The sequence below is a fragment of the Uloborus diversus genome, chromosome 10, assembly GCF_026930045.1.
Source record: "Uloborus diversus isolate 005 chromosome 10, Udiv.v.3.1, whole genome shotgun sequence".
Taxonomy (NCBI): domain Eukaryota; kingdom Metazoa; phylum Arthropoda; class Arachnida; order Araneae; family Uloboridae; genus Uloborus; species Uloborus diversus.
In genome coordinates this window covers 51,961,813-52,033,901 of record NC_072740.1, presented here as the reverse complement: position 1 = coordinate 52,033,901, position 72,089 = coordinate 51,961,813, and the positions used below count along the sequence as shown (strand labels likewise).

General features: G+C 31.7%; 1 non-coding gene across 1 annotated transcript; it reads right to left on the bottom strand.

The window, feature by feature from the left end:
* Positions 1-60,172: 60,172 nt before the first annotated feature.
* On the bottom strand, positions 60,173-60,245 carry Trnak-uuu (transfer RNA lysine (anticodon UUU)). The gene has a single exon. It is a non-coding gene; the product is annotated as a tRNA-Lys (tRNA).
* Between the last annotated feature and the right edge of the window lie 11,844 nt (positions 60,246-72,089).

Below are 72,089 nucleotides of genomic sequence, written 5' to 3'. Positions count from 1 at the left end.
GTTTGCTTAACACAATTTTAGACCTATCACAAGTACTATATTTGCTCCTTTTTAAGAATTTTCATTAAACTTCGAATTAATTTAATACTAGTTCATGATCAACATAAACAGATAGGAACAGACACATACAATCTTCGTGAAAAAAAAAAAAAAAAAAAAAAAAAACGGAATCAATAGTAAATTTATCATACGAAGAAAAAAATATTTTAAAGTCAAAAATCCAACCTTTGTAGGAAAAGACTCCTCCAATACTTATGCATTGATGCATTATTGAAGATAATGAATAATATTACAAAATATGCGTCGATTTTAAATTTAACAACGGCATAAAATGTAATATTATCCAAACTTCATTTCCATGCCTTCCTAGAATGTTCTGACTGCAACCAACACTCTCTTCACTAAGCGTCCATCCACATCGAAAGCACAATGGATAATGAAAGATGAAACATAGGCTTATCTCAGATTTTATCTTATCATAGTGAGTCATGGAATTCACGTGGTAAGATTTCAACTCAATACTAACGGCTGTAAACACATGTGACCTCTTTTATCGCCCAAAAACTTAATTAAAGAAGATACATCGATTTAAATCTTTATTTGAAACTAATTTCCTAATTAATTTCAAAACCACTGTCGACGATTTATTTATTTTTTATTTTTTCCCGAACTTGAACTGTCTACAAAGTTATTCTATTCTATTCGTTTCTCATGCACACACACACACACACACACACACACACACACACACACACACTTAAAGACTTAATTTTTTCTATTCGCAATCAGTCCACCATAACATTTCACATTTTGAAAAAGACCATAGTTATTACTTTTTTAAATTGAGTTGTTTTCCAATGATTATTTCACTGTGGAGATTATTTTCAATGCGTTCTTATTCTTTTAATAGTTTTCATCAATTAAGCATTACAATTATTTATTCTTCCAAAAACATAGCGATTTTCACATTTCCAAAACATATTTCTAGTGATTTTATTTTTACAACAGCGAATTCAATTTCCTTAGAAATTTTCGAATGTATTTTGTCATATTAAAACGAATGCAATATTCAAGTTATACATATGTACATGGTATAGCAATCAACCTTGAATGAATAATTGCAGGTCTTAACATATAAAAAAAATTTCAAGTTGTAAGAATATTTTTTTTTTTTTGTTTCAAAACAATATTTTTTCAAACTTGTAATATTTTTCTACTTAGAAAATGAAATCAAATATTTTTTTTTCTTCAATTATATAAAATGTTTTTAAGAATTAATTTCTCAAACTTGTAATGTATTTCCACTAATTAAAAAAAATCAATTTTTTTTTTCAATCATATAAAAATAAATTTTTAATCTTACAAAAATAATTTTTTCCGCAAAAATATTTTTTTTCAAAACAAAAAATAATATTTTTATAACATATTATTTTTTTTCTTTTCAATCTTTTTTCACAAAACTATTTTTTTTTTTTTTTCATTTTTTTTCAAACTTACAAAAATAAATTTAATCAACTGAATCTTCAAACAGAATGATTTAATTAATTTTAAAACTAGCAATCACTTTACTTTTTGTATTAATAACAACTATTGTTAATCCATTTACTCTTTGCACTCTCAGTATTAATTAGCACACATGCATTACAAATAATAGTAATGTTTAAGATACTTATAAATCATTTACTCAAGCTTTCAAATATCCAATTATCATGTTATTGTTCAATCATGTGAGGGAACTTGTAATGAAACTTTACTCATCAATCGAAATTATAAGCGAAAATATCACATTTTTAGCAATTAATATAATCATACAATTAACTTTGAATTTAAGAAAAATAAAAACTATTATACACTTAGTAACACATAGGTCGAAATGGTTTACGATCAGGTGAGTGTCTTTTATCAATTGAGAGAACAACATAGTTGAGAAAGAGCGCTCACATTTCATATTAGAATTTATAAGTCTTTAAGGTATTTCTCCAATATTGAATTCAGTATTAATACGTATGAATTTCAACATGTGAATGTGACTGTATATTATTTTTCAACCCATTAACTTGTTTAAGGTTCACTATCATAATTTTCAACTTTTTCTTAGCATATGTTGAAATATTTTATGTGTGTCAATCTATTGAAATATCACAAAAATCATATTCTCACTCAAACTTTATTACAATACCATACAGTGAAACAAACAAAATACAGCCATTCTAAAGCTTGCTTACAAGAAAACGCATGTAGAAATTTATGAAAGATTAATTTCAAAGCACAAATCATCAACTATATACAACGCAAAGCAACAAAACAAGTTTAACTGCCTTAAAGGATAACAGATACATTTTGAAGGATAGAGGTAATTCATTTATAAAACTTATTAATTTACTACTTAGCTAAAGGTGCGTATTTCGCAGTCTGAACTTCCACATTGACAATATGATCCAACGTCCACCCAGATCCAAGTTGTATAAACACCTCTAAGGCGTTTTCAACCTGACCAATAGCATCATTCAAATGTTCTAAGATAGTGTCCTTAACAAGTTCTATTCGCATTACACTTCTAAAATAAGAAGTAATCAAATTATCATCATCATCACCAACATGACGACTCAGCACTGCCTTCATTACTATGCACCATTTAATGCTTCGTTTTTCATCTATTTCATCCTCCAATATTTGAATAATTTGGAGTCTTAACTCATCAAAACACATTTTTATGTCTTGAGAATTTTTAGGAGCAGGTGTTACAAACTCCGTAGCAAAAACACCGAATGTAGTTTGTCGAGTAGGTTTTAATCTCTTTGGGACATAAGTTTTCACTGTAACTTGCTTCACTACACTATGCATAACACGAACGTGATGCAAAAGGGTAGATTTACTAGCAAGCACTTTTTCCGCACTGATCACATGTATAGCTTCGTCCATGTATCAGTATATGCCTTTTCAAACTATCCTCTCGTTTAAACTTTCTGTCACATTTCGAACATGCAAAGGTGGTAGTAGAATTATGAATCTTCAAATGACGATTCAAAGCAGATTTCCACTTGAATGACTTTCCACATTCTTGACATATGAATGAGGGACCATGCTCCTTAATATGTAGATTCAAATGCTTTCTTTCATCGAATAGCATGTCGCACTTTTCACATCTATAAGACTTCTTTCTAGAATGTATCTTTTGATGACTTCTCAAAGTAGACTCACGCCCAAAGGAAGCATTACATTTCATACAACAAAATGGTTTCATTCCTGAATGAGTCTTAAGATGTTGATTCAAATTTGAATTTGAACTAAATTGCTTCCCACATGAAGCACATACCTGTAAAAGATATAAAGGAAAAATAAATCAAAAATTATCAGAAACTTTTTTTTATTTAAGTCAATTCTATCATTGAAAATAGCATTTAAAACACTAGCACATATGAAGTTTCGTGCTATATACTTTCTCAACATCATTTCATCATCTAAATTTAAACTCAAATGAAATGTAAATAAATACATAAAACGTGAAAACAAAACTCCTGTTTACATCATATTCAATTCTTTTAATAAGACAAGAATCCGAAAGTTGAAATTTTATAAAAGTTCATTTAAAAATACAGCACACAATATCGTTTACTGTTCCGCTACCAAAATTCCGCATGTACAATTTTTCCACTAAACTAACAAGCTTCTTTAGAATATTAAAGTAAGATGCTTATCAAATAAGCGCAAACCTTCAAGTAAGCACATTCTATGAAAATATTAATCAATTTTCATGAAATGATTATTTCGTACTCACACTTTTGAAATAGAAAAATTGGTGAAATCTTTACCCAAAATCATTTATTATATTATTTTCATACTGCTTGAGCCCTCAAATATTTCAACAAAAGAATTATCACATAACACACTCAAAAATAAATACTTACATGTGATGATAAAACATCTTCACGACTCACACCACCATCAACAATATTCGAGTTTTCCCTATGATTTTCCATTAGAAAAGCTCTAAAGAAATTCGAAACACCAAGTTAAAATTTTCAACTGTTCGAAAAAGTTTTTCGATAGAAGTTAACTTCAGCACAGAAAACCTCCCGTCACGATCGGAATGGAATCCAAACCACCAAATGATCTTTCGAAGTAACCACATCAAATTTATACTTTCGAAGGATGCGTTAAACAAAAAGGTGAAATTATCAACCAATGAGAATGCTAAATGAAATGGATGAGAGAACCAATGAGCTTAATGCATCTGTTTGAATACAATCCTTTCACAACAGTAAAAAATAAAACAAAATTAATAAATAAATAAAGATAAATTCAATCCATATGTGACCATCAAGATCTTTCTCAAAATTTGTCGAAGACTACTCTGAGTGGAGTTGAGTTGTTTTTCTCAAAATTTAAGTTTCATAAATTTTGAGAAAAACAACTCAACTCCACTCAGAGTAGTCTTCGACAAATTTTGAGAAAGATCTTGATGGTCACATATGGATTGAATTTATCTTTATTTATTTATTAATTTTGTTTTATTTTTTACTGTTGTGAAAGGATTGTATTCAAACAGATGCATTAAGCTCATTGGTTCTCTCATCCATTTCATTTAGCATTCTCATTGGTTGATAATTTCACCTTTTTGTTTAACGCATCCTTCGAAAGTATAAATTTGATGTGGTTACTTCGAAAGATCATTTGGTGGTTTGGATTCCATTCCGATCGTGACGGGAGGTTTTCTGTGCTGAAGTTAACTTCTATCGAAAAACTTTTTCGAACAGTTGAAAATTTTAACTTGGTGTTTCGAATTTCTTTAGAGCTTTTCTAATGGAAAATCATAGGGAAAACTCGAATATTGTTGATGGTGGTGTGAGTCGTGAAGATGTTTTATCATCACATGTAAGTATTTATTTTTGAGTGTGTTATGTGATAATTCTTTTGTTGAAATATTTGAGGGCTCAAGCAGTATGAAAATAATATAATAAATGATTTTGGGTAAAGATTTCACCAATTTTTCTATTTCAAAAGTGTGAGTACGAAATAATCATTTCATGAAAATTGATTAATATTTTCATAGAATGTGCTTACTTGAAGGTTTGCGCTTATTTGATAAGCATCTTACTTTAATATTCTAAAGAAGCTTGTTAGTTTAGTGGAAAAATTGTACATGCGGAATTTTGGTAGCGGAACAGTAAACGATATTGTGTGCTGTATTTTTAAATGAACTTTTATAAAATTTCAACTTTCGGATTCTTGTCTTATTAAAAGAATTGAATATGATGTAAACAGGAGTTTTGTTTTCACGTTTTATGTATTTATTTACATTTCATTTGAGTTTAAATTTAGATGATGAAATGATGTTGAGAAAGTATATAGCACGAAACTTCATATGTGCTAGTGTTTTAAATGCTATTTTCAATGATAGAATTGACTTAAATAAAAAAAAGTTTCTGATAATTTTTGATTTATTTTTCCTTTATATCTTTTACAGGTATGTGCTTCATGTGGGAAGCAATTTAGTTCAAATTCAAATTTGAATCAACATCTTAAGACTCATTCAGGAATGAAACCATTTTGTTGTATGAAATGTAATGCTTCCTTTGGGCGTGAGTCTACTTTGAGAAGTCATCAAAAGATACATTCTAGAAAGAAGTCTTATAGATGTGAAAAGTGCGACATGCTATTCGATGAAAGAAAGCATTTGAATCTACATATTAAGGAGCATGGTCCCTCATTCATATGTCAAGAATGTGGAAAGTCATTCAAGTGGAAATCTGCTTTGAATCGTCATTTGAAGATTCATAATTCTACTACCACCTTTGCATGTTCGAAATGTGACAGAAAGTTTAAACGAGAGGATAGTTTGAAAAGGCATATACTGATACATGGACGAAGCTATACATGTGATCAGTGCGGAAAAAGTGCTTGCTAGTAAATCTACCCTTTTGCATCACGTTCGTGTTATGCATAGTGTAGTGAAGCAAGTTACAGTGAAAACTTATGTCCCAAAGAGATTAAAACCTACTCGACAAACTACATTCGGTGTTTTTGCTACGGAGTTTGTAACACCTGCTCCTAAAAATTCTCAAGACATAAAAATGTGTTTTGATGAGTTAAGACTCCAAATTATTCAAATATTGGAGGATGAAATAGATGAAAAACGAAGCATTAAATGGTGCATAGTAATGAAGGCAGTGCTGAGTCGTCATGTTGGTGATGATGATGATAATTTGATTACTTCTTATTTTAGAAGTGTAATGCGAATAGAACTTGTTAAGGACACTATCTTAGAACATTTGAATGATGCTATTGGTCAGGTTGAAAACGCCTTAGAGGTGTTTATACAACTTGGATCTGGGTGGACGTTGGATCATATTGTCAATGTGGAAGTTCAGACTGCGAAATACGCACCTTTAGCTAAGTAGTAAATTAATAAGTTTTATAAATGAATTACCTCTATCCTTCAAAATGTATCTGTTATCCTTTAAGGCAGTTAAACTTGTTTTGTTGCTTTGCGTTGTATATAGTTGATGATTTGTGCTTTGAAATTAATCTTTCATAAATTTCTACATGCGTTTTCTTGTAAGCAAGCTTTAGAATGGCTGTATTTTGTTTGTTTCACTGTATGGTATTGTAATAAAGTTTGAGTGAGAATATGATTTTTGTGATATTTCAATAGATTGACACACATAAAATATTTCAACATATGCTAAGAAAAAGTTGAAAATTATGATAGTGAACCTTAAACAAGTTAATGGGTTGAAAAATAATATACAGTCACATTCACATGTTGAAATTCATACGTATTAATACTGAATTCAATATTGGAGAAATACCTTAAAGACTTATAAATTCTAATATGAAATGTGAGCGCTCTTTCTCAACTATGTTGTTCTCTCAATTGATAAAAGACACTCACCTGATCGTAAACCATTTCGACCTATGTGTTACTAAGTGTATAATAGTTTTTATTTTTCTTAAATTCAAAGTTAATTGTATGATTATATTAATTGCTAAAAATGTGATATTTTCGCTTATAATTTCGATTGATGAGTAAAGTTTCATTACAAGTTCCCTCACATGATTGAACAATAACATGATAATTGGATATTTGAAAGCTTGAGTAAATGATTTATAAGTATCTTAAACATTACTATTATTTGTAATGCATGTGTGCTAATTAATACTGAGAGTGCAAAGAGTAAATGGATTAACAATAGTTGTTATTAATACAAAAAGTAAAGTGATTGCTAGTTTTAAAATTAATTAAATCATTCTGTTTGAAGATTCAGTTGATTAAATTTATTTTTGTAAGTTTGAAAAAAAATGAAAAAAAAAAAAAAATAGTTTTGTGAAAAAAGATTGAAAAGAAAAAAAATAATATGTTATAAAAATATTATTTTTTGTTTTGAAAAAAAATATTTTTGCGGAAAAAATTATTTTTGTAAGATTAAAAATTTATTTTTATATGATTGAAAAAAAAAATTGATTTTTTTTAATTAGTGGAAATACATTACAAGTTTGAGAAATTAATTCTTAAAAACATTTTATATAATTGAAGAAAAAAAAATATTTGATTTCATTTTCTAAGTAGAAAAATATTACAAGTTTGAAAAAATATTGTTTTGAAACAAAAAAAAAAATATTCTTACAACTTGAAATTTTTTTTATATGTTAAGACCTGCAATTATTCATTCAAGGTTGATTGCTATACCATGTACATATGTATAACTTGAATATTGCATTCGTTTTAATATGACAAAATACATTCGAAAATTTCTAAGGAAATTGAATTCGCTGTTGTAAAAATAAAATCACTAGAAATATGTTTTGGAAATGTGAAAATCGCTATGTTTTTGGAAGAATAAATAATTGTAATGCTTAATTGATGAAAACTATTAAAAGAATAAGAACGCATTGAAAATAATCTCCACAGTGAAATAATCATTGGAAAACAACTCAATTTAAAAAAGTAATAACTATGGTCTTTTTCAAAATGTGAAATGTTATGGTGGACTGATTGCGAATAGAAAAAATTAAGTCTTTAAGTGTGTGTGTGTGTGTGTGTGTGTGTGTGTGTGTGTGTGTGTGCATGAGAAACGAATAGAATAGAATAACTTTGTAGACAGTTCAAGTTCGGGAAAAAATAAAAAATAAATAAATCGTCGACAGTGGTTTTGAAATTAATTAGGAAATTAGTTTCAAATAAAGATTTAAATCGATGTATCTTCTTTAATTAAGTTTTTGGGCGATAAAAGAGGTCACATGTGTTTACAGCCGTTAGTATTGAGTTGAAATCTTACCACGTGAATTCCATGACTCACTATGATAAGATAAAATCTGAGATAAGCCTATGTTTCATCTTTCATTATCCATTGTGCTTTCGATGTGGATGGACGCTTAGTGAAGAGAGTGTTGGTTGCAGTCAGAACATTCTAGGAAGGCATGGAAATGAAGTTTGGATAATATTACATTTTATGCCGTTGTTAAATTTAAAATCGACGCATATTTTGTAATATTATTCATTATCTTCAATAATGCATCAATGCATAAGTATTGGAGGAGTCTTTTCCTACAAAGGTTGGATTTTTGACTTTAAAATATTTTTTTCTTCGTATGATAAATTTACTATTGATTCCGTTTTTTTTTTTTTTTTTTTTTTTTTTCACGAAGATTGTATGTGTCTGTTCCTATCTGTTTATGTTGATCATGAACTAGTATTAAATTAATTCGAAGTTTAATGAAAATTCTTAAAAAGGAGCAAATATAGTACTTGTGATAGGTCTAAAATTGTGTTAAGCAAACTTTTTATTTTATTCTGTTGGGGATTTTATATGAGTGTGTATATTCTTGAAATGATATGAAATTTTGTAAAAATATCTTTTGTAAGTCTTGGTTGTGATGTGGGAGTATTTTGTTGGAAGCTTCTTCAGTTATACAAAATTGAAGCCGACTTGAATGAAATATGCGACTTTGAATTTATTTGCATGCGAATGAAAAATTAATAAATAAAACTGAAATTCATAAATTGTATTGAAAACTCTGTTAATGAAATTAGTTGGCTGTAAAGTAATAATTTAGAAAAAACTTGTTAACTTTCGTCTTGGAAAATAACTATATTGAAAGAGTTGTATTTTGAATATAATAGCGGGAACATTTTTCATCACTTTGGTAAATGAATGATAAATAGTAAAACGCGTGAGAATATGTTAAAGTAAAATAAAATATTCAGAGGGGATTTAATTCATGAAAGTTGAAAATTTTGTTTTATTCCATCAAGAGTGTTTGCATGAAAAAAAAAAATAAAGAAAGGAAAATATGATTAACTTAAATATCGATGATAAAAAATAATTATTAGAGTTAATTAAATGAAATGCGATAAATTAAGTGAAACTCATGAAAAGTATATGTAGTGATAAAATATAACTTGAGTGGGAAATTTGGTTACAGTAAAAAATTATTTAAGAAGATAATTTTTTAAAATTCATGAAAATATTTGATAGTGATAAGTGTTAATTAATACGAAAAGTAAATTGATTGTAGATTTTCGAAAATTAAATGGATAAATGTATAAAAATAATAACGTATGTGATAATTTAAAATATTAACAATGAAAAAAGAATCAAAGACGATTAAATGAATCTAAATCGTAAATGAGTTGCTATTTTAGTAAACTCAAACTAGAGTGAAAAGCATTTTAGTAGGAACATGTTAAAATCTCTTGTGCTAAGAAAAATAAATAACTTTTAAGCATAATTTTGTAACTGGAATAAATGTATGATAAAATGATTAAGTTAAGTATTAATGAAAAAGTAATTATTAGAGTTAATTAAATGGAATGTGATAAATTCAATGAAACTCTTGAAACATATATGCAGTGTTGGAATGTAACTTGAGTGCGCAATTTGCTTACTGGAAAAAATTAATTAAGTTGATTTTTTTAAAATCTGAGAAAATTTGTTAATGATAAGTGTTAATTACTACTACGAGTAAATTGATTGCAAGTTTGACATGATTGCAAAAATTGAAGACATGATAACGTTTTGAAAAATTTGAAGGTTCGATTCCTGTCACTACTTGTGAAAAATTTCTAAGTTTAAAAATATCGGGGAAAAAAAAAAAACGATAAAGTAAAAACAAGCGAGAAAATGATCAAACTCTAAAATATACTAAAAAAAAATCGAAATCACGAAAAAATAATCTAAGTCTGAAATGCTTGAAATTAGTTAAAGACTAAAAAGTTAAGAAAATAGTTAAAGACTGAAAATAATTGAAAAACGCTAAAATAGTGAAAAAAAAAAAAAATCAAAGTGCTAAATGACAGGAAAAAACGTTAAAGTTCAAAATGTGTGAAAGAATATTTAAGTTAATTATTTCTTTGAAAATTTAACAAGTAAGAAAAAATATTTTGTTGTATGAAAGTCAAAAAAAATTAGTTAAGAAAATTATTTCTTCGAAATTTTTACAAGTTAGAAAAAATATTTGTAAATTTGACAAAGAAAAATGAAATTAGTTAAGAAAATTTAACAAGTTAGAAAAAATAAAAATGATAAAGTTTGAAATGCATGAAAAAGAAAATCAAAGTTTAAAATATATTTCAAGTCCACAAAGCATTGAACCAAATCTAAAATCTCGAATGGGTTGTATTTAAATAAATCTTTACTTAAGTGAAAACTTTGTTATTATGAAAAATAATAATAATGATGATAGTTTCAATTATGAGCTGAAATTCAGTTAATGATATGCCATGATTAGTACTAAAGAGTAAATTAACTGATGGTTTTAAAATTAATTTAATTGTAATATTCGTTGTCATGGTACAGATTCACATTAAGACTGAAAGAGTAATGAAAAATATAGCATAGTGGTTAGCATACGTTTTTGCTAACTCAAAGTTTGGGTGTTCGATTCCCAGCAGCGACACTCTGTAAAAATAAAAATAATTAAATTTGCAGAAATATTCAAAGTCCGGAAATAAAAAATCAACCTCTCAATAGATGGCGCCACCGACGTTAAACATAGCATAAGTTAAAACATAGCAACAAGTGTTGCCAACCGAAAACTAAAAACTCTGGTTGTCATGACAACAAGTGTTGCCATTCCAAAACCGAAACTCAAACAAGTGTTGCCATCCAAAAAGTAAAAACTTTGTGGATACCATGACAACAAGTTCAAAATATTCTAAGTCCGAAAACGCGGGAAAAATATCTAAAACGCGGGAAAAACCCTCGTCACCTTCTACGGGTTCTCGCGGCGGCCCCGGTCGTGGGGAGGGTCAACCCCAAGGTCGGGAGGGGGTGGGGAGGAAGTGGAGGAGGCGGTAGGAGGAAGAGTGGGAGGGGGAGGCGGATTGTAGATGCATACTAGCGCCACCGCCTCCTGTTGCAGAACTCTCATTATTCCCCTACTTGCAGATGCAGTAAATTTAAATCCAAATGACCTAGTGATTAATCGAACATTCCTTAAGAGAGCAAAATAAAATCTTCGAGAGGTAAAATTAAATTTAATTAATTCAAATTTAGATTTTGTAGTTATTCACTGGGATACAAAGCTACATCCAGATGTAACTGGAAAAAGAACGCCGTCAGGATTACCGTGATAGCTTCAGGTCCTAATATTGAACAGCTACTCAGAATTCCTTAGATATTTCTTCAGTTGTATATGATATCTTAGATGATAGCTCTTTATTGCTAACTGCTCTAGCTGTAGTGTTTCATACAACGACTTGCAATACCAAACGTATAAATTGTGCATGTAATTTTTTAGAGCAAAAACTGAACGGCGATATATTACATTTGGATTGCCATTATCATGCACTTGAAATCATACTGCAGAGCGTGTCCTTAAAGAAGTTCCTGCCTTTCTTAGTTCTAGATCAGATATTCAATTATTTAAGCACTTCAAAATTTTGTGGAAAGATCTCCATCATTCAGAACTTATAACATTTCAATCAAGTACACATACCACTTAAATTCTAAAAGACGAAGTTGATGACATATTATTGTTCGTAAAAAGCGGAATTGAAAAAGATTACGGAGAAATTTCATAACTTGTTATAATATTTCCTGGTGAATTTCCTCCTACAGGGATATGTTTTCGGCAACCTGGAGCTTATCCTTGAGCCACATGGGTGGCAAAAAGAATTTTTGTTTGAAAATTTTTATATTTAGGAAACAATTTAAATTGACCTTACATGAAAAGAAAGCCCTTCAATGCTATTTTACAAAGCTGTTTTACAATTAAATGCTGTATGAAGACATGGTTTTTCGCAGCAACTCAATCGAGGCTCTAATTTGAATAATATAATATGTCTGAAAAACTCTCAGTGTACAAAATGACGATTAACATGCAGCAGAAGCAGTGATTGGAACATTCATAAATCACTTATGGTATTTAGGGGATAAACTAGTAGCTTTGTCCGTATTGGATGAAGGAATTAACTTTGAAGATAGGAAAAGAATAGTCCAAAAAATGCTTGTGATAAGGAAAACGTGTCTGATGACTGTTTAACAACTTTCAGATAACAGTAGATGATTTGGAAAACTTTCTTAGTAAAAATCTTCCTCTTTATAGAATCAATTACGAGTCAATAAAACTGTTTGATAAGTTACAAATACTAAAATATTTTTTCCTATTTGATCCTGATTCACGGCAAAATGAATTAAGCTATTTAAAGGGAAGAGAGATAATTAAAATACTGAAAATTGTGAATGATACAAATGAAAGTGGAGCACAAATAATCGAAGAATTTCACAACCAATTTACTAAATATGAGTCACAAAGCAATTTCTTTTACAGACCGTCCAAGACTATCGGAAAAAAATACTCACTATCGAGATACATTGAGAAAAGTGTACGATTAAGGAAAGTTTCTAAAGCATTAGTTCATTCTTATTCAACGTAAAATCTTTAGATTATATAAAGTAATTAAAAAGATTAATTTTAGTGCTACCTCACTGTAAAAATATTTTGCAAACCTAGGAGAAACGATGTATTGGATCTAAAGTAAAAACTCGAAGATTTGTGGGAAAATTATCAAAAGTGTTAAAGTTCAACGGCCTAGGGGCACGTGTTATTATTGACCAATCGTGTTCAAATTTTGCACACGTTACTTTTTATTATAGTGTCACAAAACTAGGGGGCGTCACTTGTTGAATTCTGAATTTTTTTTTCCATATAAATAAGGACCACCCTAATATATATACATATATATATATATATATATATATATATATATATATATATATATATATATATATATATATATATATATATATATATATATATATATATATATATATATATATATATATATATATATATATATATAGAGAGAGAGAGAGAGAGAGAGAGAGAGAGAGAGAGAGAGAGATAACAACTAAATAACGCCTTTTTCAATGCAAAAGAAATAAGCTTATGGACGAAAAGACTTGATTGAAAAAGGGTTTCCTTGTCACCCTAAACATGTGTTTGCATTTTTGTTTTTCTTTTTTTTTTTTTTTTTTTCATTTTGCAAGTTTTTGCTTTTTAAGCGTTGTTTTAGGAATTAATAATTATTAAATAGAAATATCAAACCTTTTATGATTTGTTTAAACTGAGTCAATAAAATTGGTGACTGTTTATGAAAGTCCATCACAGCTTTGTCTTAGACTTTGAGCATACACCCAAAAATTCTACGAAATTGTGATTAATTTTAGCTATATCATAAAAAAAAGCGCAAGGTACTATTAGCCCTGTGCAAAAAAAGACAAACTACCTTAAGGACGGTTTAAAAGAAACCAACAGAAGAAATGAAGCTAAAAATGGGTTAGAGAACAAACTCCAGAATAGTATTAAAAAAAAGTAAAAAAACGCATATTGCAGACTGGACAACCATAACAAAGAGAGAAACAGGAAAGGGGAAGTCAAACCTACAGTACAGAATTTCCTAACAAAGAAAAGGTTAAAAAGATACGAACAAAGGGCAACAAAACAGAGGGAATCTCAAAAAAAAAAAAAGAAACAAGTAAAACTGATTATTTTGTTAAAAGAGAAATGCAGCATCAATGAATACTGGGAAAATGCTGATTTTTACGTGTTTCTTATATAACAAATATGTTTAATATTATTTTTTCAATGTTTCGCAGCATAAAAGTCTTATTTTCAAATACAAAATCGATAAAACCAAGGAAGTAATATACATATAACCTGCAAGACCTTTATTTTCGCAACTGTTAGTCCTAGATATATACTTTCAATTGCAAAAATGTTCAAAATCAGATGCAGGGTTAAGATATTGAAAGTTTGAAGTAAAAATAAAAATAAGTGAAAAAATACAAAATTTAACTTTTTATACGGGCCCCAGTTTCCCTAACTTATATTTAGGGAAATAATCTCCATTGAAAAATAATTCCAGCACAAAAAGTTTGAAATTAGTACTACCAATATTCACCGAGATATGAAACGCAGCGGTTTGTGACTTACACCACTTTTCACTCGCTGTCAATAACACATTTTGGGGGGAAATATAGTGATTAAAAAGTGTTTAAAATTACGTGTGTGCAATTAGGGTGGTCACAAGGTACATGGGGAAAAACTTTTTCCAACTTATCTTTCGCGGCACCCCCCTTAAATTGTGCTAATTGACTAGAAAATGTGATTTGGAATGGCAATTATTAGCAAAAAAAGTAGTTTTTCATCTGTAAAAAAATATAAAAAAAACTATTCATTCTAGAAACTTCGTTGCGGTCTCATAATATAGCGAATTTTATTCTCTTTAAGTCTAATTTCATCTAAATTCTTGTAAAAATAGATTAAACATTATTCAGGGTTTTTCAAGTCAGGTCGTAGCTAATATATTCAAAATCCCGTAAAAAGAACGAATCATTATAACATAAATTGTATTGCTTCTTTTAGTTAATGGATGTAACCCCCTTATAGTCCAGGATCTGAAGGGGGTTGAGCATGCATGGAAAGGCTGACGCAATATTATTTCTGATTATTGTTGCAGGCACGATGGTGATTATGAAACCACATGTCGTCGCCCCCCTGGGTGGTCGACAACCCCGGGGGAGGGGGAAAGCAGTGGGGGAACCGTTTTCTAAAACACTCATAACTCGCGAACTACTTGAGATAAAACACTGAAAAAAGTGGCAATCGACGCAAGAAAACAAGTGCTTCATAAAAGCTAAATATAATTATGGACCTATCTTTGTTGGTTTCTGAGTAAAATTCCATTTATCGCAAACAAGCAAAATTTTTGAATAAAATGCGCAAAACAAACTTTTTTTGACCAAAATAAATTCCAAATCAAAATTGTTTGATTTTTTTTCAAATAATGTCCAAAATATCATTATTCGGTTTGTTAAAATCATTTAAGTACTGTTAACGCGTTGAAAAACAAAATGACAGTAGCAAGCTCGAACACGATTTGCATTATAGTTCAGGATCTGAAGGGGTATTTTGAGCATGCATGGAAGACTTGACGCAAAATTATTTCTGATTAATGTCACAGGCACTATAGTGAATATGAAACCACATGTCTTCGCCCCCTGGACGGTCAACAACCCCGGGGGAGGGGAAAGCAGTGGGGGGAGCCGTTTGCTAAAACACTCATAACTCGCGAACTATTTGAAATAAAACACTGAAAAAAGTGGCAAAAGATGCAACAGAACAAGGGCTTGATAAACCTAAATATGTTTATGGTTTTATCTTTGTTGGTTTTTAATTAAAATTCCTTTTTTAGCAGCCATGCAAAAATTTTGAATAAAATACAAAAAGCTTTTTTTTCAAAGATAAGTTCTTTTTTAAAATTATTTAACCGTTTAGGGAATCAATAAAACCTGAAATTTCATTATTCAGTTTGTTTAAAACTACTTAATTATTACCAACGTGAGCGTTAAAAAGCGAAATAGAAAGTGCAAGCACTTGCCTAAGTTAGCGCATTGAATAAAACGGCAGTATGCTAAGGAGAAAAAAATAGCCTTATTATCCTTATGACGAACTATTCATTCTTCAGTTTACAAACTTATTCTAATTGCAAAGTATTTAACTATGGCTTTAATTTTGTTATATACTGCTTTAAATTTGAGAGGAACTAGGGAACCAGGCCCAGAGTAGTTTCAATTCAAATATAATTTTAATTTATTTCTATTAATTTGTGTTTTCAATTTGCACAAAAGAATATTGCGGGTATTGTTTTGCGGATATTGCTTTTTATAATTTACTCAACAAAGAACAATGATACAAGAATTAATATGTACTAAATAAATATAAAAAATGAGAAGCTTGAGCTTTTATGAAAACGAATATAAATATAAAATTATACACTAGAGATCTAAAAAAACTAATTAAATAAAATTAGTAAAATAATGCGTATTAAAAAATAATTGTAGAATATCAATATGCATACATAAAGGATTAATATATCAGAAATTCTGAAAGCTGGATCATACTCTTTTTTGTTGACTTGTAATTGTTCTATTGAATCGTTCTCTTCCAAATATTTTGTAGTTTATGGGTTTTAGCTTTAGCCTTAAAAGCACAGTATTTACAGCAAGATGAATTATTAATAAAACAATTACAAGATTATTTACAGCTTTTGCCTGCGCAGGGTGGAATTAAACTATCTGGTAACACTGGCTGCATCATAAGGTGTGGGGCTTTATTCATTTATTTTCATTCAAGTGAAACACAAACTTGGTTACATCTAAAGGCACTGCTAAGGTACAGGAGAATTGATTCAATAGTATAGTATTGAGCAATACTTCTTAGCACATCTTGGAAAGAATTGCAGGAGCATGGTAAAGAGCTGATATTATATTTATTTCTGATGGAAATGACAAGAAATTATTGTAATGTATTTTCCGGAACTTCTGGTTTTCAAGTTATGAAAACGACAGTGAGATGTACGGATCGTGTTTAAGGTCCACTCGTGTAGTTTGACAATTGGAGAGAAAATTTTATTATTTTTTATTTGGAGACCTGCAAAATCTTTGCTACATTTGAAAGTAGTGTTTGGGACATTATGGACCATAGTCATTCATTCCATCGATAACTTGAACTTTGTTCTTAAAATAGGGTGCTTCTTCCAGAGTTTTGCTGCAAGAAGTATCATTTTCAATTACATTCAGGAAATCGGACCTCGCGCTTTGCTTCAGTGAACCATTCTAATGAACCTAACCTAGCATTGGGCTTATTGTATGGGAATGATTTTTAGATGTACTAACATCACTTTTGAGCTAACGTTTCCCAAGTTAAATGTTTTTTTGGTTTTCTTTTGCTGTTTTGCAGTCGCTATTGAAGACATAGCCATTGCAGGACTTCTCTGGATAAGAGACTATTCACATTTTCTTTAACGCTCCACTGAAATTTTGATGCTGCTTATGTGGCAATAGCCTCGCTCACTATGTTTCATAACTCAGGTGTAAAATCTGCAAAAGGGTTATCCTGATCCTTTATCCTTTCCGTAATTACTTCGTACTTGCAAACTTGCATGTTTTAATTTTTAAAAAAGTCCCATTTTGACTCATACTAAGCAGCTATAATGCGTTAAAGGTTAAGTAATTAAGTAATTACTTAACTGGGACATTGTTTTGATAATATTACGAAATAAAACCGCCAAAACAGGAGAGCCACAAAATTTACTTTGGTTTATGTCGAGTCTTCAAGGTACATTCCGCAAACTTGTTTTTTTTTTTTTTTTTTTCCTTTTGTGAATTACCTCAAATGCTTTTTGAGCTTGCTTTTATTTCACTTTTCAACGCTTTGATAATATTTAAGTAATTTTAAACAAACTGGATAATGATATTTCAGATTTTATGGTTCCTTAAACAGTTAAATAATTTTGATAATTTGAAAAAAAAAATGCTTATTTTATTCAAATTTTTTGCTTGTTTGCGAAAAATAGAATTTTACTCAGAAATTAACAAAGATATTATCATAGTCATATTTAGCTTTTATGAAGCCCTTGTTTTGTTGCGTCGATTGCCACTTTTTTCAGTGTTTTGTTTCAAATAGTTCGCGAGTTATGAGTGTTTTAGCAAACGGCTCCCCCCACTGCCTTCCCCCCTCCCCCGGGGTTGTCGACCATCCAGGGGGGCGAAGACATGTGGTTTCATAATCACTATAGTGCCTGTGACATGAATCAGAAATAATTTTGCGTCAGGTCTTCCATGCAAGCTCAAAATACCCCTTCAGATCCTGAACTATAATGCAAATCGTGTTCGAGCTTGCTACTGTCATTTTGTTTTTCAACGCGTTAACAGTACTTAAATGATTTTAACAAACTGAATAATGATATTTTGGTCTTCATTTGAAAAAATAATCAAACAATTTTTATTTGGAATTTATTTTGGTCAAAAAAAGTTTGTTTTGCGCATTTTATTCAAAAATTTTGCTTGTTTTCGAAAAATGGAATTTTACTCAGAAACCAACGATAGGTCCATAATCATATTTAGCTTTTTTGAAGCCCTTGTTTTGTTGCGTCGATTGCCACTTTTTTCAGTGTTTTATCTCAAATAGTTCGCGAGTTATGAGTGTTTTAGCAAACGACCCCCCCCCCCTCTTTTCCCCCCTCCCCCGGGGTTGTCGACCACCCAGGGGGGCGACGACATGTGGTTTCATAATCACCATCGTGCATGTAACAATAACCAGAAATAATATTGCGTCAGCCTTTCCATGCATGCTCAACCCCCTTCAGATCCCGGTCTATTACAATGTTAAGCTATCAGAGCAAAAACAGCAGTATCATCAGAAATATATGCAGTGAAATCCCTTTACAACGAATATCGATACAACGAAATATCTGTTTCAACGAAAGAAATTTTTAGTTCCGATTTGATTTCCACTATGTTGCTTGAATTTCATTACTACTAAAACATCGTTACAATGAAGAAATTTTCTGGTAATTTGAAATTCGTTGTAACAGAATTTCACTGTACTATAGTTATGTCTCTAAAACTTGAAGCTAAAACAAACAACTGCATGTAAAACTTATGAAATTAGCTGTAGAGGCCATAAATACGAAACGTTGCCTTTCCTCCTTGGTGGTCAGCGCTAAACACTAGCTTAAAAATCCCAGTCTTGTAAGGGTTTTCGAACCCTCAGAGAAAGGAAAATCTACGATTCCCAGGAAAATGGCCGGTGTTCTTAGACGAGGACTTGTTTTCGTTAAAATGACAGACATTTTATGGCTCTTTTCTGCAGTACAAACCTGCGTTTTGTGAGTACAGTTGTTGCAGAAAAAGTTTTTGTATTTAGCATGTCGCTACCACATGTTAGAAGTTAGTTTGAAAGCAGTTTTGTTTTGCAAAATAGGTACGTCCACTAGTACTCAACCAGATATTTTCCAAGAATTTCAGGATGAATGGTATAGATAAGAGGCAATTCAAAGCAAGTACAGCAGATTAAAAACAAAATAAGCAATTGAGGTGAAATTTCAAGCTTTCTTTTTGAAAAATAAAAACAGTAGCAGCATAGGGATGCCTATAAGAAGTTCATTCCACTTTGCTTAACTTATTTAGGGAGTCTTTCTCCAAACAATGTTACTTTTCGAGTACCTGGTGCTATTCATCACACAAGATGGATGGCAAAGGACATATGACGTAGTGAGAAGCAAAGGGATGTAAGTGGACTTTTTCAAGTTCCTTATAAAATGTGTTTAAAGTGCAGATCCTAGGTAGGCTTTCATTGAACTTTTTTTCTAAATTATGCTATATAACAGCACCTACCAGAGCTACTAGTATCATCTCTTGCCCCTAAGCAGAGGAGACGTTCCCCTAATATTTGTAAGGATTATCTCGAAATTTTTAATTTTGTCAATTACATTCCTTCGCTTCTCACTGCCTCATATACTCTTTAAAAATATATCTTCTCAGGGATCAGCTTTCCTTAATCAATTTAAAGATAAAAGGTATTGAAGATATTTAATTGTTTATCAACAATATTTACGGAAAAGTGTGGTTTATTGTCTGCGATCCAGCTTTGGCCCCCAACCAAGATCTACAGTTAATAAAATCTTTGATTCAATACAGCAGTATTTATAAAGATGATGTAGGCACAGAACTACCTAAAATAATTAATCATTTGTGGTCCTTGAACTCAGAGAAGATTGCATTTCCCTTTTTTGATGACACTTTAGGGAGGAAAAAAAAGATCAAAATAAAGAAGGCTGCAAAATTAAAATTCGAAGTAGGAGATAATGAAGATGATTGTGATGATAGAGATACAGAAGCACAGCTCAATCTGAAAGAAGCTTAGTTTATTGGACAAAGAAGTAGATTTTTTTCATTTCTCCTCAAACTTTTTAAGAGATACAATTTTTTTAAGGAGATTCGAAATCGATACAAAGTTTTTAAATACTGATCTTGATGAATAATATGAAAACCAATATTATATTAAAACTAAGAAGATAGTAAACAGTTTAAGGTTGTCAGTGGCACAGCTGAAACAGTTGTAAAACTAATTTCTAACTAACGACAGTTTCTATTACTAGTTATGTCCGAATGCAGGCACATTTTTCCACATTCATCAAAATCTGTCATAATCGAAGCCATTACCACTTTAACTTCTCAATGAAAAGTAATAACATAATGATGCATAATTTAACATTGTAAGCAATAAAATGCATTAGATTTTTATTTTCGTTTTTGTAATTTTTTAATTCTGCTTTCTCTTCTGAACTGCTTAGTTAGTTTATTTTAAATCAGCAATTTGTTGCATGTAATTTTTAAAGTACCTCCAAATGAAGCCTTTTTAATGGATAAATTAAAATCAACAAAGAGCAAATAAATGTAACTGAATATTGTAATGCTTTTTTATCTTCGCATGAAAATTCCTTACTGATGATACCTTCCATGACCTGACCTGAAAAATGCCTAGTACCATTCTATAAATTTTGTTTAAAAAATGGATTAGATAACTCATCACAAGAGAATAAAATTTTCTATAAAATGAGATCAGAACGAAGTTTTTAGGATGAAAAGTTTTGGTTTTAAAGAAGAAAAGCTACAATTTTTTGCTAAAAATCACCGTTTTTCGTAACTTTAGCCTCTTTGCAACACGTGTTAATATTATCGAATTGAGCTGAAACTTTGCAAATCATGTTTTCTAGTCCATTGGCACATTTTAGGGGGATGCCGCGAAAGAAATTCGAAAATTGATTTTTTGTGACTACCCTAGTGTGTATAGAGTGTGATATTTCAAATTATTCGAGGTTTTGTAGTGTTTTTTTGCGTATCACGGCATAACATTTGAGTTTGAATAGCAATGAAAAATATAAAGACCTTGTTTTTCTTACTTTGACGACCTGTCATTCTACTGAAAGAGCGATAAGTTCCAATCTTATCTTCTGTTTGGTCCCGTAAAACTTTAAACTGGAATATCTTCTTGAGATTTGGTCGCTCAAATGTCAAGTTTTTTGTGTTAGTAATTGTTTTCAATGGAGATCATTTCTCTAAATATGAGTTGGAGAACCTAGTATAAAAAGTTAAATTACGTATTTTTTGACTCATTTTTATTTTTGCAACTAATTTTCAATATTAACTCTGCATCTGGTTTTGAACATTTCTGCAGCTGGAAATATACATCTAGGACTACCGGTTGCGAAAATAAAGGTCTTGCATATATAAAACACTCTGTATATATATATATATATATATATATATATATATATGTATATATATATATATATATATATATATATATATATATATATATATATATATACTACTGTAAAACACCGAAATTGGAGAATGTCAACATGCAAATGTACAGATTTTCTAGGTCTGTCTTTCACAGTAACATAACATAATGTACAGCGTACTCACGTTTACTCTGCAATACCTCTATTTTCGCAGCTGTTAGTCTTAGATACATTCTTTCAATTGCAAAAAATACCAGAATAAGATGTAATGTTACGATGTTAAAAGCTGAAAAAAAAAAAAAAAAAACCTTAGTGAACAAATACGAAATCTAACTTTTTATATGGCTCCCGAAACCTAAAAGTTACGTTCATCATTTTTGTTTATAAAATATAGTTATAGAACAAATTTGAAACATTTTCAACCAAAATGCAAGGGGACATTTCAGATAAAATTTCTAAAAAACCGTGCTGAGAATGCGAGGAGTACATTTTCCTTTCAAAAGAACATTTATAGAGTCAACTGTAAAGGCAAAAAAAAATTAGTATATTTATCCTGTCATTGTCTTTGAAAAATAAAGGGAAAAGTTATACTATGATAAGTAAACAATCAATATAAAAGATTGTACAATTTAAAAAAAAAATCAAAACTTTGATGTCGTTATACAGCCCTGGAAAAGTACTAAATGACTACGAGTGTAATGTGATATAACTCATAAAACACTGCGTTTCATATCTCGGCTAATATTGGTTGCACTAATGTCAAACGTTTTGGGTGCGAGTTGCTTTCTTATGCTTGTGATTTTTCATATAACTTTAGAAACGAGTAGGGACATATAACATTTTCAATTTCATATTTTTTCCCTAAATTTTTAACCCCCTTCCAAGCATTTTATATTCTTACTTTGCATATTATTTCGACCATTTTTGCAATTGGAAGGAATCTAGGGCTAACGGTTGCGAAAATAGAGGTTTTGCAGGTTAAACGCGGCGACGCTGTATTATTGTCTAATGCAATACACAACCATGTCGTTTTTCTTTCGTTCTCTTTTTTTTAATGAAAAATTCAACTTAAATTGTTATTTATTTATTTTTCAATTTTTATATTCACCGTATAACCATGTTATAGCCCTAACTATAACCTATGTTAAGCAATTCTTTAATGCCAACGTGTCTTATATATTACTGTTATTTCATACTAAATGAACGTCTCCTGATAAGATTAAGCATTTCGATGAAAGTGAGCGTTGTTTACGCAATGAATACATCAAAATTTCCGAAAAAAAAGCACTAACAGTAAACAAACAGTTGATTTACAAACAAGTATTTTCACAACTGAAGGGCTATTATTTCCAATTGCGAAAGGCGAAGATTAACATTGACAAATGCAAGATTTGTTTCCTCCAAGTCTAAATTTAGACGTAAAGTATCTTTACATTGAACTGGTCTTTTATTTTCTGAAAAAGTTGTATTCTTTGCACATAACTTTAATATGAATGTAACGCAAGATTTAAAAGTATTGAAGTGTTCGAGGTAAACGCTTGTATGAAAAGTTCAAAGTAACTTTTTCTGAGACCCAACCTCCTCTCATTTGAGTGAAGTTTTTATTTTTTATTTATTTGTTTATTTTATTTAATTATTCAATTCCTACTATTGGTTCCCTATATGTCTATATATAATATTATATATTGTTCAAATTTTCAATCGTGAATGAAATACTTTTTATTCATCCATTCATATTTCAATACATTTTATAAACTTGTAGCGGATGACACTTGATGTTGATAGTTTTTTCAAATATTAAATCATAAAAGGACTCTTTTAGTTCTTATTAAGATACAGAAATTGTAAAGAGCTCGTAAAAAGAGACAAATTTAATCAGGCTTGAAGAATATGTGCACTCGTTGCTCCAGTATTATATAAAACAAAAACTCAACTCCAATTATAAAGAAAAATCTGAACTCTAAAAGTGAATATTCATACAGACATCTGGAAATGCACTCAGCTTTTGTAGAAAACGTGCAATACTGACAAAAAATGAATTTCTTTTTTCATGATCTTTTTTAAGACGCTATTCTAAAATGGTATTTCCTCTTTGAAATGTCCTTGTCCAAAGCAATCTGTTCCAGAAATAAATATGGAGTAAAAGAGTTCCAGTGATTCGTAAGGCTTTATTTAATTTTGCTTCCGTTGCTAAGATGTGCTTTTCACGGACCGGAATTTGGACACTGTTCCATTCCTTCTATCAAAAGAAAAAGGATTGAAATGAGGTTGAAGAAGACAGAAAATGATATTTTTCCTGGTAAGCGTCATTCGATGCGCGTGTGGAAAAAGATAAACAAAATGGTATTTTATTTGATCACAGTTCACGCTTGACATCACCAGGCATTCCAGTCGTAGCATATTTTTTTTTCTAGTCAGAAGTGTGTTTTAAGTATTTCGTTTTTTCCCTCAAGACAATAAGGAGTGTACAATTTAAATACAGCAAATATTGCTTGGGAAAAGGGTGAGAATAATGCAAACGCACTCGAAAGAAACGCATAAGATTGCTTTGAAAACAAACATTTCAACCTTACATTTTTTGAGAAAGAGTTGAAGTTGAATTAGAAGTTCAAACTATAACAATAGTTAAAAAATAACTGAATGAATCTTCTGCGTTTAGATGATATTTATCATATTAGAGTACTTAGTTGTCGTTTTTTCCCCCCAAATAACCAAAGAGCAATTGACCTAAAATATAGGAACCAATGCCAGAAATAAAACGAAGTTCGAATTGTTTTGAATTTAAAGGTGCAGTTTTTAGGTCGAATTCATACAGAGTTAAATTGATACAAAGGATTGATTTTTTGAGTGCGAATGTGCGCATGATATTCTTAGGAGGAAGTAACAAACTTATGCTAATTTTATCCATGTAGAAAGAACCTGCCATTTCTATTTGAATTATTCAAAAAAATCGAATTTGACTTAAAATTTTGAAATTTTTGATTTTTTTTAGATTTTTCAATTTTTTTTTCAAGAATTAGGAATGAAACAAGCTGATGTGTGCATCACATGACTTCCTTTTACTCTAATTTAATGTCATTTCCTCATTATTGGCAATTTTAATGTAATTCAATTGTTTACTCTCTAAATATCACCAACAGTGGCCAAATTGAAACCAAATTTAAAGTTTAAAAAAATCGCCAAATTTGTCGCCAAGTTGGCGACAGAACTTGGCGACCAAAAGCCTGGGGATATATCGCCAAGTGTCCGCCAAATTATAACATCACTTGAGTTTACATCGAAATTAACAATGATCCCCCCCCCCAAGAAAAAGGGGCAAAAGACCCCCTTTGGAGCATACGAATGCAACCAGAAAAGAAGGTGCACAACTAGATCCCACTAGGAGTCTACGCACCAAATTTCAACTTTCTAGGACATTCCGTTCTTGAGTTATGCGACATACATACACACATACGCACATACATACGGACGTCACGAGAAAATTCGTTGTAATTAAATCGGGGGACGTCAAAATGGATATTTCGGGTGTCTGTAGGTTCCTAGGCATATATCCACGTGTGATCGGGTCGAAAAAATATCTCAACATTCATTTGGGGGTTAGAAAAATGGAAATTGAGGCCGATTTTTGAGTGAAAATTTTTTCGCGAAAACAATACTTCCTTTTTTGAAAAGGAAGTTAAAAATGATGACGGGTGGTTATTAAATGGCAGAACAAGGCCTTAAATATACGAAGAATTTTCTTTTAACCATTTTAGATTATGGTTTTAGTCTGCGCATTACGCCCAAAGTTTATGAAATCTCTCGAAATGTCCGATATTTACAACATTTTGGACCGACATGGAGTTGTCAACAAGCCGACAAGCGTGGAGTCGTGTAACATACAAACCCTATATATTGATGGAAGACTTGATGGCCACATGCGTTTAAACAAGACAAAAGATGGCAAAATGCACAGAACAACGATTAGAGAAGACCACATTTCTCTAATAAAGGGGCCTGATTACACAGTACCGTTGTCTGAGAAAGTCATTGACATTGAAAATTCCATATTAACGTACTTTCCTGGATAGTTCCACGTGAGCTACCAAAAAGTTGCACATTGTGAGGTAAAAACAAGAGGATTAAGAGAACTATTTGGGTTATTGTAAGGAAATGTTAAATTATAAAAATGTTGTAAATATCGGAAATTTTGAAAATTTGATGAATTTTGGACGAAATGCGCAGATTGAAACTATTACTAAAATGGTTTTTTAAAAAGCTTTCTATATTTTAGGCTATGATCTGCCATTGAATACCCCCGTCATCATTTTTTTTTTATTTGAAATACTTTTTTAAAAAGTGAAAAATCTTTAAAAAAAATCAAAATTTTCAAAATTTAAAGTCAAATGCGCAGATTTCAGATGAGGTCGTAAAAATGAAATAATTCACAGATTTCTTCATTAGCCTCATACACAGTTATTGAAAGATACTCATTTCCGAAAATCAAAAATTCATTTTTTTCACTCCACCCTAAGATATACGTGCTGCAAAATGTAAACTAAGGGGTGTGATCGCATATACGCAAAACAAAATTGACCCATAATTCATTAAAGAATGCATGGAATGAAAAAAATATTGTTGCCCTGAATACAGTAGATAATATACTATTAAAAAAGGCTAAAAAAAATTTTTATTTTTCCCTCAATTTTCAACATTTTTAGTGTCTACTGTAGCTTTATGCAAGATATTATTGTGCTCGTTAACCAGAAGTCATGATTTTAACTCTGAGAAGTTGTTTGAATTCGAAGCTGTTTTTTTACCGTTTATGAGTTAACGTAATAATGTTCGTTCGGATCAAGTTGATACATCGCGCTTAGGTCAAGCTGATGACTGTAATAATCTAACTCCCAAAATTTTTAAGTGTTTTTTTTTTCTTCTTCTTCCAGAAATGCTTAGATATTAATCAAAAACTCAAAGGAAGGAAATTCTGTTTGAAATGAAAGAGCGTATTTCGGAGAAGATATCCAACTTGACTTGTATTATCCGTAAACCAGATATACGTTTATCATTTATCTCGGATTAACACTTCAAACATTTTTTATGTGACTTTTTCTTTAAAAATATACCTTGAAAACGCCATTTCGTAACTTATTACGTACTTCATCACAGTTTATTCGTTTGTGCATCATTTAGACGCACGTTGGGTCATTAGATAAAATCGAACTTTCAAAGATTTTTCGTCCTGCAATACCTTTGCGAATTTGAATATGCATTATGTTTAAATAAATGCATACATTATACGTGTAGAAGCGTATTAAATGAAGGGGGGGGCTAGGGGACTGTAACCCCTTCTCCCATTCGGTCAAAAATTAAAAGCAATTAAATTGTGGTCTGCAATGGTAGGAAAGGCTTGGAGGAAATAGTTTCTGCCATCAGGGTTTTTCAATCTGAAAATTTATTACTTTCAAATTATTACTCAGATGATAGTGGGATCAACTAAGGAGAGACGGGAATTTTATTTCGAGTAACTAACGTGAGTAACTTCGAGCATTGGTATGAAATATAAATTAGTTTGGGAATAATATTGAGAAATTTTTTTTTTCAAATAAACTAACAAACTATTACAGCTCTCACTTTACTGTTCTGTTTTGAATAAATCGTATCTACTTTTATTCAGCGCACAAACGATAAACTACAGAAATGTTTCCATCCCATATATTAAACTAAAACATAAATTGAGGCTCAATCAAACACAAAAAAAGAATAAATTACAAGTTCATGGTGTATAGAGTTTGGCTCTATTTAGTTGAAGATATGTGATTAAGTCATCGTTATTTTTAACTAAATTATTGCGCAAATAAATAATTCTAGATAGAAACAAAGATTAGTTAACATTTATATATAAAAAAAATAAGATTAAGTTTCAAAATCAACGTAATATTTCTAAAATATATTTACACAAAAATAATGAATTACAATTATTTTTGAAACAAAATAATACCTCAAACTAGACTTCAAAACTTCAGCTAGAAGTTGATCTGAAAAGTAAAAAATAAAATATTGATTTTATTCATTTCACACCATCGATACTCTTAATCATAGTTTTAGAAGTCACAAAAACGATCGATAAAATAATACTTAATCCTAATTCAACTGCAAATATAAATTTAAATGGACTCAATTTTCAATAGAATTCACATACATTTCATTCATGAGAACCAATTTGTGTAACTGTATAAATGATTCACGCCAAATTTTTAGTGGTGTTTCTGAAAAATATAAGTTAAATATTGTTGCACATGATTTTATCTACTGTTTTGGCGACGACTTGAAAAAAGGTTCTGTTTAGCATTAGAGTTAAGCTTTTTTCTCCCAACAGAGATTCATCCACCAATGATGTCTCTCTGCTTCGATGCATTTTATTATTTTTTCCGAAAAGGCAGTTATTTTATTTTGTTTGTTACATATAGTTCCATTTGTCAACATAACTATTACATTGTTAACTTCTTTAAAAAAATTTAGCCACATATATACACATAACTATTACATTGTTAACTTCTTTAAAAAAATTTAGCCACATATACACACATATCTGTATATTAACTGTAAATATAGGTCGATTGTGTAAAACTATAAAAAATAATGACAACATCTCTAACTGAACTGAGTTTAAACCGCAAATTTGTACCGAACTCTTACATACTTCTTGAAATATAGCAAACACCCCCTACTCATAAAATTCATGTTATCTTAAGATCCAGGCCCAATGCAATAAGCAACTTATCTAGCGAAATGTAATTCATTTAAAAATGAATAAATAAAGATGTTTTTTTTATGTAATATTAGTAAACCGAAACAAAATGTATTTTGCCATTACGAGAATTTTAGCAAGTATTAAAAATAAACTGTTCCCTCACATTTCCAAAGACTTTTCTTAGAACCATTAAATGATAATGGCTCCATTAAATGAAGTGCCAAAAACAATTATTTTGCTCTCATCAGATGTAATTTAATGAGTTGCGTAAAAATATTTTTCGCTCTTTTAATCCTTTAATGCCGTTTGCTTAGATGTTGATGACTGAAATTCTATTTTATAGCTTTTTTTTTTGGATTGATTATTTCTTTCTTTTCAAAATAGTAAACTTCTAATCGAATTTATTTCAGAATTTTTCTGCTTCTGAATTCGTAATATTTTTTCTTATGGTTTATGCAATATCAAGTAATGTTTCCAACATTTAAGATATTTATAGATAAATGCTAAAATGTCAGGCATTTTTCTGCACACAGTTTTACATTGTATTCTGAGCATTGCTAAAAGCGCTGTTTCAAATGTAAAAAGAAAATCAAATCTTTTAAACAGGAACTGCTGTATCAGTATCAGTTAGGATACAATATAGTAGTACCAAGATATTTAAACCATTATAAATCACACGCGGGATATAAATTTCAACTATTCATGAGAACTCATAAATATGTGTGTGTGTGTGTGCATGTGCTTGAATTTTAAAAGACAGTATACTACACAATCATGCTTAATGATTTTCCAATTTCCGCTTGAAACCAGGCAAGAAGTCATACGTTCTTAAATAGCACAATATTTCCCATTTCAGTTGCCAGCATGACCTGACCATTGTGAACATTTGTGAAGATTGTGTGATTGTGCTTCAAACATAGTGGTTCAGTGACTGCTGCTCAATGTGAGTCACGCAGTTTTACGAATATAGGAATGCATCACTCGAAAAAGTAAACATCGGGACGGATATATCATATTCCAACCTTGTCGAAAACCGATTATGCAAGGGTAAATAAATGCAAACAGAGATAAAGCCTAAAGATGGGAAAATAAAATAATCACTCTTACCTACGTTGCTTATTTATTGCAGTTTGAAAATGGGTGTACTATTATCTCATGTACAATTTACATCATAAAAGTTTTTCACAGCAATGCTTGCAATGCAGTTAGTATTTTTGCGTGAATTGCTAGGTTTTTGTTAATTTACTTATTGCCTCGACATCAGTCAGAAATATTATAGACAACTGCAATATTTTCAGCTTTTTCCTTGCAAAATCTCAAAGTTTACGAAGTCTAAGTCTTATCAAAGAACTATCAATATTATAGTTTTTTCTTTCTTTTTTTTTTGTGAAAATTTGAAGTTAATAACTTGTTAAGAAATACTTTTTTGTCCTAATGGGATTTAACTTCGGAAAAACACACAATATGTGCTTTTAAGTCTAACATTTTAGAGATTTTTCTCTTTTTTCCCCCATTGCCGTCGTTCATTTTGTTCCCCCATTGCCGTCGTTCATTTTGTTCCATTCGGAAAAAATGCAAGAATATTTCCTTTTAAAATCATACAGATGAAAGAACACTATATGTAGAACAATGAGCAATAAATACTCTTAGGTGAGTAAAAAAGACCAGCACAAACACTTGTAACGAGTAAACGAATGGAGGATCATTTATTTCGCAGGAATTTCTTTTTGCAGAATTGTTTGGCTTAGAAAAAAATATAACTCTTGTTGCTTTTGAATGTTTAAAAAAGCGGTTTTCATTTTTTTCCGATTCCTGTTGTTATGTTACAAAAACGTTATACATCAACAACGATTTTTTCTGTTACCAAATCATAAATACATTAAGAATGCTTCTATTTGGGAATGTCTTTTGAAAGTTATTGCTATCAATCTCGCTAAAACCTTTTTTTTTTTTCCTTTATTTCCGAGGTATGTTGGATTTTCACGAGTCAATTTAATACTATTTTGGTTCTCATTTCAATGATATTGATTTCCTGAAAGTATTTTCTGGCGGTTGTTAAGAGATCCCGTTCTCCTTGGATGGTGCCTTTGATTTCGTAATTTATTGCTCGTTTCTCTTACTTTAAATGTGACGTATGAGAGGAACAACTAATACTATTTTTCACAAATACTCAGCAGCTACCCATTTATTATTCTTACATAATACTAACTCAACAACGGTTTTTTTTTTTTTTTCAACATGTGAGCATTACTTCTTATAATTTTAGTTTGTTTAAACAAAAATAATACGTTTTCTTAAGATTATACTCTCTTAAAAAATTCCAGCGATTTTAACTCAGACTGAGTAAATTTTCACTCCTTTCCAGTGTCGAAAACGCACTTTCCTTATAGGAGTGAATTTCATTCCTTTTGCGGAGCGGTTATTTTCACTCCTTTTGGATAAGCTTATTTCACTCCCTTTTGATAAGTGTTTTTCACTCTTTTTAAGACTAAATTAATATCCTAAATGAGTGGTTGCTTTCTGTTTTGGAAAGCCGCTATTTCACTCTTTTTTTAGAATAAAATAGGTAAAATCATTTCACTCTCCTTTGGTGAAATTGTTTTTTAAACGTGTTTTCATGTGCTTATGCTGTGTATTTGAATTTAAAACTGTTTTTAAAACTTATTTCATTTGAAAAAAAATTAGTTTTTTAATTTAGAAAATGAAAAAAAAAATGTTTTTAGTGTTTCCGAAGAGGATGCACAAGAACTGTATGGCAAATACGAAGAATTTTCTTTTTTATTAAAACTTTAACTGGTAATATTTCTTGAACTACTGGTACATCGTTACAAATCACCCACGTGCAATATTACGTACATTTCCGAATCTAAAGATAGAAATAAAACTAAAAAACCCACACAGTTCCAAATAAATAGATTTAAAATTTTGAAACTCTATATTGATATTCTCGGTGTGCCTTTTAACATTAATAATGTTTTAAAAGTTACATCAGTCCAAATTAATTTAAAAAGTCACTCATAAATTGTGACAAGATACGTTTGAATTCAATTTTGTTTCTTCGAGGCCATTCATTACGTAAGGACAATTTTTGGCAATTTTTGACCTTCCCTTCCACCTATGTAAGGGTATGTAAGACTCCCCCCCCCCCCCATCTTAGGTAAGATTCTTTTTTTTTCTTCACAATAATAAAATAACAAATATTACATCACTGGGATCGTTCTTAAATTAACTATCATTTTTTTTAAATTTTTTTAAAAACATTTTTGAGTAAAGAAATGTTTTCTGTAAGGAATCTAGACTGAATGTTTTTGACAAATAATTTTTGTATATGATGCGATAATAATTAAAAATAAGACATGCAAAACACAGTGCGATTCTTTTATTATATTTTACACGTTTCATTCTTTGAAACACAAGTAAAAAACAGCTCATCCTATAATACATACTTTTACCTTCCTGAAGCAAATGAAATATAATATTTGCCAAACCACTTGACCGCGGATTTCTAATATAAAATATCGGCTTGGAAAATATTACGTAAGAATGGATCTACCCCCCCCCCCCCTCTCCAAGCAAGGGTATGTAGAGAATTTTCCACCCCCTCCCCCTCAGGACCCTGAATTAATGAATGGCCCGTTACACATATGAATGAGTGTATTATACAAAGTTTATGATACTCTTGAAAGTTTATTATACACAAAAACAATGTTTGATTAATTTAAAATATACGCAGTGGTTGGAGCTCCGACCATCGGGAGCGGATTCGGTATCCGACCTATAGATTTGCGCATGGTCGGGTCAGTAACACCTGCCTAAAATATATATACATTACACACGCACCAAAGATGGTAACGACTGTTTCAAATGTCATATTTTTGATTCGATGATCGAAATAAAATTGTTGATGAAAGTTTCATTCATTTGGAAGAAAAAGTTACAAAAAGTTCGCCGTAACATTGCACGTGGATGATTTGTAATGATATACGAGCAGTTCAAGAAATATTAACAGTTACAAGTTTTAATAAAAAAGAAAATTCTTCGCACTTACCATGCAGTTTTTGTGCACTTCCTTCAGAAACCTCATTCGGCAACAAATTTTGTTTAAATTCATTAAATGAAGACATTTAGATAGCGGCATCCACTTGGTACTCGCGACCAACGTTGGGTAAGCCTAACGTGGAGGTATAGAAGATTCTCCCTAAACAAAATCACGTGACAGAATCGAACCAATGAAAATGTTTTTGAGTCCTTCTTTTAAAGAATGTTTTTATATTTCGCTCCTCAAACGGAGTGTTTCCGAATTTCACGCGAATAAAGAAAAGTTTTAGTCTTGGTTTTTTCGTAAAGCGTCTTTTTTCGATAAAGCTAGCACTCAGAAAGAATGAATGCACCCGCAATAGATTTCACTCTTTTTAAGAGTTATTTTTTCGCTCTTTTGAATTAAGAGTGTAAATCGTGTATCTTACCTGCTGCATTTGTGAGAATTAAATTATTTAAGACCAAATAACAAAAGCTTTACCGGGCAGCAAAAATTATTTTAGATAAACTACTAGTAGGTTAAATAATTGCCAATGAATTCCAAACATCTAGTTTATAAAAAGTATTTTCAAAAACTCTTGTCCTTCTTCGTCTTTTCCTCACTGGAATATTCAGTTTAATGTTCTCAGGACCAGTCAAAAGGAGAAACAACAAGTAGGAGCACTAACTTTAGAACATTATGACTCACTTTTCCAAAGCCCTGCTTGCAAAGATTCACTTCTTTCTCGGCACATTGCATATTTTCAGAGATACTTGATAGTTTGTTCATCATTTAATTTTTCTTGTAACCTCTGGAAAGAATGCTTCGATAGAAAATTAGAGTAAGCTGAAAAAGAATAGTCTACTCTGAAGATAAGACTTAAGACCCGGAATTATGAAATATTGGACCAAAAATGTTATTTGGTACACAGTGTACTATGGTAAAGGGTATCTTATAGACAAAATTTTGAGTTTGTAGGAGAAAAATTAAAAGAGTTATGGCACATCCAATATTCGGGACTTATATTTTTGAAATCAATATTTCATATACAAAAACGATAAAATACCGAACAAACTTCATTATAAAATGTTCTACAAACAATTATAAGACATAATATAAGCGTTTGAAACGATTAATTAAAGATTATACATTTTTTAAAAAATCAGGAAGAAAACCTCGCTTTTCAGATGAAAATCCATAGTTGGAAAAATGAGCCACTCTCTATCTCTCAATCCTTATATGTCAGTGTTGTCAATCCCAAAACGAAAAATTATTTCACAGATTATAATAAGTAGAATGTAAAGAGTCAACTACAAAAAAAATCAACTAATTAAATCAATTATTAAATTATTAGCAGCTGTTTAAAGTGTATGTCCGGTATACCGGACACCAGGATTGAAGTGGTTAACAGAATATTAGAAGGCCATTATCCATAAAAAAATTGGACGGGGATCAACAGTTTTAGAGCAGGTTTAGAACTGCTGTTCTATAATTTTCAACAAAATCCGGAAATTTACGCAACACAAATTTAATATTTTCGTATTAATGATGATGTTAAAATAAGGGGAAAATCAGGGGGTCCAAGTTGAAGCCATAAAAATACGATTGTTGGCCACTTTGGTTAGGTTAAAGGTTGAGATGGAGTTCTTGAATCCCCCTATCTCCTGACATTTTTTTTTTTTTTTTAATTGACCAAAAACGCAGTTTTAGACTATCTTCGACGATACTAAGCGAGATAGGAAAAGACGAATTCGGACGTTCTCCTCTGGAATTTTTTCGAAATGGTAATCCTAAAAGCGAAACCTTTTGTGATGTTAAGGAGGGTTGGAGGTTCGAGGAAGCATCTCCGGAAGATTTTTCATATTAAAATTTAAAAAAAATAATTTTAGGTAATTTTTAATGACATTTCATGGCACTCCTGATGTTTCAACCAAGCAATTCCAGTTCTATATTGACCAACAAAGGGGTTATTATGGTGCATTGCGTTCTTTCTAAAACTCATTTTCATCACCTTTATTTTAGCAAATGGAATCGTTTAACTCTTCGTCTATCGAAGTCTGTGTTGACAGAGTCAAACTATGATACGTTTCTAGTAATTTGAATTTGTTTTAACCATAGCAAAATCATTTTAGCATGTAACTGGAAAACCATCTGTTGAAGAGCGTAAGCTCCAGCGATAGTTGGGAACTTCACATAATGGGGCATATCTTAGTGTATATAGCATACCTTCGTACATTGCAAAATTTCGTGAACTTCTACTTCTCGTGAACTTTGTTTTGACAATATATTTCATGGATGATGATTTAAAAATAATAGTGTGTAACCTAAACCCATATTCTAACTGGAAAATTGAATTACTGAACAAAAGAAATAAGTTTGAAGCAATTGATGCATGAGTGAGTGATTGTTTCATGTAATGGGGCTACCAACCTTGTAAACAAACAAATCATTTTCAAATTTTTTAAATTTCTAATCAATTGCTCTGAAATGTTGAATAATTTTATTAGCAATTCACAGGGAATGCTTTGTGGATATGTATTTTACAAAAACAAAAAATAAATAAATACTATAGACATCTGCAGTTTCAAATTTGAAATTGTAATAGGTTGCCTATAGAAGTTTTACTTCAACTGAATTAATTTATTGATTAAAATTTTTTGTTGCTATATATCTCTAAAGGTCATATGAGTTGAGCAAAAGTTAAATCTGCTCCACCGAAGAATTTGTGTGGAGTGTGATGGAATGTAAAATTTTAGGTAGTACGATTAATGTAAAATAAAGTGACGAATGCACTAACTTAATTGTCATAAAATGATATAAAACCTTGAACTCTTTGTCTCAAATAAATTGGAAATTCTGAGTTTAAACCAATTTGGTTGCTCTAACGTTGATTGTTTTTCCTCGCTTGAGTTGAAATAGAAAGTTTCTGAAAAAATAAACGACTCATTAATTATAATGATGTAAGATAGGATTGTAAATAACTAAATGTTTAAATGTTGTAAGATAGAGGAGTATAGAATGCAAGTTGTGCCCTTTTCAAACTAGTTTACCTTCATCGCTGGAGGTCCTTTTTAGGTAGTAGTACATTTTGGCTCAAAAAATTGTAATCGTATTGTTTTGATTCTCAAGCTTTTGAATTAAATGCAATTACCCATGTCCAATATCATGGGGGGAAAAAACAGATATCGTTGTTCTTAGTTACAGCTTTGATTCATTTCTTATTTTTTCATCAATGAGGTACACTCCTGTTTGTCAAAATTGACACACCACGAAGGACTTACGCGAGTGAGCTGAAAATTGCAGGAAATGTAAAGTAGGGCATGATATGCAAATGATTAGAATTGGAGACCGGTAGCGCATGCGTATGCTGAGCAGCGCCCTATGAACAGCGAATCGAACCGAATATATATAGACGGCTGTAGCGAGGCGTGTATAATTATCGGTGGTTATATGCTAGAGTAAACGTTGACTGAATCTTTACTATGCATCTTCGACGAAAGAAAGCGAAATTTGAGCAAATTTCGGAGTTTGAACGGGGCAGAATCGTCGGCCTTCGTGAAGCTGGACTGTCTTATCGTGCAGTAGCCGCTAGTGTGCAGCGTAACAGCAGCACAATCATGCCTGTTTAGAAGCAGTGGACGGACGAGGATCGGAAATCCGGGTGTGGAACCAGAAATGTGACATCAGCTCGCGATGACAGGCACCTAGTGCGCATAGCACTGACGGACCGCACAGCTTCTTCTAGACAATTGGCAGCACAGTGATCAACAGCTACAGGTGTTTCATTGTGTGCTTCATCAATTCGAAGACGTCTGCTGCAACGTGGGCTGCACGCAAGGATTCCTTTATACAGGATTCCTCTCACGCAAAACCATCGCCGCCTGCGGCTACAATGGGCCAATGTGCATAGGAGCTTATTTGCAGCAGGTCGTCTTTTCTGACGAATCCCGCTTCAATTTATGGCCCCATGATGGCCGAATTCATGTCAGGCACTATGCCGGTGAACGGCACATTCCGGAGTGCATTATCGAACGCTACAGTGGACGAACACCCGGAGTTATGGTCTGGGGTGCCATAGTATATAATGGATGATCACAACTACGAATTGCTACGAATTGTGGGCAATTTGGACAGTACCCGATACATAAACGAAGTTTTACAGCCCCATGCTATTCCTTTCCTGCAAGGATTTTCAGAGGCTGTATTCCAGCAGGATAATGCCCGTACACATGTCGCCAGAACTGTCAAATCCTACCTTGATTCGCAGCAGGTACAGCTTCTTCCTTGGCCTGCATATTCCCCAGATATGTCACCGATTGAACATGTGTGGGATTTCGTTGGGCAGCGTCTCGCTCGGGATCTTCGTCCTGTTGCTTCGACAAACGAACTTTGGTTCTCATACAAACAATATGGAGTAATCTTCCGCAGGCAGATATTCAAACTTTGTTTCACTCCATGTCGAGTCGTGTAGCAGCTCTCATTGCGGCGCGTGATAGCCACACAAAATACTAATTTCTATCTCTTTTTATTGTTTGTTTGGTTTGAAAATGCAATCATTTATTTGTACTAATACCACTCAACTGTGTATTAAATTTCATTCAACTATGATGCTTCCTTCATGGTGTTGCAATTTTCACAAACAGTAGGTATATTAAGACAGACAAAAAAGATGATAGTAGTATTTTTGAGCATTTAATACTAGTTAGAGACACGGAAATGACCAACGGCTAAATAATTAGGTTTTATATAAGAGACGAAATTTTAAGTTATACTTACTGTGTAAATATTTTTCTAACTCTAGCTTTTTCACATATCTTTTAAATATTGAAGTTAATCCATGACGGTTAAATTCGCGCCACTTTTTTTTTTTTTTTTTTTTTTTTTAGTATAGGGGAAACTGAGGATACTTGATCTCCACTTTAGTTTTCAATTTTTTCTCTTCTGCAAATTATCTTTTTTTTTTTTTTTTAAATTGCCTGAACAATTTTAATTGCTTCTTCTATCTGACAGTATATTTTTCAGTTGAAATTATACTGATAGTTTTGGTAAATATTTTTTTTTCAATATTTTCGAAAAGGGATCATGTATCTCACATCAAGGGATACTTGATCCCTTCATGGAGTATACTTGAGCCCACTGAGACTTTTCATCAGATCAGCAATTTACCTATGCTAATTAAGTATATTGGTGTTAGGAAATCACAAATTTTCCGCACTAAGTCTAAGAGCTCTGAAGAATTTGGATTTTTTCGGCCTATCCTAGGGTGTATTTTTCGTGAGGCAGACGATAATATTTCAGTTAGAACAGATAGCCTATCTGGTTTCTTTTTTTTTTTTTTTTTTTTTTTTGAGTAAACCTAAGAATGTCAGACGCTATAACAGCAAAGGTTGAGCAAATGATAGTGAGGATAAAAATCACAGATATAGTTTTTAGATGCAACGGGCCACACAGATGATCTTCGCGGCCCCATGTGGTCCGCGGGTCGTAAGTTGTGAATCATTGATATAAATAAAAAAATACAACGAATTCACTATGAAATAGCAAAGTGTACAACCTAATACATCCAGTACTATAAAACTGGAGACAAACAATTTTTTTCTAACAGATCATTCAGCGTGAAACGCTAGTAAAAACAATAAACCATTTCGTTTTTCGGTAAAAACAGGATATGCAACTTTCCCAAGACGAAGGTGGAAGAAAAGTTCCATTTAAACAGAAGGGGTGTCAGAAAAAAAAAAGGTATTTTCCTGTTCTTCATCTTCGAAATTCAAAGTGAGTACCCGGTTATTAAGAGTAAAAGAAAAACGTTTGGTCACATTGACGCTCGGATGTATGTCACTTTATACTCATTTATCAGTATTGACGATTTTCTTACCTTATTAACACTTCGTAACCAATGACATAAAAGCTACCTTTATCTGGGAATCACCTCATTACGTTTTGAGGATTTTTCTTGTTTTGTATTCGCCTCAACCCCCCGCTCATCTGAAGTCCATGTTACGCCAATGCATGTCAGAATACCATTTTTACTATTAGTAACATTTTCACTATCAGTCAGTTATATAAAAAAAAATGTATTGATCGTGTATCATTTTTAAAAAAGAGAGCAGAAATTATCTTTTGAAACGGGTCGCAAACACGCAGAACATGGAATGCAGAAGAAAAGGAGTTCAGCAAGCAATTTTACGGGTTTTCTTTCTTTCTTTTTTTTTTCTTAATGCTATATTTCCAAGCTCTCCTTGAGTTATACAATTTGTATGCCAAACCTAAATGAAATCGGTCACGCTACTTTTACTTTAAAAAATGTCTTTTATTGCATTTTCAGAACACACTTTCTGTTGTTATAAAGCACCGTTAGAAGCGATTTGTCAATGCAGGTTAAAATAAAATTTTTCAAGCGAAAACTTCTTACAAATACACACAAAGGTCGTATATAAATTCTGACCATCCTCATCCATGGAAACTACTTCCAGGCGTTGCGTGTAAAATTTTGTCAATAATTTTATTGTTAAGATTTTGTCATGTAAAATATTCTCGCTATCTCCAAGAATATATTGAAACACACTTAAAATGCTATTTGCAACAGAGCTTTTCATACTCAATCAGAAACGTCCTTCTGTGATTCTTCTAGTTAGGACATTCATTATATTTCCGCCAAAAATTAGGCATAGAGCTTTTAACAATACAAGTTAACAATATCCCTTTGTGCAATGTAAATGAAAACTCAGACAATTGATAGTTGAAAGCACGATATGCATCGTGAAAGTGCTCACAGCTCATGAAATTGCATTTAAAAGCTGCGTATTTAATAGTTATTCTAAAGCTTCGTAAAAGTTTCTAAAATGTTTCAGCGTATTTTCGTGCTCAGTTCTTCAGTTGAATTGATTCAAAGTAAATGTCGTCTTATAGCAGTAAATGTTATTTGGAAACTAAAGCAGTTGCTTAAATTATGAAAAATGACATTTGTTACAGCTCTTCACTTCTTTCTTTTCAGTACATGATTAAAAAACCTTATGGGATGATAATGGATAATTTAGGTTAACAATTGTTCTAGCGCAAAATGGAATACTTTTACACTAACTCTTTTCTGTGTATGTTTTTTTGTTTTTTTTTTTGTTTTGTTTGTTTGTTTTTCAGAGCTCTCTTGAGTAGGGTGGTTCGAAAAAATCGATTTCTTTATTTCGGAATCGCGTTACCTCTGAAAAGTTAGCGTTTGGTATCCTCAATCGAGGAATAAGTTAACATCTTCAATTCGCGCATTAGGATAAAAGTTTGAAAAAATATGTTAAAAATTGAAATTTTCAGAAAAAAATATTATTAGTTTTTTTGAGCAATCACATTGCTTACTGTAATCATTCGACTGTTTTGATGTTCCTATGATTTTATTTCCTCCCCTCCCCGGCTCCCTCTGCAGCACCACCGTCGACCGGGTCCGCCCGATGCTGCTCCTCTAGCGAAAACCGTCTGCGGGTTGCGTCCATATCCTACACACACACACACGCACGCGCACACCTGCACACACACCTACCTACCCACACAAACCTACCCACACATACACACACACCACCACACACACTACCACACACATACATACATACCTACCCACACACACACATACCCAAACACTCATGCCTGCACACAGACACAAGCACACACCCTTACATACACACACGTGATTGCGAAAAACATTATTTGAATTCGAGATATCAAAATTCGAATTAATTTTCTTTCTTTTTTTTTTCATGATGCAAAAGCCATAAATTGTCTGTATATAGCATAGTTTGAGCCTGAAATATATTTTATATTTTTTACATAAGATCTTTAGTTCGCGCATACGCCTTAGATTGGGCAGGAGATTTTAAGTCAATTTAAGGCGTATGCGCAAACAAAAGATCCTATGTAAAAGCTATAAAACATTTTTTAGGTTCAAACTACGCTATGTACTGACAATGTATGGTTGATGCGATATAAAAATATGAAAACTAATTTTATTATTTTTTTGAAAAATTCAATTTTTAGCATTTTTTTTCAAACTTTCAGCCTTATGCGCGAACTGAAGATGTCAACTTAGAATTTTTTTTATTATTTTTCCCCAATTGAGGACACCAAACTATAATTTTTAAGAGGTTACGCGATTCCAAAATAAAGAAATCGAATTTATTGAACCACCCTACTCTTGAGTTAATAGTCAGTTAGGAGGTGGTATAGCCCCACTATTTACAGTTTCTATAACATCATGGTCAATAAAAAGTAGGTTTTTACGTGTTTTTTTTTTTTTTTTTTTTTTTTTTTTTATATTTGAATTAGAATCGTAGAACAAGTACCTATTGCTCCTCGCAATTCTAGTTCTGTCTGGTTAGAAATAACCGAGAAATTTACAATTTAGCAGAAAATTAGAATTGTTGGGGTTTACCCCACAAAATGAAGTAAATTTTATTTAAGAGTAATGTAAATAAAAAGAGCGACTGCGTGATAAAAAAAAAAAAACACTTGAAAACACAGTCTGCATCATTGGATTATTGTTATTCAGCAGTATTGAACTTATATATTTCATAAATTTGAACATAATTTTTGAAATCTGGAATGAAAAAAAATATTTATTTTCTTCGGAAAACGGGGATTGATTATGTGGGGAAAAGTGACAGCCGCATAATAAAAAAATAAGTTAATTGGCAGAGGCTGAGCTTTCTAGGGACCTGATGGTCCAGATAAATAGAGCACTCATTTCAATCTTCTAAAAAAGTTATTGTGTTGGAGATAGAACCGTGCTGTTCTGTGTGAGGTTACGAAAATTTGTTAACTTTGTCTGTATCTCAAATGAATGACTCTTACTGTGTGTCAGTAAATTTTCAGGATCCTAGAAGTTTTCATTAAAAAAAAGCTATATAGCCTTCTCATTCTTTGCATATTGCTTTGTAATGTTCACATTTTTATTTGAACGAGTTAAAACTTGTTGTTTTTAATTGCAGTGTGTAATTATTCTTTCCAATATTAGTACACTGAATATTTTGCTTTTGTGCTTTAATATCTGAAAAAGTACGTAACTTCATGATATTGTTCTTTATTTCTCCCTTTCTTCAAATCCTCACCAACTTACGAGTACTTTTTATGAAAACTTACATAATATTAAGATGTTACATGATATTTATCTTTACTTGCCAAGAAAATCATCTTCGTAATTTGTGAACCAGTTTTACGCCGACTAAAGACATTTAAGGCAGTTATAAGAAAAGTTTTAGACATTTATGTTATAAGATGATTTTAATTACCCATACTGTTTGAATCTTCCTGCATCATCATTCATAAACAAAGTCCTCGAAAGTAAACCATAATTTTTAAAAAATACCTCTTTATTTTCTTTATACACCAGTAATGGGCGTTCTCAATTTCAAAAGCACTAGTAATGAACTTTCTTAAATGGTGCCTCTCAAACAAGTTACAGAGAGTAACTACACTGTTTCTCAATGTAGTTAAAAAATGAGAAAGTACAATCTTCAAAAAAAAGTGCTCACTTTACCAAGTGAACCACTTGGATTTATGAAAAAAAGCCCATAAATGTGCGAGTAATGATACACAAGAGTATCAGTAATGGGTCAGGTGGTCCACTAATGGTTCTAGTTATCAGATAAACAAATACAATAAAGACTGTAGAAAGTAATTTAAAGGTATGAACTAAACTACTAAACAATGAACTCAAAATTGGTTTGTGTTCGAATAAGGGGACAACATGTCCAGCAATAAAACAATTGAACACTACACCGTCCTAAAATGAGCCACATTTAATACTATTAAAGAGCTATTTTAGGTTTTATAAACATTACTTACAGACTATTAAATGTTTAAAACAATTTTAAAATGCATTAAGAATTGGAATGAGAGAATATAGGAATTTATCTTCAAAAACATTTTTCCGGATTTTTTATTTTTTTAATAATTAAATTGAAGCATACTACCCACTAAAATACATTAAAATCTTCTTAGAATCTCATTCTAAAAAAGTTCAGTTAAAATACAATTACAATAATAAACACGTTCACCTGTTTACTACTAGCTGCACTGTATTCCGAGTAGTAAAGTTAATGATATTTAATTGATTTAAATAAGCGAAAGTTATTATACAATTAGAAAAAGACAAATACTTTTTTCTTAGACAAATATTTACGCAAAATCGCATAATGTACACGAATATTAATGTGAGTAAATGGACAAAAGTAAGAAAAATATTTAGTTAATGCTATCGGACTAAAAAGGGAAAAAAGGAAAAGCTTGCTATTAATTATTTAAGTAAAATACCCAGTTCTGAATTGAATTCAAATAAACGAATTGGTACTATTTTGAGAGCAGACAAAACAGAAGCTTCTCTTAAATTAGAAGTTAATTAGATGAATTGGGTAGTTTATCTAAGTAATAATAATTACTAGCTCTAATTTTACAAAACAACAAGGTATCGCAAAATAATTAAATGCTACTAAAATAAAGTTGATAGAAGTCAACAGAAAATACATTTTAGCAAGTCAAAATAACTTTACTTCAAATCTAAATAATTATTCAAAACACGGAAAATTAATTAACAGCAATAACTTCCTCCAGTTAAAAAAAAAAAAAAAAAAAAAAAACCAGAAAAGTAAAAAAAAACAATAATCCCATCTAATTTTAAAACTTTAAAAAAGACGAAGAAAATCAGCGTCACAATTAGCAAAGCACAAATTTATGCTATTTTAATGAAAAATGAAGCTTAATGTTATGTTAATTTAATTTATACATCAATAGTAATTCGTTCTAACCTCAAAAGAACTAATATTCATAAATGTAACTTTAGTGCAACGTTCAAAAGCTCCAATTTAATTATCACATACTTATTTTAGATCAAACAGAATGTAAGGTTCCGTAGAAAAATTCTAATTATATTATCGAAGTCAGAAAGAACGTAAGTCTCAGTTAAAACGAACAGGATTAACACTGTAACATTTAATAATACTATGCACAACAAATAAAAGGTTTTTCCGTGGTTTAAAAAAATAATTTAGGGTAAGGGCACCAGTAACAGACAAGGCTCCAGTATCAGACGGTCTAAGTTTGGATTTAAATAATGAGAATGTTAGGCGGGTAAAACTGATGTGTGTGTGTTGCTGTGACCCATGAATACGGTGAAATCATCTAGTGTTATCAGAGTGAATTTTATGAGCTAGTTGGTATTTACAAGACAGTGGTAGAAGATTATGAACAGCTACTACGAGGTCTGTCGGTGTTTCATGTTCATTTGAATTAAAAAGGTTTTAGATCTAAAAATAAAGAACGTTTGCACATTTTGTAGAGAAAAGGGGAATTACTTGTAAATGTCCATTTCCTCTAAAATGTCCATTACTCATCCTATCTGTTACTGTGTATCATCAGAATTGTCGGTGTATGTTACTGGGGGGGTTAGACCTTTTTTTTTTCGAAATTTAGCAAGTAAAAATAGAATTAACTAATTTAGAGGATCCTAAAACAACCAAACGTTAGATGAGATGTAGTCGCATGAGAGAAAAATAGTTTTAAATGTCTAAATACATTAAAAGGCTCAGAAAATTGAGCTAACCTGAGAAGCATGTCTGTTACTGGTGCCGTTACCCTATACCGTCATACAGCAGATCATTGACAACTCGGCACTTCACCACCCAGGGAACTCCAAGAAACTCGGCTTCATTCTGGCTTCATTCTTCGAAGAAAAAAACGCACGAAAAACCTGTTTCCGCTGTATTCCCTTTAATTCTTAATTTTCACTAATTCGACTACGTTTCGGTCCACTTGAGTGGAGTTTTCGGAATTCTGCTCTATAAGCAATACGTAAACGCAATTAAACAGTCCTAATAAAAAATTTTGGGATTTTTTTTTCTTTTATATTAGATATTAACTGACTCGTGTGAAGCATTGGAGCTCGATAGAAGGAACTCAAAAATCCGGTTTTTTCAGTGTAGTTTTTGAAGAACTTTTGAATGTGAATTTTTTTTTTTATATATTTCGCTAATAGCCATGAAAATGATGACTTACTTTTTTAGCTTGATGAAGTATTAAGAAAAATATGGCACACCCCTAAAAAACACCTCAGAGAAATTATATGTATGATACTGCGTTTTACAATGTTAATATAAACGTTTTCTTTTCCGATTTAGATTCAATAAAATAACTGTAGTAAAGAATCATGAACCCAAGAAGATAATATTATAATACAATGGCGGATATCTAGCATGCGTGATACCCGGGGCGGTAATTTGTGGTGTCACTACTCCACCCCCCCCCCCCCCCCCACTGCAAACGCACAAAAAAAAATGAACATGTAAACTTGAAATTCATACAATTTTCAGAAACAAATACATTTCAGACTGAGAAACAAAAGGATGTAAGCGGACATTTTCAAGTTTTGAGTAAAACGCATTTAAAGATAAGGTCCTAAGTCGGCTTTTATTGAAAAGTTTTTCTAAATTATTATGCTGTATAACAGAACATACCAGGGCTAATAGTTCCATCTCTTTGCCCCACCTAGATTCACCTACCGTTTGTACAGGTTATCTCCAAATTTTTAATTTTGCTACTTACATCCCTTTGCTTGTCACCGTCTCATTTGTGTTAAAGAGAAATTTCAAGTGGACTAATGTACAAAAGACAAATAAACTATGAATGCTTGTTATATAATTTGCCCTAGATGCATACGTGCAGGCCGTTGAGAGGTCAAAAGTGTAAGGGGGTGTATGAAATTGATGGCCTCTTAATTATTTAAAACGTATCTTAAACACAGGGAAAGATAATGGGATTCATTTTTTTAAATTAGAAATAGTCGCTACTTTGGTCTAAGTATTGACGATATGAACCTAATCTTGAGTAGTTTTCACTCAACGATGTGGGGTAGGAAAAAGGGAGGTCCTGGAACCCTGGATTTTTTTTTTTAATTTGTAGTCTTAAAAATGTATTTTAGCTTCAGGCATTTCAAAAACTTGCAATTCCACTTTGGGTGTCACCCCTCAGACTGGTAAAACCCGTGGCGGTTCGATAGTCCTGAATGCTGTACATTGACAAACGAGTAATGAAAAAAAAATTTAATGAATCTGGTATTTCGACAGAAAATATTTTAATAAAATGCCTAATTTATGAAGTTTTATAAAGGGTGGGAAAAGTTAGGTGTTCCCTTCAAAACACCTTTTAGATATAATGTATTTTTTTAGATATAATAATGTATGTGTCGATACCGCGATTTACCATGTTAAAATAACCGGTTCTTTTTTTTTTAATTTCAATGCAACAACACAACTGTTGTTTAGATTCCTGCCCCCAATTAGTTAAGATTATATATTCCTAAAAAATTGGGTCTGAATGCAGCTGAAGAAAATTAGCCATCAAAAACCTACATGTTCAGACCTACATTCTATGGGATGATGAATCCCATAACCTTCAGTTTATCATCAGGACGATCTTACCATATGAAGTAACGGTTCTCCATCTCAGGATGCTGTACGATAAAGCAATGCGTAATAAAGCAACAAAGTAAGTTTAATTATATTTTGTTAAAATATTTTTTAAAAAGTTATACTGCGATTTACTATGTCAAAGCTAACGTCTTGCTTTCTGATTTTAACAGCAACGGAACTGTAGCTCATAGTTCTGCAATGAGTTTTGATTATATATTCGTGGAAATTTAAATCAGAATTCTGCTGAAGGAAATAAGTAATTTAAATGATGTTATTTCTTCCCGTTCACGATCTTAACACCTTCACACTATTAGCACGACTTTCTGACCAACTGGGCCAATGACTCCTTATTTTGAGTTGCTATACATTGAAAAAATGTGAAAAACAGAATAAATTGGTTTTATTGACGAAACAACCAAATTGTAAATTGTCTCTTAAATTTTTTTTGCCGAAAGCAGTTAAAAAACTCTTTACAATGATGCTTAGCTTATAAAGTGTGATGAAGTATTTAAGAAGTTATGGCGTTCGAACAAGAAAACACCTTTAAGAAGTAGTATATAATTATAATCTCTTATATAATTAAAAACTGAGCGTATCTATGTATGTCCAAGCTTCTTCTCCCGAACGACAGTAAACTGACCATCGAACCATGTATCGATGGATTCGTAATCTTCCTGTCTTCATGTTTGGCTATTTAACATAATCCTCCGATAATAATTAGCGGATTTATCAATTAAAAACTATTAATTATGACTCTTAGATTTCAAAATCAAATCCCAATTTTTCGAAGGCTTTCCTCCATTCAAATTATTATTCAGTGCTTCATCTCAACTTTCCGCAACAATGCTTTTATTAAAATGTATAGTGGTGAAGAAAATCATTGAGATGAAAGATCTGTTGCCATTTTTTTTCCTCGAATATGAACAGGTAAAATTCTTGTTTTTGCTTTGAGGCTTTTCCTGTGATCAGGGGATTTAAAATGTTTACTTTTGGGGGGTTTTCCGCAATCTGCCGCAAAACTTCACTGACTTATTTTTTTTTTTTTTTTGGTTCAAGTCTGAGTGCTGAATTCGCGTCACTTGACATAACTTTTATTTTCGAGGTGGACCGTGCAAAGCCGGGCCATGCAGCTAGTAATATATAATAATTACAATAATAGATAATTACATAATAATTATAATAATATATAATATTACATAATAATTATAGTATAATATAATATTATATAATAATTATAATAATATTTAATGTAACATAATACTTATAATAATATATAGTAATTACAATAATATGTAATAGTTATAATAAGAAAAATATAATAATAAATGGGCAATTCTACGGGTAACTGACTGACATTTTTGAAGTAAAACAATACGTATTTTGTAACATTCAACTCAAAATATATGTTGTTCAAACGATATTTTGCCCTGGAATATTGTGTTTTTAAGTTGAATTTAATGGTATAATTGAATTCCCGAAACACATTTTGAATGATTTTTAAATATTAGTTAAAATCATGGTAACTAACTGACATTTTAAAAACAAGTCTGTCAGTCAGTTACCCTGCTTTTAACAACTTTTTTAAATCGTCCAAAATGTGTTTTGTTAATTTAATTATACCATTGAATTCAGCCTAAAAAATACACTATTCCACTGGGAAAGATAGATTTTACAATGTATATTTTGCTTTGAATATTACAAAATACGTATTGTTTTGCTTCAAAAATGTCAGTCAGCTACCCGTGGAATTGCGCAAATAATGATGAAACCCTGCAACTGTAAATAGCAACAACAGTCAACTGAAAAACTTTGACGACACAAGTACGTTTTTTTTCCTAGTGAAGTCAGTCATAATACTATAACTCGCTTTACCATGAATTTATTTTATTCTATGTGTTATCAGTATATATCCCAACATTTGATATCAATATAAATAATAATAATAAGTTGTATTGCATTATTTCAGTAAAGATAAGTAAAACTATGGTAACAGGTTTTGTTGAAGTTCAATGTTGAAGCAGATTGCCAGAATTTAAGTACAAAAGCCAAAACATCCATTCCAAATTCCTTATTAACATCTTTTTGGTTCAATATCTCCAATGCATTCAACCTATGCCAACCCTTTCATTACCCTCTACTAAGGCTGGGCAATACACCGATATATCGTCATATATCGATATATAACTATTACTATGGTAACGATATTTAGATTTCTATCCGTCCGATGTTTAATCTGGGCAAGTCACTGCTGAGATAGGAATAGGGGACCCTCGGGTGTGATGTGATGTGATACATCGGTTGAAACGGAAATACGGGACATAGTTACGGAGAAATTGAAATACTGACTCAAAAATACATAACTTTTTATAGTTCTATATGATGGATGATGCTTGAAATTTCAAGAATTTAACTGCAATCTTCAATAAGTTATTTTATTTTTAATTATATTACAAGGGAAAATGAACAGGGCCGCCGAAGGTCAAGGTGGACCCATTGTCAGATTGGTCTCCAGATCCCATCCCCCTAAGAAGTTTTCAAGAGCCCTTGTAAGGACCGCGCCCCTAGTTTCTGACAAGGCTGATATGTCCTCTCGTGGGCTCTGAAAAGTGAATGCGTGTTGGTTAAAAAAGCATCTTAATGCAGCAATTAAAAATTAACCAGTGGAGGTATCAACACGGTTTATAATTCTAATTAAACGTAAACCATTGATATTACGCTGAATAAAAGGTTTGCGAAACATACTGAACAGAAATGTTTGTATTAAAAAAGAAATGAAAAACGAAAAAAACCCAAATGAGATTAAATAAAATGCACCGCCATCTCAATCATTTCCATCCGAGCTGCCGTATCTCACTAAAGGGACCGCAACTCATAACTGAATGATAATAGCTTTATCTTCGATAATAAGAGATAAATTTTTTATTCCATTCATAACACGACGCATCGCTTGAAACGGTAATAGAATTTTAAAGCTTTATCGTCGGCAACCCTGATACTGAAACTGAAACTTTTGAACTTCTCGCCAGACATTACCGTTAATGCGCTGACATAGTGTTTTTTGTGAAAGATATACGCATTAAAGTTAATACGATGACATAGTGTTGCTAGTGGAAGTTGTACGCATTAATGAAGATGGAATTGAGTTCTACCATGCACGGGCATGGGTTCTTTGAAAGTTCTACGCATTTTCGGAAGAGTAACAAGTACCGTGATTGAAAAAGCTGAGCTTGTCGATTGATGACATTTATTGGATGGTTTGCCAAGATTCTTTAAGACCGTCGGATGAAGATAAAAAGTAAGTACAATTTTTAAGCATTTTTTTTATTGTTTACTTATGTAACATAAATGAATAATATAAATTATTCGCAGATTTTAAAAATTATGAAAAATTTCATTGAAATGAAAAAGTCTTATAATTTTTTTTAAAAACGCCAAAAAAAGAAGTTTACTGCATTAATTTTGATATTATTCAGATTTTTCCAAAAATATAAATAAATAAATGAATAAATTTTTTTATTTTAATTTTCCCCCTCGAAAATATTTAAGTTACATATCAAATTGCAGTGCATTTATAGCTGCATTCTTTCAAGATTTATTAGTATATTTTACTTAATCTTACTAAACTAAAAAGTAAAAAGTCTTAAAGCAAAAGCTATTAAATGACAAAAAACAAACTATTTAAAACATCAATGCGAAATATAGTTCAAAGTACATTCAAATTATTGAATTGAATACAGTCGAGCCCGCTTAGTGGAATTGGCAATTTGCCAGGAAAAATTATTCTAATAAGCATTATATTCCATTATCCGGGATAAAAATAACACACATCAACAGTGTAGTACATTTTAATTTTATTACATTAAGCGGGATATTCTATTATCCGATATTCCATTAAGCGGGCTCGACTGCATTTAAAACTTTTTCGTTGTGAAGCACTTTTGTCATGCATTGAGCTATACCATTGAGCACGCCCTCCTCCCCCCCCCCCCTCCAGGAAAGTTTTGAATTAGAGAAATAATATTATATTTGGAAATGTTTTTTGTTGTTTCTCGATCCTTTGCACCCCACTCCCCCCCCCCAAGAATATATCGATATATCGAAAATATCGATATTTGGAGAGCGATATATCGCGGTATTGAAATTCTGATGTCGCCTAATCCTACCCTCTACATCAAATTCTAGGAATGGGTCATTATTGGTTTTTGACAGCTCACTCTGAAAAAATGCCCTTCTTCGTTTTGAGAAAAAAAAATTAAATTTCTTTTGACGAGCCGCAAGCAGATCACCCTAAATAGAAACGAAACAAGATAAAGATAATACCATTGAGAAGATATAAAATGTGAGGGAGAGTGAAGCTTTCGATTCTTGTAAGGATCCCAAGTCACGTGATGTATTTGAAAAGAAAATATTGGAAGAAATCAGGTTTCTTCCACTCGTTTCACGTGAAATGTGTCTCCCATTCGTCGAAGCTGAATCATGTGACTTGAGATCTTTGCCTTAGCATTTCCTAAGCCAATGATTGAACTTGCTCTCTCCAGTTACTAATTTCTGCTCTAAGGATAATACTGACTCATCCCTTTTGGCTGATGACGATGAACCACCTTAAGGGTCAACAGATAACTGCCACAGTAGGAATGACGGTGATGCCGCACTCTTTGGCATTTGTTAAGGATTTTATTCTTGTAAAAATATAAGAAAATTTGATTAAGATAATAGAAGTGCTTTCATATTGGTTTTATGAAAAATGTAGCAAAAGAAATATAGAGAAAAAAGTTAGGGATTGCCAGGATTTTGACTAGTTATGTACGTAAAGTCCACTATATGTTTTAGAAAATGTGCTATGCAAATTGAAATAAAAGTATTTTTAAAAATTATCTTAACTAATCCCTTTGATTTTTCAACGGTTCCGATCTAAGCGATATTTGAAGCACCTGGTGGGTGGTATTAGGAAGAGCTTTTTACAAGTGTTATTGTTCAATTTTCTTTTTTAATATGTTTGACATGCTAAAACTCTTGAAATTTTATTGCACGAAAAACTAACTATAAACCTTAGCAACTTCCACTACATAATATTTCAAAACTTGTATTTTAGATAACTATTTCAGAATACCTGTGGTATACAAATTACCTTAAGTGGGCGACAGTTTAATTTCCTACCTCATTATCATTGTTAAAGTTCTAAAACAAACCACACAGTACCACTGCAAACGTAAAGTTATCAACGTTGAAGAGTTATCTGCATAACTTTTATAGAAATAAAATAAACTCTTTTTCCAAAAAAACGACATTGAAATCACCGCATAGTTTTCTTAACACGGTTATCTGATTAATGAAGTTGTAGCTCATTATATTAACTTAACATTTTAAGGTTACATACGAGTAAATTCAAATTCTGCGTCACTCACTATCTAAACTTCAAAACATTTATTAAAACAGATCCTCCGGCGTTACAATATCAATTAAACTTGTCCTTTCCAAGTCTATTAAATTATCCCGTAATTGTTTGTCCTATAATCATTGTTCATTATAGTAATTTTCTCCACTTCATTCATTATCTGTATAATGAAGGAAACTTAATTATGCTGTCTACGTACCAATTAAACGCTTTGAACTCATCTTAAGGTGAATGCGCTTTCGGATTAAATATATTACGATTCCTCAGACGCTTACCCCGATCTTGCCAAAAGTTTAATTGCCTCTAGCGAATGCAAAAGCATTTCTTCTTATTTCAGAGATTTAAAAGTAAAGAGATAAATAAAGTTTTCAAGTTGATTTCAACATTTTTAACAACTGCATTTCTGCTTGCTCTATTATATTGCATTTCTTCTTGTTAAAAATGTAACTTGTACGCTGTTAAAAATTCAGGAAAATTTTATGGTAAATATTACTGTAAAATGGAGGTTTTACTGTACAGAAAAAAATTAAAATAAATTGTACCGAAAAAAAACCGCTTGCAGCGCCAATCAAAGCAAAAAACACAGTACTTCCCATCCTTCGATGTGTCCGAACTTTCTCGTGTTCAGCAAAGCCGCCTGCCAGTACGAAGGTCCAGAGTTTGAATCTGCTGCTCGCATGTTGCTTTTTTTAATTCTCGTTTATTCTACTATAAAATTTTACAGTAAAATAGGATTTTACAGTAAAAGTTACTGGCAACATGAATGCCAGTAACTTTTCCCATAAAATTTCAGGATATTTTTTAAGTGTATGATTTGTTTCCAAGTTAGCTGCAATATCTATTATTTTACTACGTGTACATATTTACTCAAATCGCAATTCAAAACCTCAAAGGGAAGATATTATACCATTAAAAAGCATAATGTTATTTAGTTTTCTCTTCATTTAAAAAATAATTGATACTAAATTTGAAGCCTTACTAGTCTTTCTTAAAGCTACGCATTGTAAATTTCATTTAACTTACACAGCTTGGTTGTGAGCATTGTTGGCTGCCAAAAGTATGATTTAACCTTTCTCCAAGTTTGAAAAAAGCAGTTCACTCCGAAATATGGCTGAATGTAACTTTTAATAAGTGCAGTAGCGTGCATCGTCAAAAATGCATTCTTTATTAATATTTTCACGACTCTTTATCTTCTTTACAAGTATAAGAGTTCGCCATAGATCGATTTTTATCCAAAACCATAATCATTTCTAGTAGCACCATTGAGAAAATTGAATAGGCAGCAAAAATCTCAATTCAAACCACACCATTTTATGTTTTCTTTTTTTTTTCTTTTGCCTCATTCTCACAGTAATAGCCATTTTTATGTCCGCGTTATAGTCAATGTTGGGCATTAATCATTTTTTTTTTCAATTGCCTTGTTAATTGATTAAAAAATTAATTGCAATTAAATCAATTGCAATTAAATTAATTGCAATTAAACTATTAATTGCACTTTGCAATTAATTTAATTGGATTAATTTACGTTAATCGTTTCTCACAACTAAAATAATTGCAATTAATTTTTTTAATTGTTTAATGAAACAATTAAAACTAACAATTAAATTTATGTATCAATAGGTACAACGCAGGATACAGTCAAAAGTATTATTCAATTTTGTACTTTCGTTCAGTGCTGATTGCTTGTTCGCCGCATGAAGTAGTCTCGTCTAGGCAAGCTTTTTCCACACGTAAATGTTTGTGTTTTAATTAAGTGATTTAAGTTTGTGTAAATCATTGTTTTGGTTTAACCCATAACAGGGGAGGTGAGAAAGGACATAACAGGGGGTGTAAGGTCTCAGAGACCGCTTTGTTTTAATTTTTTTTTAAATCATGTACATAATTAAGATACATTTCTTAATTTTCTCTCAGATGTTACTTAGACTTTTATTAGTAAAAAAAAATTAGGAAAAAAAAGTTTTTTAATTTTTAATTGAAATATACCTTTTCTGAGGAAATTTCGCTGGAGCCATAATATTTTTTGGGAAAAGTCATCTGCTGCAGTAAATAATTTATTGCTCGTAATAAAGTTACTAATGAGCATTGATCTTTTATTAGTTGCTAACATGTGTATTAATAGATAATAATATGGTATCCGTCCAGCGTCCATGTCCCAAGTAGACCTGTCGCCTTACAGTATATTATACAAAACCAGTAATTTTTTAAGAGTTAGTTTTAATTAAAATTCACAAAACAATTGACAATTGTTAATTGTAGCAAACTACAATTAACAATTAATAAATTGTTAACTGTAGTAAACTACAATTAACAATTAATTCATCGTTAATTGTGATTTTCCGCAATTACAATTGATCAATTGTTAGTTGTTGTGGGTACGTTTACCAATTAATCAATTGTTAATCTTTAATTGTTCATGCAATTAAAATTTGCCCAACTCTGGTTATAGTTTACGAATGTTTTACGACTCATACATATTTTTAGGGATTTAAATTCAAAACATTTTTAAAAATAGCGTTTATTAAGATAATGAAAGTAAAATATCTATATTTTATTTTTAAATTCATTTTATGTGAGTCTAATATTCCAGATTCAGTTAATATAAAAAAAATTATTTCTAATCAAACAAACAATAGGTTCATTTTTTATGTTTCCTTTTACAAACTATTGAATAATATAACACAAAAAATATTTAAAATTGAATTTCTAGGAAAAATATGTTCACACATTTTTTTTATTTTTTTTACATTTGTCCCCAATGAGTTTCGTCTTTCCTTTTCAGTAGTAAACTACGCCTTCAGAATCGCAGTAAAATTATAGTAAAAGACTTAGTAGTTTACAGCTGCCGATGGCAGATGAACTTTCCGCTATATTTTCGTCTTCAAGTTGTTGAAAATTTTTTTGTTAAATCAATTTGAATTCATCAAATCAGGTAACTTTGCTACATGTGCTAATCCCCTAGTTTGTTTTTTAAGGCTAAATAAAGTAAAACAATGAATGAAAACTGAATAATCATAAGTCACTTCATGGTCCAAGAATATGTTTATGTGATCAATCTTATAAATCAGTTGGATCTATCTAATAGAATCATGTTTTCACAAATTTGTCATTCCCTCATATCTGTCATTCCGTCACTTATGCATAAAGTGAGGAAATCATTCTTAAGAGTTATCTGCTCAAAAGGTTTTCCCTCATTCTAAATATATTTGTTACATTTTTTTTACTCAAAACTGTTTTTTTTTCTGATTTTCTTAACTATACCAAGTATAAATTATTAAATAATTTTACCGAATGTACTTCTTAGTTTTTGACACTGATTTATTTAAAATAATCAGTTATCCAACGTTTTGAAGCACAAAAGAATGCTTCAAACCGTTGGATAACTGATTATTAGAACATTCATTTTTTTACAAAGTCATTGAATATATTTATGACTTTGATGGCTAAAGTATACATAGACGATTTTTATCCACTTTAACTTTTCTGAATCTCCTCAGCTCAAAATTACCATTTTTATGAGAATGGCTCTTATATGTGTTCATACATGAATACATAAATACAGTATCCCCTCACTATATTGCAGTTGTCGGAAGATGGCAAACAAAGCGCGATAAAGCCAAAAACGTGATGTAACCATAGTCATTAAATCAACGATTCAGCAAACATTCAAGTAACTTACATGTACAATAAGTTTAGTTTACTTTTGTCGACGAATTTCCAAACAAAATCAACAAAAGAAAAATTATCTTACAATTATCTTTTTTAAATAAAAAAAAATTAAAGTACGCTTACTTGGATCCCCCTCCCCCACATTTTTTTTCTTTTTGTTAGGGTTGAAATAGGAATAAATAGTTGTAAACAACTTTCCGAACAGTTACTGTTTGAAAAAGCAACTAACTCTTTCTTATAGTTGATAGCTACTTGAAGCAAAATCTAATTACATACAATCCCAAGAAAAAGAGCTAGAGAGAAAAAGAAAGTATAAAATAATTTTTATTATTTTAATAAACATTTTGTGTTATCTGTCCTGTAAAGTATGGTACACATTTTGATATCAATAACTTTTGTCTAATTTTTGTTTAAGCACTGATGTTGCAAGCAGTAGATTTAGTTCATAACCGGTTTCCATATACGTTCCACGGTTCCCATATAGGCGAAAGCATCATTTTGCCACCATATTTCCAACGGGAGCAAATAATTAATGTGGGATGTAAAAGCACTATTTTAGTTGTTTTAATGCTTTACTAAAGATGAAATTTTGATTATTAAAAACAGCCTCAGGGATTTGAATCACAGGTTCAATTTCGGAAGTGAAGACTTGTCATGCGAAATGAAAGACTTAATATCGTGTACGTGTTAAAAGTGTAAGAATTTCACACGAAAAATTCGGTACATTCTATGCAAATGACCTGGAAAAGGTTATAGCTCAATTGAGATATGCATAAATGCAAACATCTCTAAAAATACATAATATTTGCAAAAAAAAAAAAAAAAAAAATGAAGAAGAAACAGACTTTTTTTTTTTTTTTTGGAATTGTAAAATTAAAAGAGTTGTGTTTAACTAATATAAGTTTTTAAAATAAAAACCCGTCTTCAAACAACACCGAAGAACTAAAAAGCAAAATTTAATAGGCTAAACTTACATACGATTTCCTACCCAAACCGTTAAATCAAATTTATTTTACAGTTCCTGTACAAAAATTAACTAAACACTCAGTAATAAAATAAACACAGATTTTATTACTATACGAAGCCATTCACCCTTCTTCATCTCTCTAAACCTGAAGGGAGCCGTAATAAGGTCTGGACATCCAGGGGTAAAAGCATTAAAGTCATCAATTTTAACCGACGAAGGCGACATTGAGCCACTGTAAGTGGCGAATTGAGATTGGCGAGCGAAGCAAGCTGAGGCGGGGCCCCTTAGTTTATGAAATATAACTTGTTAATTTATAGCTAACTAGACGCTGCAAGCGACACGATTATATCGCTTGCAGATTGTAACTTACAAATAAAACTGTCCTAGATAGATCCTATCTACTAAGTAAGTTTCTCCAATTTAGACCTTATCACACTAGCTAGCAAGTCTCTTTGCGCGTTCAAATGTAACTAATAAGTAAGATTATGTGAGTTAAATCGGGAGCTTAATTTCTAACGAAGTAGTACTTAAAATTTTCTGCATTGTGGCAGGACTTCTTCATCTTTTTCCAAGTGACAAATTGGTAATTTCGTATGTGACTTAACAAAAATTCAAGATAGATATCATGATTGATATTTCGGAACTCGACTTCTATAATTTAATCATTCCCTAAGTGTAGCTTCAACGGAATAGTAATCATAGAAATATTTCCAGCGAGTCTTTTATTTGCTGGTGAATGATATAAAGCAACAATGCAATTTTGTTGTGTGTTTTTCAGCAAAAATATATACATATATAAATGATAAGAGATAAATTTTGATAAATTCAGAATATTGAATAGTCAAAAAGTGCAATGCTTGCTTGACAACCACCACACTTATTCTAATTTCATGATACCTTTCGCTTCATGAAGCAATCATCCTGTTAATAGGCCCACACCTATAAATCTGTATCACAAGACTCAATGGGTTAAAGTCTCGTTAATCAATTTTATAAATTCCTAAATATTACATCAATAAAAGTTTTAAACCTGAAAAAAAAACTTAGAATTTCTTTTTCAATATTTGACTAATGTATAAATGGTTAATCAATATCAAAATGCTAATAATTTCCACAGAGGAATGAAAATATTATTCCAAAGGAATATGAAACAAATGTATTTGTATCGATTGCCCATTTAAGTTAATTTTCTTTCAAACATTAATTTCTATCCCAAGAGAGTGATTACGTGCCATTGAGTGAAATCCAATAGTTAGGGATTCTGAATCGCTTATAAATTTTAGCACGCTTTGGTTACCCTTTTGTAATAAGTAATTAGTCTGAAGTTTAATGACTCAAGAAATTGCGTAACCTTTCTCTTTGAAAGCAAAGATCATTATATCAAGTGTAATAAATAATTCTTCATGAATAATATCTTCCGAATTCCCGTCTTTTGTCTTCTAAACATTATTCCGTATTGTGTCGGTTTTTTAATATCGTTTCTGCTCGTTACTACGCAAAACCGAACCAGCACTATCTTTTTGATGTCATGCAAATAAATTACAAATAGTCAGTGTCAGGATCATTTCCACAAAAATTTCCAATATAAACCTTTTCTACTGTTATTTTTATTAGTAGGTTTGTTTAGTAACGTGCCTTTTCTTTTTATCAAATAATTTTGCCCCCTCCCATTCCCCTTTTTTATGAGAAGTATATTTATTTTTAAAGTATATTTTTGTTCGAAATGTATACATATTATTTTTGTTTTCTGAAACACAGCTCATTTCTTAAGCATTAAGCACCATACTTACACAATACTTGTTTGGCAAGCTAGACTTTTCGTCAGAGAAATCTGACTGTGAAAGGGAGGTCCTGGGTTAAGATGTAGTTTAAAATAAAGTTGTAGTTTAAAAAATCAAAAAGGGAAAAAAAACGCTCGCGCAGCAATATGAACTGAAAAGCAAAAATGGTTTCTTGACACAACGTAGCAGCGAGAGGACGTCTTACAAGTAATTGTAACTAAATTTTTTGAATCAGCTTAAAATAATTGAACTAAAGTAATCGGCTAATTAAACTTAACGTAAAAAAAACTTGAGCAATTTGATATCATTTGTCTGAAGTTTTTTCATTTCTAACTATTCGTTGCTGTAAAATCCTAGTTTAAATGTAAATAGAGAGCACTTCACGTAAATATAGAGCACTTTTTTTTCCAATTTCGTTGCCCATTTGCACAATTGAGACATTTTTACGCATTAACAGTACTTTAAATTAATTGGAACAAACATATACTTGTATATTTTAAGAAAAGTGTTTCTTTCTTTGGGATTTTCTCCTTCAGACCGGTTTCGAGCAGCCTCACCTGTCTAGTAGCCACAGAAGTCTGACTGCAATGGGAAGGTCCCAGGTTCGAATCCCGGCTCGGGCATGGATGTTCTTTCTCTCTCCTTTCCTTGAGTTTATTTCCTTGAGGCCCATTACAACAAAAACTTGTTTGGAAAACGAAAAATTACGAAAATTATGCAGAAATACAAAATCTATGAAAGCCATCAACGTTTCCAGAAAAATTTCTTATATATACTTCTTCTTCTATTATTATTTTTATTAAAAACTTTTCAGCAAAGAGCATTTTCTTTTTATCAAATCAATTCTCGCTTTTTTTTTTCTTTCAGCTTTTTCATTTTCTTTTCCTTTTTAAGTGATAAGTAAATTTATTTTTAAAAAAATATATATGTTTGCTCGCTATTTATACCTTTTATTTTGATTTTATGAAATATAGCGCCTTTCCCTAACAATAAGAACCAGAATTATATCAGGTCCACCGAAAGTTCTGTCCGTTTATGAAGAGGATGAAAATGCTAGTTTTTAAAATATCATCTGTATGATACAATCATCATCGTAGATTGTGACTTCTTGCCAGCATGATGGAAATTTGTTAATCCTATTTTTGAAGAACGTTTTGTCTTTTTGGCGACGTAGAGTTCAAGTACTATAGTTTTAAATCTTCACATGCTGCTTGGAGATTCCTTATAAAATCGTAGGGCTAGGCTACAAAAAATTCCTGCATCCACCACTCTTCTTAGTGCTTGTATCATCCAATTTTTTCTTATTTCTCTATTTGCAAAAACTTTTGGCAGGGAAAAAAATTCCAAATGGAGGAAAGTATCAAAATAGCATTTTTCACCTCCAAAAAAAAGGCGTTTTTCGTAAATGAGATTTACAAATTGCCATCGCGAAATTGAAAGAAATCAAAAATTAGTAGATATTTAATTGTACGCATTATAACTGTTAATGTTTTAAAAACTTAATATGCCTCTATCTTCAAAAACGAACAGAATTTTCTGGTCGACCTAATACTCCACTTGTTTGGTAAGGAAAATTGCAAGAACACCGCAAAAGTAAAGATTCAATTATTATTTTTAGAACTCCATGATTCTGAGATAGAAACTTCGCTTCGAATTCCGGAGGTCAAGGGTTCGATTCCCATCGGAGTTTTTGGTGTTATTTTCTCTTGTAAATTTTTCTTCCGTTGTCTTATATACAAATAATGAAGTCCAACCTCTCGAGGCAATGACAACCCATATATTCATACTGATCACAGTAAAACCTCGTTACATCGCGCCTCGTTATATCGCTGATTCGGATGTATCGCGCTTTTCCTTCGTCTCCCAAAAAGTTATACTTGTGTTTTAAATTGTTACTTTACAATTGACATCACAGGTTTTCTTCTTTTTTTTTTTTTTTTTTTTAAATATTTCGTAGATTTTTTTTTCTTTAATTAATGATCAAAACTGGTATATTTTTCATTCACTTAGTTTGTTACAGCTTAAGCTGCAACTTTCAAGTCATATTCCACTATAAAACAATAATGATATGTTTAATATTTTTAAAAGCCATTTTGTAGACTAATTTTGTTTTGATTTTATTAAATAAATATTTGTTTTGATTTTATTAAATAAATAGTCCATACATGGTAATAAACTAATATTTTTGTAGAGACAAGTGTAATTAGTTTTTCCGTTAATTAAATAGTTTTTTTTTTCCTTGGTTATATTGCGTGTTCGGATGTATCGCTTTTATTTTTCTTTTGTTTCCCGTCAAACCCGAGTTTACCAAGGGTTGCTGTATTAATTATGGACACGATGAATAGATTAGTAACGAGCATTTTCTTTTATTAAATAATTTATGGTCCTTTTTTTTCTTTTTTAGAAGTATATTTATTGTTAAAAAAATATATTTGCTCGAAATGTGTACTTTATTTTCTGTTTAATTTTGTGAAACACAGCTCCACCCCCCAGCAATACGAAATATGCTTAGAAAATACTTGTTTGAGGAAGGGGAAAATGCGAGAGCGGATGCGCAAATAAAAAAGGAAAGCGCCCGAACAGGGACTCGAACCCTGGACCGTTAGGTTAAAAGCCTAACGCTCTACCGACTGAGCTATCCGGGCTCATAAGGCTAAGACTGTATCCCAAATCAGTGGCAACTGTAACATGATTACGAATTAGCAGTGTACGTAATCAGCAAAAGTGGAAAACTCGTATTGGAAAATTGGGAGAAGCACTACTGATAACAGATTGTTTCTTTTCGGTTTGTTTAAGTACGCTTATCTCTTGATTTTATAACAAGATAAGGAAATCGAAGTAACTATGTAGTATCAGCAAAGTGTAAGATACGAAGTTATATTTATAATTTAAAGCTTTTCGAATTCAATATCTTATTCTACTGTTATTATTAATGCAATTTAGCTACTGGCACGCACATTCGAGATACGGGCTACTTTAATATGCAAAGCATGAGCAAGAGATGCGTACGTCTGTTGAACAACGCATTATTGTTAAATTTCTAGCCAAAGAGACCATTAAACCTTCTGAACTTTTAAGAAAGCATCACGCAATGTTTGTGGAAGAGACCTTTTCACACACTCGAGTGTATGAGTGTGGTAAAACAAATGTTTGCATGATGAGAAGCAGTCGTAGGAAACGAACCTGATGAAAAAAGAGACAGCAGGACAAGCATCACTGCTGACAACACTATTTCCATTTGTGCCATTTTTTAAAAGGACAATTAATGCAGGCTATTAATGTCGCCTTTTGCACGAAGTACAAGCTGCGTACAACAAGCGAAGGCTGCAAGCAATACCCAACGTCATTCTTCTCCATGAAAATGCAAGGCCGCATACTGAAGCTATAACGTGGGAAAAAATGGAGGAATTTCAACGGAGAACTATAGAAAATATTTCCGTAGAGTCCAGATTTATCGCCCTGCTACTACCATTTGTTTGGACCACTGAAACAAAGAATAGGATGTCTACCGTTCTTTATGATACAAGTGTAGAATTCGTGAGCCTTTGGCTCCGCACATGTTCCACTTTTTACTTCCTTTTACATAGTAAAGGAAATTTTGTATTCGCGAAAAAATTTTCACTCAAAAATCGGCATTAATTTCCATTTTGCTCGCCCCCGAATGAATATTGATTTTTTTTTCTTTTTAACCCGACCACGCGTGGATACATGCCTAAGAACGTATTGACACTTGAAGAATCCATTTTGACGATCATCGAGTTAATTACAACGAGTTTTCTCGTGACGTCCGTATGTATATGTGCGTATGTGTGTCTGTATCTCGCATAACTCAAAAACGGTATGTCCTAGAACGTTGAAATTTGGTACGTAGACTCCTAGTGAGATCTAGTTGTGCACCTCTCCTTTTGGTTGCATTCGGATGTTCCAAAAGGGGTCTTTTACACCTTTTTTGGGGACGATCATTGTTAATTTCAATGCAAACTGAAGTGGTGTTATAATTTGGCAAACACTTATAGATATATCATCAAGCTTTTGGTTACCAAGTGTTTTCACCAACTTGGCGACAAATTTGGCGTTTTTATTTTAATTAAAAAAATCTCCAGATGACCAGGGTGTGACAATGCCTGGGCAGCAGGTCACTCTGCGCCGAAAAATTATTCTTTGTCCACTAGTTTTTCTGAACATGAGTCTTTCAGAAGCCATGATGCATTGAATTTGTTAATACACTCTGAAAAATAATGTCTTTGGCACTTAAATTTGTTTTCTCGGGAACTATTTTCCCTCCTAAGATATTACAGTTCTTGCCGATCTCTGTAGATGATCAATATTACTGACATTAAGAGGTAATATATTTCCTAATAGAGGTGATGGTTTACTGTCTGCCTTCTGAATTAATGCGAACTAAGAAAGCAATAACCTCAAAAAACTCTCCGCTCATAAAGTATGCCAACTCGCTCAACTTAAAAATGAGTGGTTAAAAGCGCACAGCCGCCAAACCTGAGCGATAGAATTTGTATTGTCGTTGCACTTGGTCCAAAGCCAACTTACCTATTGGCTACTGTCTTAATGATTTTTATAGGCTTCAAATTCTTGTAGTTTTTGAATGGGTCTTGTATTTTCTTTCACACTGAAGGTTTGGAGTTCGGAAATCCATGCATCTTTTTAGATGAGAAATTTCTACGAAGAAATTGGGAAGATATCAAAAGACATTGCCACCTAAATTTCCAGATATTTAACGAACCCGGGTATCTGGTTTCTTATCAGGAAATCATTGTTTATCGATCCTCAATTAATGACACTGACGATATGAAGAGTCCAACGATGGCGTAGATATAAACAGGCATTAAAGATCCTGATTAAAAATCACTTGTCAAGTCGATATGTTGTGTTTGATTGATGGTGGAAACATTAAAATGCTCTGAAAGATTTTTTAAATTATACTTTTTTCTTTATGTAACAAATAATGAACCTTATATCATATTCTAATTCACTTTTGAGGATTTATTGAAAAGAGTAAGGATAATAGAAACTTTATTGCTCATTCTTGTATAAAAAAAACTATATGGATGTATGAAGTGTTTGTTTTTCTTTTAGATATTTTAAAAACAAGATTGAAATATTTTTAATACATTTCGCTGGTTTTTATGAGAGAAATATGAATTTTGTTAAATTATTCTAACACTTAAAAGAATCAGAAGGGAAAATTACATTTTCCAACGTTTAGTTAGAGAAAAGTTCATTAAGATTTAAAACATTTTTCAAAGGTCAAAAATTGTTTTTTACTGAGTAGCGCAGTGCTGCTTTATACACAAAATAACGTAGATAAAACAAAAAACTCCAATGAAATTTGATGTTACATAATTTTTGCGTACTATAATTTGATATTCAATTTATACGAAACCCAAGTGCTTTTAAAACTTTTCAATTAAACAGCTTTTTCTTACAACATCTGAGGATATAAAATGACGTCTGATCGATTTTGACCTAGGAATAATTTTATTGATAATAAACTGATGAAGCAGAAAATTAAATATCTCGAACATTTTCCTGCTTTAAAAGAAAAAAAAAACTTCTAGTTTTTCTTTCATTTAAACTACGGATGTAAAATAAATGAAAAAAGTCAACAAATACATTAGTATTCATGGCGAATCTCTAAGTTAGGATGCACTTTGAAGAAGCGTTCCGTCAGCCAAAAGTAAACAGTACTTCAAAGAATGCAATTAGCTTCTTGATTTTTTTTTCTCTTGCGAGTTTGAGAAGAAAAGCCCTTAAGTCTCCTTCATTTGTTTCGCCAATAACTATTTCTTCTCAAACATTTCAAAATTTCTCTTTTAACCCGAATTTTTAGCGATTTTGAAGTTCCAATTAGTGTGTTTGCGTACGCAAGCATGGACCCATTACTTCAGTTTTAGTTTTGTCAAATGAAAAAGTTATTTTCCCTCAATTACTTTCTGTGTAGCTTATAATGGCTATTTATATCTTTTTATTCTCATGTTTTAGTTATTTTAAGTTAAAATTAAGCAAAATAAAAATGTTAATGGCTCAGATTGTACAATATTTTTAAAACTAATGTGACTTCACTGATAAAATTACAGAACTCAAACGAAAACTGAAGTTGATTGTTTAAATTAGTTTTATGTGCAAGACGGGAATTAGTTTTATTTTGCAAAATGACATAGAGAGTAAAAGATTGGTTAAAAATAACTGTGTTGAAAAATTAAATAATACCAAAATAACATATGCTCTTTGTTTTTCTTATGATGTCTCAAGGATTAAAAATAATTTTCTCATTTCGTATGAGTAAAAAGATTTCCTCTTTTACATTACTTTTCCTAGGTGCAAAGCCACTTTGGCTGAAAATATGTAAAAATAAATTTCTATGTACTTCATTCTCCTCCTTTGCAGAGAAATATACTTTCTCTCTCTCAATCACTTTTTTTTTTTTTTTTTTTTGAGAATTTTGAAACATGTTGCTTATATTTTTCTGAAACATTTGTGTTGCTAATAACGATGAAGAAGTTTTTCAGGAACAGGAGATGATACGTTCTATCTCGCAATTTTAAAATAAAAACTCAAGTTAAGAAGAACTAAACTGTCCTGACGAGACCCACGTGATAACAGGCCAGACAACTCCCCTCCCCCCCGCTTCGTTACGCCACCAGGCGTCGATCTATGAACTTGGCGCGAAACTTTGAAAACAGTGCAGTTTACCAGTAGTGTTGCTTGCTCTGGTTGATATAGATGAAATAGGAAATATGTAACTTCGGATGCACATTTTTGAATACAATTCTGTTGGATTTATCTCTTCCTTTCCACGTACCGGAATGTAGAGGCAATTAAAAAAATATATGTATTATATAAGTCTTAAGTGTCTGCTGAGTGAAAAGTGAGTCAGCGATTTCCGCTTCCGAACAACCTGCATGTAAAGAAAAAAGCTGGGCGCCTCATGGAATAAATTTTAAAGTTCGGAGGTAAGTACTTTTCTCAGATAAACAAATTTACATTTTATGCAGTTAAGATTACTTAAGTTTTCCTCCATTACACAAACAATTGTCAGTTTCCTTTCCGATATCTTTGTCTGTAATTTATAATTTCAGCATACTGCTTTAATATTTGAAACGGTTAACTTGCAACTTTTTATTTCTTTATTTTTTGAACTTCGTACACGCATTTATTCGAAATGAATTTTCCAAACTGACAATATACATATGTCAAAATTTTCTGAGAATATACTTGTTGCTATTAGAAGCGTAACTTGGTGTTGATATTCAGTAAAAATGTAAACAAGTTTATTGAAACAGGCTTTTAACTGAACTAATCTTATATTTTCGGTTTCGATTAAATTGTTTCATACGCTAGCATGTGTTATTTTGATCAAAAAACATTCCTTGATGGGCTTCCGTAGTTCTGAGATAAAAGATTAGATTTGAAAGCCGGAGGTCGTGGGTTCGATACTTAAACATTTCCCCCAACTACGCCCCTGCAATGTTATTCAAACAAGCTGGTTCTGTGCGTAAATTAAAAAATATATATGGTTTTTTTTCACTGTTGTCTTTAAGTTTTATGATATTTATGCACACATTGTGGTTAAGTTAACGGTATTCATAATTTCTGGGCTTGCGAAAGATTAATTTTGAGCAGTGGATACACAACGTGTTTTTGCCAAATGCTCTATGCTTGTTTGTTTATGCTTAAAAAGGGCAAAATGTCTTGAACTACATATTTTTTGAACTCCTTGGGTTTTCTGTTAATAAGCTTTCAGGAACTCTGAAACTGTAACATAAATTGAATTAAAGGGCTGTCTATAAAGTATGTTACAAACTTTTGAACAAATCCCCCCCCCTCCTCCTTGTTACATGTAACGCTGTTCAACATGAGCATATTGTTATAAACAACGCGTGATGTCACGCTTCTTGTTATCCCTTCCCTTCCCCCTGTCACAAAACTGTCACATTGATTTCCTAAAAGAGCATACTCAGCAAAATGTTGATCTAAATTTAACATATACTATGAGGTTTTAAGTATTAAAGAAAGTTGTTAAAATGGTCATTCTATGAAAAGTTTTTTGAAAAAGGTTACTTTGTCATCAATTAATGCTTTTTAAAATAATTTTTCAAAAGCCTAAGATGATGAACAATTAAAGCCCGCCTCCCCCCCACACACACAAGAATCATTAGCAGCAGAAAAAGCTGAAAATGGGAAAGTAGCCGAATTCCAAAAAAAAAGGCTGTTTTGATATTGAATACATTTTTTTGATGTACAACATACAGTATTCATGATGTATCATTCATTCTTTAATTAACGTTTTTCAAGTTGAATTCCTGTGTAATTTTTCGAGAGTGCACACCGAAGGGGGGGGGTCGGAATCATAGTCTCATAGTAATGATAGCTTTTCAACGGCTATAGTTATAAATAACTGTGCCCTTGAAATTTTAAGGGAGATGGAGATGTTTTGGGTTTTTTTTTTTTTTTTTGAAGTTTTCATAATTGATGGGGGTAGGGCACCGTCTACTTTGGGGGATGGCACCCAAGCATTCACGTCTTTTTAAAAGCATAAATTTGCTCAGCTAAGTTAACATTAATAATCTGGTATTATGTACTTTAATTTGATGTTATGTCTTTGAAACATATTGCAGTCATGTTTCCCGTTTACTTAAGTAAAAATGCTTATTTATTTTTTAAAATTTCATTTAATTCTTATTCAAATACAATAGTAATATTATTTTTTGTTTTGATGTAATTGTAAAATGAAAGTTCATTTATTTATTTGAATACTTCTTAAGACTTAATGTTTCAATACAATATACGAGTAGTTAAAATGCGATTAGTTAAAAAACAATTTCTAATGAAAAATAAAACTGTTTATTTATCACTTTGTTTTAACATGATTGCAAAATAAAATCGTGTTTAGTTATTTGAATACTTTGTAAGACTTATAAATGTTTTTATGTAAAATACTATGAATTAAGCTCAGTGTATTTTTTAATGTATGATTATCGGTTCCTTTTTATGTTTTCAAATGAAAAAGTAGAACTTGTAATGCTACTAAAATAACAGAAGACAATAATAAATAAACCAAATAGTTTTATTTAACCAAAATATTAATCGAAGTGATCCCTTCCCAATATCATTTTGGATCGACAAACGATGACGTCATTTGCTAGTTGGATGGCCTTCCTATCTCGAAGGCCTCGGTCCTGATAATGCTACATCCAAACTTACTTGCGAGTACGCTAGACACGAAACTGAAAAAATGTTGACCACTAATAGTCCATTCCCCAAAATCGCAATGAATAAGCGTTTGTATTACTAAGTATTTTATTAGTTATATCCTCAGTTAATATAAGCATGGAGTCGCCGCTACTGATACGGGTATTGCAGAAAGAAATCTTATCTTGATACTCAATTAAATTAAAAGTATCATTCTACTCACGTACTCGATGTTCGACATGCTGTTTAAGGTAGTTCAATAAAATGTTCAGTTCATACGAAGAAAAAAAATGTTGAACTAAAGTGTTTGAATTTGCCTCTGAATTGAGGTTACCATTAATGCAGACCAATTGAGGCTGTTCCTGCTTTAGGGTTGAACAATAACGTCTCTCCTGAAACAGTTTAAAATACTAGGTTATTCAAAATTGGTACTTTAAAAACCAAAATGTTTATGTAGGGGACACCGGGGCAAGATGACTATGCTAACAATTTTCGTGGTTTATTCATTTATCTTTAAGGATAGTAAAATTAATTTTGCATAAGCTGTTAGAATAGTCCTTTGTAGTATTAAATATATTGCCATTTAATTTTTCAAATAAAAATAACGAAGGATATTTTTGTTTTTTCATAACCTTAACAAATCGTCATCTTGCCCCAGTACTGGGGCAAGATGACTTTGATCTAGGGGCAAGATGACAACGTTGAAAAAGGTTGAATATATTTTATGTTTTGAATATGTTACCTAGTTTTACAAATGATAACTGTGTTTTTACATCTTACTAAGTATCAAATTAAGCGTAATGCGTTGTAGCGTAATGTTCAAGTGTTATGTTGTGCAGCTAACAATAGACAAATAAAAATATCATTTTCATGATTGGAACATTCCTCATGTCACCACTCTTGGCTTTTACAGCTCTGGATCCATTCTTCTGTTGGAGGGTCTCAAAATTCCACTTTCCAAGCAAGGCATCTTAGAACACTATTCTTTGAATTTGATGCAACTGCATTGCTTGGCATGAATACGGCCCACAGTAATAGACTTGGGCCTACAGGAACTTGGTCTGAGTTTTTTTTTTTTGTTTTGTTTTTTTTTACTCCCTTTTTAGCTTCACGAGCTTTTTTCTGTTTTTTTAAATAATTCTTTTTTTTTTCTTCCGCTTTGCTCCTTGTTTTGACATTTCTTTGATGGGTGTGCTTGTAAGAATGTTTGAACTTCAGTTTTTGTTTTTTCGCATTGTGTTGCTTTAGGAAATGCATTGAAATCAAAAACACTAACATGCTTCTTTGGTGTATCGGAATCAGCATTTGCCATAACTTCTGCTTCGTCTGGAGGGTTTATATGTTGGTTTTTTACTCCTAAGGTCAGAGGATTAGCACTATTATTCTCAGTTTCAGAGCCAACAACGTCATAGTCAGCTAAAAAACAAGAAAATTATGCGACTCGATACCTCATTCTTTAAACTCTTTATCGGCATTTCCAACTGTAGCTGCTTTGAAGTAAGCGGTGCTCAAAAGCTCACCAATACTTTTTTTCTGTTAGTTTGTCCTTGATGAATGACCATAAAGTTGTTACATGCTTAACTATAGTAGGTTTTAATGGGCAGAAAAATGACGCATCAGGAGCTAGAGACGATGCGATGTGTGAAATGGCAACCCAACCACGATAATGTTTTTTCACTTCAATATAAGATAGCCTATAAAGCTATGTGAGATTTATGTTTGTCAATAATCAGCAGAGCAGGAGATTCTTTGCTTAGTTTAATTCGTTCAACTAGTCATTTGGTCAACTAGTTTATAAATAGCCCCTGGTCACCCGCTTTCGAACGATACCTACCTTGATTCAATGCGTCCTTTAGCCCCAGAGGAGAAGCGCAAGGTCACGTGGACAAACAGACAGCGTTTACAGGAATTTAATAAAGTGAACAATATAGTTAGTTTAATAAATTCCGAAACACGGGCAATAGGCAAGCTTGTCATCTTGCCCCGCGTTGCTGCTCGTCATCTTGCCCCAGACTGCCTGTTTGAACGGTTTCTTCTCCATTGCCGTAACAAAAGGCGATTAATTGACATCTATTCATGGTAATAGCTAGTATTTAAACTAAGTTACTCATAAATACTCAAGAGACAGGATATATCCTATATGTATATGCAGCAGAGCTTATTTACACATGCATAAAAGTTATATCGTAGCAACGGTAAACAATCAGAGCTTCAGAACTAAAACAAATATGGCGATTTCAGCGTCTCTATTCTATTGCTGAACGAATAGCGGATAGGAGAGCCAGTAGCATGGAGTTGATGCAGTTATCTAGTTTAAAACGGAAAAATTAAGGCATTCGTCATCTTGCCCGGCTCGTCATCTTGCCCTGGCCTCTCCTATATTTCAAAATTGTAATCATCGGGAGTTTCATTAGGATTGACGCCGCTTGAGTTGCGTAATGGAGTTGGCATCCTACGCCTAAGGTCGCAGGTTCAAACCGGGCTCCAGTCGGGGGAATTTCAAGATCGTGAGCCGAAAATCGAGACCGTTTATTTCGCTTGACTGTGCAGCATGTTAAAGATTCCTTAATTGTATATAGGGCTTGGACACTCTTAGATGAATTAAACTCCTAGTGCACTTTCGGATCGTGAGAGCCAAAGTTTTTCAATTTGGTGAAGAGATTGAGCGTCGAATTATAAAGTAAGAAGTATGATCCGCCAATAGGAGTGTAGTAGTGTCACATGTGAAGCGATTTTCCCTTAGGGGCACGATTACTCTAAAACGGGGGGGGGGGGCGAGCATAACGAAAAAAGTGAAAAAAATCAAATTAATTTATTTATACTGAAAGAAAAGAAAAACAAAATGAATTCTGAAATAATAAGATAAAAAGCACATTAATATTTCCTCATCTAAATATTATTTGAAATTTAATTGATTTTCAACATCAATATCAGGCTGAAGCACCAACTATGGGGTATCTTTTATTTTTGCCACTTAATATTGTAACTAACATGATTAAGAAGAAAAAAAACATATTGAGTTTTGTGTGTTTGTGTGTGTGTGTGTGTGTGTGTGTGTGAGCATACGATGAAACTCAGAGTTGTGAGAAATAGGACAGTTTGGGCTTAAACATTTAATCAAAAAATTTTACCAAAAACATTTTCACAAGAACCCGAAAATATTTGTTTATACTGCATTTATCCTATTATGGGATATTGCAAAAATAACATTAGTAATCGCTTAAAATTCCTAAATTATTTATTTGTTCTTCAAACAAATGATACCGTAGGTATGCCCAAAAAGACCATGTACACTAATAAGGACAACCCTCATTTTTCTAGGTAGGATTTAAAAAGAATTGCTACATCGTGACTTAAAGTTCTCAGAAAGTATAACCGATTATGAAGTGATATCAACAATCAGTTTATTGTCAATAGGCAAAAGTGTAACGACAATAGAGTCTCGTCAAAATTGCCTGAGCTTATTTTACAGTAAATTTTGTTTCTTCGTGGTTCACTGTAGTTTACTAGTATAAAAGGTTGTTAATTGTTCTGGAAAGTCAAATTCATGTAGTTGACGAAATCAAAAAGAAAAATGTTGCTATCTACCCTGATTTTTTCCGACGATGTAATAACCCTAGAAAAGTAGAATATAGCCTTTGTAGATACATGATTAACATTATTAAGACTGCGATGTCCTTACTAAGACACCGAAGGGTCAGGTAGAAGACGTAATCCAGTGCTGCTTATGCTGCACATATTGTCGCCTCCGAGCAACAGTAAGACATACATGAAATACACCGCCAGCTCAGTCTAAAGACATATCAGTGCCCCGAATGGGACGACTGATTTTTCTCCTTTCTATTGATGTAAATAAGAATTTATTTACTTATTTTTCAGTTTATCAAATGTGGTTTAATCTGTTTTTATATTTGCAAAAAAGAATTTTTCATTTTTTACTTCCTTTTACAAAAAGGAAGTATTGTATTCGCGAAAAAATTTTCACCCAAAAATCGACCTTAATTTCCATTTTGCTCACCCCCAAATGAATATTGAGTTTTTTTTTCAACCGGACCACACGTGGATATGTACCTAGGAACGTACTAACACCCGAAATATCCATTTTGACGATCCCCGAGTTAATTACAACGAGTTTCCTCGTGACGTCTGTATGTACGTATGTATGTGCGTATGTGTGTATGTATGTCGCATAACTCAAGAACGGAATGTCCTAGAAAGATGAAATTTGGTACGTAGACTTCTAATAAGGTCTAGTTGTGCACCTTCCTTTTTGGTTGCATTCGGATGCTCCAAAGGGGGTCTTTTGCCCCTTTTTGAGGGGAAATCATTGTTAATTTCGATGTAATCTCAAGTGGTGTTATAATTTGGAGGACACTTGGCGATATATTGCCAGTCTTTTGGCCGCCAAGTTTTGTCCCCAACTTGGCGACAAATTTGGCGATTTTTTTGTTTATTATTATTTTTTTTTTTTTTAATTTTAAATCTGGTTTCGATTTGGCCACTGTTGGTGATATTTAGAGAGTAAACTATTGAATCATATTAAAACTGCCAATAAAGAGAAAATGACATTAAATTGGAGTAAAAGGAAGTCATGTGATGCACACATCAGCTCGTTTTTTTTAGTTTGATAGCCCTTTTTCTGGCGTTTTTTCTGAAATGACATTATGGAGCACCCGGTTTTTGCTTTAGATATCCCGTGGGACATCTATCAACCGCCGCTGGGCAATAGACGATCTTCGACCAGGGCATGCCATCTTTTTGATGGCATTCGTGACACCACCCGACAACGATTCATTTCAACAAAATGTCTCGTAGTATCATATTGAGAAATTCTATAAAACTGTTGAAATTATATTTGTTGGAAAGAAAGCGATGATTTCACAAGTCTGCCTAAATGTGTTGCTCATCTGTTCTCAATGGCCCTTGTCTGTTCTCAAATGTGTTCCAAAGTTTTAAGATCCTTAACATGACACATTCAGACCACATTTCTGTACGACTTTCTTTTGAACAGAGTACATTCGGGATACATTTTCGCGCACATTCAGGCAACAGGAATACTTTTTCTAAATTAAAGTTCTAAACGTGTTTTCAATGTGTACTGGAAATTTGCAGTGAATGATTTTTAAATAGATTTTGTTTTAAGTCGTTAAGTAGCTTTAGCGTCAACATAACAAAAAAGGGCCGCATTCTCTTTCAGATTACTGTTTATTCTATGACGAGGAAGAGGAGGCGGAAGGAATATTAAAATTGGAAAATGGGTCGTGAAGGAAAAAGCTGGG